The sequence below is a fragment of the Notolepis coatsorum genome, assembly GCF_963971535.1.
Source record: "Notolepis coatsorum genome assembly, chromosome: 2".
NCBI lineage: Eukaryota > Metazoa > Chordata > Actinopteri > Aulopiformes > Paralepididae > Notolepis > Notolepis coatsorum.
The window spans coordinates 105766509-105838597 of NC_140166.1; the positions used below are offsets into that span (position 1 = coordinate 105766509).

Sequence of the window (72089 nt, forward strand, 5' to 3'; positions counted from 1 at the left end):
AATGGCTCTTGTGGTCATGTGAACTCTGACCCAGACGGTGTCAGAGAAGGGTTAAACAGTTGATATTAGACATAATATTAAACAGAGTTAATAACAAAGGACTATTTTAGTAGTGATTATACATACTTGATCCAAGGGTGGTCAAGGAGACTTTAAAAAAAAAAAAAAAAAAAATTAATTTAATTTCTTTACTTCATTTCTTTTTAATTTTAAATTTTTATTTCTTAGTGGTTATGCGGGGGTATTTATGCCTCTAGCTGATAGTTTAGTTCTGTTGATGGGTGTGTTGCATGAAGGCACTCACGAATTTTTGTTTATGTTTGTTTGCAATTTTCTTTGTTTTTGTTTGACACTCTATTTTTTTTAGGAACTGACTGGCTGGGAGGGATCTCTCGCCGGTCAGGGATAGCAGGTGGTGGTGACACAGCGGGACTGGTAGGAATGTCTAATATGATGGGCTGGAAACTAAGGGTGGACGGGAGCTGGTTCATGATTTGGTTTTCCGCTCATTGAGAGTCCAGGAGTAGTATCTGGGGAGTTGTGTCACGTTTTTGGGTTTGGTAAGTGTTGGGCGAACGTGTTTCTCTGTTTATAGGTAAGCTCTGTAGGTTTTGGTCGCCATTGGCCAAATAGTTTACAAGTAGGGTGCAGACGTGTGAAATTGATAATTGGCTTATGGGAGACTCTGCACCGGCTTGTTGAAGGCTGGCAGAGTGTGTGGGATGTGTGTTTAAAGGGACTGTGGTTTGTTACCATGCACATAGGTTCTGTTGGTGGTTGGCCTCGTCTAGAGCTGGCTGTCCGGACCGAGGAGGCTGTCTGGAAACAAGGTATTGATAGTGTAATAAATGGTTATTCCACTGTCAAGGGTGGAGGTAGTTGTGTTGATCTTGAGATATTGAATCTAGTAAAACAGTACAGCACAAAAAGAAATGAGACAAAGATGATTTGATTGAATGTTAACGTAAGAAGCTGTGAAATACATAGATAACGAATTTGGAAAAAGAGTGTTGTCAAATACAGAACAGTAAAAATGTATCTGTGCGAAAATGAGACCTTCCAATCCATTGTGTGTTTGTAAATAACAATCCAAAATGCAAAAAAGGACAGAGGGAAAATCGTTTCCTTCTGTGGAAAATCGGAGCAGTACCAAAAACTGCATACAACAAAGAAGAGGCTGTGGTTAGCACAAAATACAACAAGAAGAAAACAGTCAAAACGAGGTAGCCGTAAAGACCTCAGGAGGTTTAAACAGGGATAACTGACAGGGATGAAAGCGAAGAATAATTGAGGCCTCAGTGGTCTTTTCAAGGAGAAGAGATGATTTATGTTTGCTTGTTTGAATCTCCCTCGATGTTTAGAGTGTTAATCTTTTGGGTAGGATGTATTAATCTTTTCTTGCAGAGCCAATTACACAAAACAGACACATTGAAGCTAAGTAAACATGGATAAAATAGTCTAAACAAAAAAACTGTTATTGAAAGAGTGTTTCCTTGTAAAAACAGGAACAGCTTTCTTAGTCTAAAGTCATAGTAATAACTGATATTGTGTGTGACTGGGGAAGAAGCCAACGGAAAGAGTGAATGATGATTTTGTAACTGTACAGACGGAAATGGGTTTGGTAGTTCGATTTGTGTAAATTTTGGATTTTTTGAATTTTTTGAAAATATTAGCAAAAATGATAATTATGGTTTAACATATTTAATTTAGAACATATTGGTGCTATATAGTGGGTTATGAAACCCACTAAGGGTGGATTGTCGTATATTTATCTAAATAAAACCTGTAAATTAAACAATAGAAATTATGCACATATATGAAATAGCAAAGAACTAGGTTATTTTCTCTTAGAAAAATAGAGACTCACAGCCATGCCAAATCACCTGTTAGGTTAACCATACATTTGAGTCAACAAGAAGGCTGTTAACTGGCCTCAGTCGAAATGGATCAAAATGACCCATATAAGCATTACGGGAAGGATTAAAATCATCTAGCGGTTGATGGAAAAAGCCACAGGAGAACTCAGTCAAAAAGCTAACAGTGCACCCCTTCAGCCTTCACTTAGCAGTTATAGGAAAAGCCCAGAGTGCCATAAAGATAAAAGAACAGATCAAATGGCAAACAGATGACACATCTTCCTCCACAATGAACAGGGATGGTGCGCCCAATAACTAACTTTTAAGTCAGGCCTGAAGGCCAGCCCCCGAGTTCTGTTTACTTTAGCTAAGCAGTCCAAACAGCCCATAATTTCAATCGGTATGAGGGTCGCATTCAGGGACACATGGGTAGATCATTCTAAGAGAAGACTAGTTCCTGTCCCCTCTGTAAGGTCACCTTGTAACGCTGTTTCGCAAGACCCAAATCACTGAGAGGGGAGACCTTCTAGCCAATAGGAAAGCAGGCTCTCTGGGGTGACGGCACTGGATGGCGCAAGGGCGGGGGGGGGTTCTCTCTTCTCTATAAAACCTACAGGTTGAATGATGGAGGTGAGACAGAGACACGGAGACACCGAGACGCAGAGAGAACGGAGAAGCAGAGACGGAGAATCCACCCCACCAGTTCGAGAATAAGAGACGCCACTAAGAAGCCCTCCGGGAAAAGCTGATTAGAGATAGAAAATAATTGATGCTGTGAACCAGATAATTTAAGCTGTTGGATATTCCAATAAAACAACGGTCAGAACCGTTTTCACCCGCAGCGCTGTCTCCGCCTCCACGTGATTTCCAAAGGACCACATTTGAATGAACTGTTACTTAAACGGGAAATACAACGAGCAGAGTAAGCTATTCCACTATACATTAGAGAACGATCATATAGCTATAACATAGAATCATTGAGAAGATACATTACTGAAAACAACCGAAATCTTACATCATGTAATGCAGTGGCTCAGTTAGATAAGCAGCTACATTGGACTCAAATTTCATTGGGGACCCCAAAAAAAATTCATGTGTTTTGCTTCCCTTGTTAGGACAACGGGATGGGTCAAGTGCAGAGAAGAAATTTCATTGGGGACCTCAAAAGAAAATGCATGTGTTCCTATGTGTCGCCAATCACCTGTGTGTTTCGCTGGAGCATGGATTGGCGAGTGCCAATTATGAACTAAATAAGTTAGAGAGATTTGTCAATAATAGGACCCTAGTGTGAGTATGATCACAAAAGAAAACGAAAGGTTAGTCTGCACCAGAACAACAAGTCTTTGCTAGGTGGCACGGTGGTGTAGTGGTTAACACTGTCGCCTCACAGCGCACCATGCAGCCCTTGTCTGCTCCTGGCTGCCCTTGGGGGGAAGGACGACGGGATGGGAAGCGCAGAGAACATTTCATCAGCGACAGTGCATGTGTGCATGTGTGCGTGTGCGTGTGCGCAGGGCCGCCTCAGAGGGTGTGCGAGCAGTGCGATCGCACAGGGCCTCGCGGGAAGGGGGGCCTCGCAATTTTTTTTTTCTTTTTTTTTTATTATTATTATTATTATTTTTTTTTTTTTTTTTTTTGCGAGGCCCCCCTTCCCGCGAGGCCCTTTTTCATCACAGACCTAAAATCTAGTTTTGCTTATATGCTTATATATTTCACATTAGACACGTTCCTGGCTCTGAGGCTCTGCAGGCAGCAGAATTGGTTTCAATGAGGGGAGGGGTTACAGCCAGGTAGCATCTGTTGAGTTCATTGTGTGCGTCTGTGTGCGTGCCGGGGGGGGGGGGGCGTGAACCGACTCATTGCCAGACGTGAGCGATTCGACTCACGCTCACGGCAATGAATCGGCTCTTATGAACGAGTCGCTCATGACCGACCCATCACTAGCGTCTGACTATTTCGCGTGTGCAGCATTGGATGCCAGCCAAGATGAAGAGGACATCGTTCGGCAGATGGACTGAAGATGAAAGTTGTTGCATGTTAGACAGTTCAGTCAGGCTAGCCATCCCGGTTAAAGGGGAACTCCACTTTTTTTGGAAATTAGCTTATTAGCTTAATTAGCTTAAAGTTAGGGGGCGCACTGAAATTATGGCTAGGGTTATTAGCCCCCTAACTTTTGATTGCAAGGTCTGACATTGACCCCCTTTTCAGGAGTTGACCTAGAGCCCACCAAGGTCATGCATATCAAGTTTGGTCAATGTCAGACCTTGCAATACACTGTAAGGCACTGTAAGGCTACTGTCCTGCCTCACTTCCAGTGATGAAGCTAAGCTATGCTAACGGAGCGTCTATTCCCAAAGCTAAAATGCACGCACAGAGACAAAAAAGGTATGCATCTTCTTGTCTAACTCCAGGGAAGATGTTAAATAAGCTAATTTCCAAAAAAAGTGGAGTTCCCCTTTAAAGACAGGGACAGCTAGTTAGCTTTAGCTACGTTATAATATTAAGTGTGGTTCAGTCGGGATATAGCCATGATGATGTCGGCTAGTAGCTAGCTTAGCTAAATGCTAACTAGCATTAGCTAACCTAGAGACAGCGGCAGATGAACTTCGTCAACTCCACGCGGTTGTCTCCATCCTCTTGGACGTTTGGTGAGTTTTTAATGCCCTCTATTCTATTCCCGCCGTGGATCTCTCTCTCTCTCTCTCTCTCTCTGGAGCCAAACTGGCCGACTAGCTGTTGTAGTAGTAGTAGCTAACGGTGTGTGGCCTGGTGTCAGCACCTGTATTGCTTTTCTCACGTTACAGTTTTTCAGTGGTAGCCGCATAGCTTGCTTCTGCGTTAGCTAATGGTTAGCGATAGCCGGGTTGAGCTAACTGTTAGCCAGTTAGCTGTTTAGCTACGACGTTAGCTGCCGGCTGCGCTCGGCTGGGAACGTTAGCTTGATGCTATCAGTTAGCCTAGAGTTAGCTGTTAGCTTGTGCTACGACCATTGACATTAGCCGTGAGAATAGCAGGGGGTTCTGGCACTCTGACTACGACATCATCTTTGACAGAAGATGTAGTCGGGCCTGCACCATGACAAGGCTCCGGCCATAGCTTATTTTTGTCCCGCCAGCGAGAGGCCTTTCGTCAATGTGGAGACCTGTGTTGCTGCCTTTCGCCCTGCGTTCCTTGGTGCAGGTAAGATGAATGAAAATGTAATGACATTACCCCACTCTTCCTTCCTTCCCCTCCCGAATGTTTTGTTAATAACGATGTTTTTTTCCAGGCAAAACATATGTTACTTCACAACATTTGGAGATACGACATGTGCTGTGTGTGAATTTTGGGTAGCTTGGGTAGCGTTGGGCCGTTGGCCAAAGCTGTGTGTGGCCTGGTGTCATTACCTGGCTAGCCTATTTAGCTGATGTCGGCCATTGGCTCCTTGCTGCTTTGTTTTCTCTGGTATAGACCCTCTTCTCTTTGGATTTAAGTGTTGATCTTTGTCCTTTTGGATCTCTCATACATGCTCTCTCTCTAACACACACACGACAAACACACATGCTCTCTCTCTCTCTCTCTCTCTCTTTCTAACACACACAGTCTGCCTATGGCGGCCTTTCTCGATGGCTAGGCTGTGCTCGCTGAGTCTGTACCTAGTCAAGGATCTTCAGTCCCAGTGCTCAAGTATTCTGCCACTGTGTACTCTCTGTTTAGGGCCAAATAGCATTTCAATTTCTTTCCAATGTGTCTCTCTCTCTCTCTCTCTCTCTCTCTCTGTACACTGTATATTGACTGTAGAACGGGAGCTCTCTCTCGCTCTCTCTCTTGCTATATGTTGACTGTATCATGCCCAGCCTCGGGCAGCGCTATTATTTAAGAATATGTTGACTGTATGAAAAAAACCTTTTGGGGGGGGGGGGGGGGGGGGGGGGGGCCTCGCGTTTAAATCTCGCACAGGGCCTCGCATTTCTCCCAGGCGGCCCTGTGTGTGCGTGTGCGTGTGGGTAGCCCATCGCATGTGTTTGTGTTAAAAATCTGCATGACAAATAAAGACTTCTTCTTGGGCCCCCACTACGATGGGCTATGAATGATCGACACCAACAGGCCCGGACGGGCCATCGGGAGAGTCAGGACAATTCCCAATGGCCTGCTTGCCTGATTTGGCCTGCAGGCCCTGTAGTCATGGTCTGTGATCAATTTGTTTATCAATTGGCCCACAATACAAATTAAACGCACCTGACTTTACTGCGCAGCAGCTGAACACTCTGGACTTCTTGTTACCTACAACATTCTCTGCTGCTGCACCAGCATTGTTTTTAGTGAATAAAACCCTGCTAGGACCGATTATATTCAGTCTTCAATTGTAAGGTTAGGTTTGTATATACTTTAATATGTAACCCTTTCAGGCTGTGTGTCGTCCCTTTGCTGTGAGCAGTTTCATGTAGGAACTGTTTTCTCCAGAAGTATACTGTAGCTGCCATACAATTTGTTTTTGTCAACTGTCCCTTTAAGATAATATATTATATTCATTATCAAAAGTTTGCCTATATTTCCATGGGTGAATAAAAACTCAAATGTTCTATAAGTTTACTCTAGGGTCTAGGGGAACAAGCAAGGAGGTCACAAAGAGATAATTGGATATAAATAAAGAATTAGGAGGTCTAAATTGGGATAAAACAGTTAATAGCCTTTTGTAAAGCTGTAACTAGGGAGTGACATAAATAGAAAATTATCCTGAATGGGTGCGGAAACCTTTGGAAAAAGATAAAAGACGAGGCCAGAAACGATGTACCGTATCATTGAGTGACTTCATTGAGATAATCATTTGAACATTTAATAGGAACAGATAGGAATTAAGTATTGTTTAATACAACGACTGGGATGATGATGCATAAAGAATATACAGTACATTCTGAGATTTTGACAGAAACTGACACAGCCTGAATCATTTCATTTCAGGAGAGTAGTATTGTGAAGACCATGGAAGGACACTGTGAAGATAAAACAATGGAGTATCCAAAGAAATGTGGAACCGCAACCAGCCGCTTCTTTTCACCTGACAGCGAGGACTCTCATTGGGTAAGTGTAACGCGTGGGAGGATCACACTACCTCACCCAGATCCCTTCCTCGCTGAGCAGGCGGCCCGACCGACCTGTAGGAGTTGCTGTTTACAACGACCAGGATCCACCCCACCGGCTTCCCACCCGCTAACACTGCCAATTGTGTCAGTATGGACGACCGACCAAGCCGGAGGTACCGCGGCAGCTGGATTCGATCCCACTGTTTCTGTGGTGGTAGGCAGGCGCTTAGTCCGCTGCGCTACCCGGCCATCAGCTAATGGTATTTCTGAAGATTTCCCAAAGGAAGAAATACTGTAAAATATGGAAACATATACGTATAGCTCGCGAATGGATGGTGATGTATTGGACAGGATATTCCTGCAAATAACATTTAGGACTGTGGTGGTAGAATTATGAATCCATTCAATGGCAGTATACAGTAGTGTTAGGGGAGGGGTTACGCTAAGGACAGTGGTGGTTTATATAGTGTTAGTGGAGGGGTTACAGTAAGGACAGTGGTGGTTTATAGTGTTAATGGAGGGGTTACACTAAGGACAGTGGTGTTCCAATGTGTAAAACCACCTGCCAGAGCCTGCACTTATTTAGTTATTCAGCTTAAAGCTGTTGGTACCTCTGGGAGTCTATGGAAACCCTTTGTCGCACGTGCATGGGCCTGAAAAGTGATGCAGGTAAACTCACCCTTGCTAATTTCTCCGAAGTTGCCTACTGCAGCTTTAAGTACAATTTTGAGTGGAGGACTTGCACTTTTACCATGACATACTGTCACTCGGGAGATCTAACCCTAATTTAATTTGCCTGGCAGTGATATGATATAACAAACTCAGCAAGACCGACGGCTTCTCAGTTACAGTGAGTGACAATATTGTCACAAGGAAAGATGAAATTACATACCTAGGTTCCATCCTAGAGGCAAATATTTCCTGTGACAAAATGGCATCCAATGTAATCAAAAAAGTCAACCAACGAACTAGATTATTGTACCGGATCTCCTCTCTGGTAAACAAGAATACCCTGAAGACTCTGGCAGGAGCACTCATTCAAGGGTACTACAACTATGCTTGCACCTCATGCCAAAGCACCTCAAAGGCGCTAAAAACAAGATTACAAACATCACAAAACAAACTGGTCAGACTACCTTACTCCTATAACCCACCTCACCCCTGCCCACTTTGACTACCTAGGATGCAGTGGTGGCTGCTGACAATTTTTTGGTGAAGCACAAATTATTATATTATATGTTAAATTATATTTTTAAAACATCCCCCAATGTGTGTGGCAGTGGGGGCTGTGAGTTAAAATTATTGGGGAGGACGGGAGAGATAAAAAAAATTAATAAAGAAGTACTGACACACAGTGTGGTTATGAAGACAGCAGACAGACACTACAGTTAAAGACAACAGGCACTAGTAATACATAACTTGGAGTAACTCTTGACACACACGCAGGGCTTGACATAAACTTTTTGGCTCACTAGCCACTGTGGCTAGTGGTTTTCCAAAGTCACTAGCCACTCAGCATTTTCACCAGCCAAAAATCCCCACACGCCGATCATAACCCAACAATGGTAATAATGTGATTATTAAAATGGTCATGTGAAAATGGGCTCCAGTCAGACTAACTTTTTTCACCACCGTGATGAATGAGAGACCTCCTCCAATGTACAGTTTCTATGTCAAATGTATATACACTCTTTTCTGGACACTTTTTGTATCACAGACAGTACTGTATTTGCAAATCTGGTATGTCATAAATGTATAGATGTAGCAGTACTGTCTATCTGTATGTCGTGTGTGTCATATATGTTATGATTAATTGAAAATGGGGGACCCTGATGTAAACAAGACGAAAGTATTTCTCTGGTCTGCATCCCCTAATTGTATGTATTGAGCTGTACTGTACCCATTCTGCAATCTGTTAATAAAGTTTTCATTCAATCAATCAGAGAGAGAGAGAGAGAGAGGGGGAGAGAGACAGAGAGAGAGGGAGACAGACAGAGACAGAGACAGAGAGAGAGAGAGAGACAGAGAGAGAGAGGGGGGGGGGCGCGTAGGTTCTAGGTTGAATCAATTGATGAACAATGTCGCCGTTGGAACGTTTCATTATAAGCGTCTTGCAAGTTGCAACGCTGGTTAAGATATGAAAATACTTGTCAGTACTGTAAGGATGGTTGTAGGCAGCTGTGTTCAACGAGCCCGCCAGCTTATGTGTATTGGCGACGACGCGACTCAGTGTGAAAATAACTTTGAAGAGAGGTTTCAGGTTTCACATGGCTTTTTTGTTTATTCCGTCATTCAGCCAATCAGAGGCAGATCAGGGCTGGTCTTTGCATAATGAACGTGATATAGCCAATCAAAGGCAGAGATATATATTTTTTTTAGAATGCACATGGCCAGGGAGAAAAAGACAATACTATCCACCTGCAGAACCCCAGATCCCCGCAGGCTGAGGTCCCGCAGGCTGAGGTCCCGCAGGTTGAGGTCCCGCAGGCTGAGGTCCCGGACGCTTCCATTGGCTGATTTGGGTCACGTGACCGTCCCACCCAATGGCTGAATTGGAGTGTTGCACTGCGGGCATTGGCTGATTTGGGTCACGTTGCACTGCGGGATTGATTGATTGATTGATTGAAAACTTTATTAACAGATTGCAGAATGGGTACACGTGACCGCCACAGGCCCTGATTGATTGATTGAAAACTTTATTAACAGATTGTAGAATGGGTACAGTGACCGATTGATTGATTGATTGTTTGATTGATTGATTGATTGATTGATTGATTGATTGATTGATTGATTGATTGATTGATTGAAAACTTTATTGACAGATTGCAGAATGGGTACAGTGACGTCACAGGCCCGGATTGATTGATTGATTGATTGATTGATTGAAAACTTTATTAACAGATTGCAGAATGGGTACAGTGACGTCACAGGCCCGGATTGATTGATTGATTGATTGATTGATTGATTGAAAACTTTATTAACAGATTGCAGAATGGGTACAGTGACGTCACAGGCCCGGATTGATTGATTGATTGATTGATTGAAAACTTTATTAACAGATTGCAGAATGGGTACAGTGACGTCACAGGCCCGGATTGATTGATTGATTGATTGATTGAAAACTTTATTAACAGATTGCAGAATGGGTACAGTGACGTCACAGGCCCGGATTGATTGATTGATTGATTGAAAATTTTATTAACAGATTGCAGAATGGGTACAGTGACGTCACAGGCCCGGAATGATTGATTGAAAACTTTATTAACAGATTGCAGAATGCAGTACAGCTCAATACACACTATTGTTAAGGGGATGCAGACCATGCAGTACTGTTACATTTGTGACATACAGTAAATATATACAAGGGGGAGGGAACTGTACATTTATGATGAATTGAAAATGGAAGTCTTTCTCTGGTCTGCATCCCCTTTGAGATATTTGTTATGCTTAGCCCAGTTGTTGTTATAACTAAGTCTAGTGTATTCCCAAGCCGGTGAGTTGCATTTGTTATATGCTGTATTAGGTCAAAGCTATCCAGTAGATTTTTTAGTTCCATAGTTTTGGAGTCTGTTTTCTTATTAAAATGGATGTTCAGGTCTCCATTTAGGATCACCTTATCATATCCGGTAACACATAGTGAGATCAGTTCAGAGAGCTCCTGTATAAATATTGGTGAGTGTCTAGGCGGGCGGTATATTGTGACAATAATAGTTGATTCTGTTTTTAGTTCAATGGCAAGATATTCCATTGACATGAACTCGCCTAGTTCTGTGATTCTAAACAAGAGTTTTGAGGAGAAGATTGCTGCAACTCCTCCGCCCCTTTTATTTTTTCTGGGTATTTGAAAAAAGTTATAGTCTGGTGGACAAGCTTCTATCATTATTGATGTAGCTGTGTCATTATTTAGCCATGTCTCTACTAGGCAGATGCAATCTAAGTTATTTTCTTTAATCAGATCATTTACTAAGAATGTTTTATTATTCAGTGATCTGACATTTAGGAAAGCTAATTTTATTTGTTGGACTTCTTTAGAGGAGGTCTGCTTTGGCTTGACCGTGATGGCCCTGAGGTTAATAGCAGGTAAACGCATTGGTGGCGTATATTTTTCACCATGCCATTGGCTGGTTATGATTACTTGTATGTTTTGAGAGATGGCATGGTAATTGTGCTATACTGCACCGTACTGACTGCACTGTGCTTTCGGGGACATTTGATCAGACGAGATGGCCTTGTGTGATATGGGGGACGGGGACGTCTTGTGCTGCTGTACTTCGTGGTGAGATTGTGTCCTTCATGACTATCTCTCGTGCTGGTATGAGCTTAATATTCTTGGAGGCCATCAAGGCATGACGCATGTTTGCTGATAGGAGCTTTGAACCTAAGCGATTTGGGAAGAAGCCATTTCTTTGAAAACGTTCTGGGTTATTCCAGAAAACATTGAAGTTGTCAATGAATTTCAGGCCGTGTACGAGACATGCAGCCCCTAACCATGAATTAAAATTTAGGAGTCGACTGAATGCTTCCTGTCCTCTGCGAAAGCATGCAATTGGTCCACTGATGGACACATCAGTGTTTGTGTACACAGACTGATGTTTGTCTAGTGTCTTCATTAAACGTGTGAAATCGTCTTTCAAAGTCTCTGTGCCAGTCTTCTTTCACAGGATGTCAAACGATCCAGAGTGAATGACAATTTTTGTTATTCCCGGTCTGATTAGTGTTGGAAGTTTTTCGGCCAGCTCTTTCACAGATGTATTGTCTAGACAGATATTTTCTGTGTTTGCCATCTCCACATACCTTGTTGTGGAATCTCCAATCAGTATGCAGTCTATTTTCTGTGTGAGGTTAGCATTTTTCTTTCCAACAGTTTTGGGGCCGTTTGTTTTTGGGCTAGGCCTAGTCTGCCGGTTCTTTCCACAGTCCTGTGGCCTTGGTGAAGCCTCGTTAGCCTTCTCAATAGCCGGCATGTTAACGCTGGTCCCGTACCTTCGGCGTTGGCTACCGCGACGTTCTCGGCGCATGATAGTCTCTTCGCTGTTAGCCGTTCGCTCGGTCTGGGTCGTGTTTGCTAGCCGTGTCTCTAGTGGCTCTGTTTTCCTCGTCGTCTCGTCGTTAGCGTGTGCTTCGCTAGCATTAGCGTGAGCTCCGGCATGCCAGCTGTTTGCTTCGCTAGTGTTAGCGTGAGCTCCGGTATTCTTGCTATTAGCGTCGTTAGCGTGAGCTCCGTTACGCTCGCTGTTTGCTTCGTTAGCGTTGTTAGCTACACTTCTATGTCTCTTTGCCTTGGGTGTTGATATGCGTGTTTCCGTGTTGGTACAGGGTAGAAACCCGAGCCTCCAGCTCTACAATCCTCTTTCTCATCTCCAAGCAATTAGTACATTCTGTGGGAGAGCCGAGTCCCGGCATCTTCCTTTATTTCCTGTCTTTTCAGGTTAGGCTAAGCTGAAGCTAAGCTAGGTACTTAGCTGGTGGTGGTGGTGATGATGATGATGGTGGTGGTGGTGGTGATGGTGGTGGTGGTGGTGATGGTGGGTCACTCACTTCACAACCGGGGTCTTTATGAAATATCATACAGGAGAGCTGTCTGTCGCTCTCTCCTAAACGGGGCAGCTTCCGTCGCTCTCCCCTACACGGGGCAGTTCCGTTGCCCTGGAGCTGTGCTATTACTCACACGACCAAAACCACTGTCGTCTTCCGTCTCGTTAAAACTCAAAATGAAGTATGAAGTATTCTCGCCTTTCATAAATATCCTCGACTTCAGCAGTGCCCGACATAGTCCTTTGTGTGTAGCTGATAAGACGGAGATCTAATGTTATAATACTACAGTATGTTAGAGATGTAATGTTATACAATATATTAGAGATGTAATGTTATAAACGGGGCTACCGTGGACAGGGTGAGCAGCTTCAAGTACCTGGGGGTCCACATCTCAGAGGACCTGACATGGACAACACACATAGACGATAGCGGCACGGTGGTGTAGTGGTTAACACTGTCGCCTCACAGCAAGAAGGTCCAGGGTTCGATATCCCCGCTTGGGGACCAGGTTTCCATGATGCCAGTTACCCAGGTGGGGTATCTCCCGGGCCTTTCTGTGTGGAGTTTGCATGTTTGCATGTGCTCGCAAGGGTTTCCCCCCCGATAAGATAAACCCAATGGAAAAACATGCACAACAACAGATCGCTAACGCTGTGGCGTCCTTGACGAAGACGGACAGGAGCACTTGGATTGGTCCCCTGGCGCGGCTCACGTTGACGCCCGTCTGCTCTCGGCTGCCCTTGGGGGGGAAGGACGATGGGATGGGTTAATCGCAGATACGAATTGCATGCATGCATCGCATGTGTGCCGATTGATGACCTCTGAGCAGGTCCTAAATTATTATTATTATTATTAGACTCAGTCGTAAAGAAGGTGAAGCAGCGCCTCTACCACCTGAGACAGTTAAGGAAGTATGTATGTATATACACTCTTTTTCTGGACACTTTTTGTAGCACAAACAGTACTGTATTTGCAAATCTGGTATGTCATAAATGTATAGATGTAGCAGTACTGTCTATCTGTATGTCGTGTATGTCATATATGTTATGATGAATTGAAAATGGGGGACCCTGATGTAAACAAGACGAAAGTCTTTCTCTGGTCTGTGTATTGTTGAGCTGTACTGTACTGTACCCATTCTGCAATCTGTTAATAAACTTTTCAATCAATCAATCAATGGGTACAGTACAGTACAGCTCAATACACAATTGTTAAGGGGATGCAGCCCAGAGAAATACTTTCGTCTTGTTTACAGGGTCCCCCATTTTCAATTCATTCATCAGTCTTTCTCAGGTCTGCATCCTCTTAACAATTGTATGTATTGAGCTGTACTGTACCCATTCTGCAATCTGTTAATAAACTTTTCAATCAATCAATCAATCAATCAATCAATCAATCAATCAATCAATCAATCAATCAATCTTGTACGAGGTGTTGCACCGCCACTCGGGACAATAAAACGGACCGGTCGCGAAGTCACTCCAGAAGTCTCCAATACAGCGCTTGCAGAAACGATGCTTGCACTTCAACGTGATCGGGTCCCGATATGCATAACTACACAAAGGACAAGCCGCAGGGGTGTCCAAAGATGCCCCCATTTTGCTTACGTCTGTTCAGTGTTTATTATTATTATTTTTTGGTTCCTTTCCGCCGCTCCAAATCACGTGACCCAAATCAGCCAATGGAAGCGAGCGTCCTCAGCCTGCGGGTCCCCTCAGCCATTGGGTGCAACACTCCAATTCAGCCATTGGGTGGGACGGTCACGTGACCCAAATCAGCCAATGGAAGCGTCCGGGACCTCAGCCTGCGGGACCTCAGCCTGCGGGACCTCAGCCTGCGGGGATCTGGGGTTCTGCAGGTGGAAGCATCTCGAAAAAGACGCTAAACACACACACAGACAGACCACTAGCCACTGTGGCGGGTAGAATGACAGAGGTACACGCCACAGGGGAATTCTACCCGCATCTGGCGGGTGGGCAGGTGCCGCTTGTTCGAGATGGATTTCGGTTTGCCTCGACTAGTAGACGAGAGTAGCCGAGTGAAGCCGGGGGAGGAGTTAAAAAGGCGGACACGGACACTGCCGATTTCACGAGAGCCTCTCGCCTAGTCTCGCATGGCAGATACGCTTTCACGTCACCACCACACACACATTACACACCTGTCCAGCTCATTATAATGCGATGGCCGTGTGCAGAATTAGATCAGATTCAAATGTACAGCACACCATATACTGCTATAGTGGAATATACTATTCATATACCATAATGTATACCATCTTGCTGCGCGCTCCTGGCCGCACGCACACACAACACACTGCTGAATAATTCTGTTTTGCATCAATATATATATATACTGTGTATATTGAGGCAAAACAGAATTATATATACAGTATTGAGGCAAAACAGACGACGCATGTGTGTGTGTGTCTGACAGCTTGAAGTTTATCATGATGATATGATGATAACGCATAACATAATAAGTTTTCAATCAATCAATCAAACGTCTCATAACTCCCTGGCTGTCACGTGGCTGGTGACTGACAACTTTTCTGAGCCAATAGGCGCTTTGCGCAACCGTAGCAAGTCGCTTCCCAGCCGGGAGCAGCCGGCTGAGAGGTACTGTGGAGCCTCGCTCTGAAGGCTGCGCGTGGCTCGCTCCCGCGGGAGTTCCACGCCTCGCCTCGTCAGATTTTCAGAGCAAGTCGGACAACATTCTAACCGTCATGCAACGCGCTTGGCGAGGCAGTAGTGAAACCGGCGCAGATCTGCGTCCGCCTATCCCATCTCGAACAAGCCTAATCAAGCCCTGCACACATGCCTCACTTACAAACATCATGAGAGAGGAGGAGGAGGGGAGAGGAAGAGGAGGGGAGAGGAGGAGGAGAGGGAGGAGGGGAGAGGAGAGAGGAGGAGAGGAAGAGGAGGAGGAGAGGAGATGTTGTACAGAACGCATCACCAGATCAATCTCAGATGCACATCACTCAGCACTATATAGAACTGAACGACACACACACACGCGTGCACACACACACACACACACACACACAGAGGCCAGGCCACAGCGCCGTGACAGCGGACCAAAATAAATCGCTCGTTACCCGCAGAAAGCATACCAACGCAGTGAACGCACGCAGTCAAATACAGCCAATTAATTCATAATCAACACAGACCCGTCGCGCCCCACACAGCTACTAAATATAAAAAAAATAATTTCACTCACCATTGACGACGTTACAGGAAATAGTGTCCCTCGTAAATAGACTCCCTCCCATCTGATCACTTGTAAATTAAATCCATCCTTCGATATTTTCTGATGAAAAAGGTCTCCATTCGTCTTCCCCAGCCAGCCCACTCAGAGCGAGACTAAGTCGGCCCGTCTGACCTGGTAGTCCGATAACCTTGGTCGTGGGGGTCTATCTTGGTAGGTTTCAATGCAACTCCCGGTTCTCCCTGGCCACAGGTAAACACATGTTTCGCGAATCCTCCCCCAAACTCCTTATACTATCTCCGATTATTGGAGATCACTGGTGATGATATCATCACAGTCATGCTGCGGTCCTAATGTTGGCGCAAAGTTTAATTTAGCCTACTGTGTTGTTACAGCTGTACTGTATTGTACCCATTCTGCAATCTGTTAATACAATTTTCAATCAATCAAACAGCCGGAGAACTTGATGACATCATCAGAGTCACGGAGCTCTTCTCTGATTTGAGTGTCAGAACTTTGAGGGCTGTCAATCATTCAATCCCCGTTCGCGAGTGGCGTGCGCAATAATGCATGGGCGGGGCTTAGATGACTCAAATAGCCTATTTTGATTGGATAATTGTTACGGATGTGTTGGCAGAGGGCCCAAGCGCAAACAGATACGAGGGAGAGGTAGATATGGATTGTCAAAAGTGAGCACTGCTCCTTTAATCTTGAACACTTCGAGCCAGGGGTGAAGTGTAACAAAATAATCCAATTTAAACAGAGGGCAGCAACAAAGATATTTACAAAAATACGTCCAAAGGCAGCAGCAAAAATACAAAAACAAAGAATAGCACAGCTGAAGAACTGGCAGAGGGCTAAATACGAAAAACAAATAATAATCTCATAAAGAGAGCAAGTCCAAAAGGCACCAACAAAACACTGCAAGGCAGGCTAGGAAAAACATGAACAACTGACTACAAATTAACACCCTAACAAACAAAATGAACACTCCACGAAAAACAACGAAGGGAGGAACAAACAAAATAAACACTAGGAACACTTACTACAAAAATACTGGAAGGAGTAACAGGATCACAGGAACAGAGGAACTAGACAGCAAACACTAGTAGGGAATCCAAACAATGAACCGACAAAGAGAGAATGGCAAACGAGGCAGATATACACACACTGATTGACACAAGAGGGTAATTGGGAACGAGACACACCTGATGGGGAAAGCTGAACTAACACACAGGGGTAAGGAAAACAAAAGGCCAAACACACACTGGGGAATAAACTAGACTAGAATCAAAATTACAATTACAGAGAGAACACCATACAAGGGACAAATAAAACAATTACAAAGGGAACGAGACTAAAGACAGAACACAGTTAAAACACACAGGAGACAATACAAACGCCAAGAGTACAAGAATGTCCAAAGGTGGGGGCTGGTGAAGAGTAGAGGAGAAAAGTCCTCGCAAGGGTGGGGGCTGTTGAGGAGAGGAGACAGGGAAAAAAGGTCCAGGGACAGGCGAACCCTCACAATAATAATCAACTAAGATCAACCCGTGCACTATAAGTTGCATGTAAATTAATAATAATTATGAGTGAATTTGTGCTTCACGTGTTGTCATTGAATAACCTCCACTGCTAGGATGGCTTAAGGCTTGTTCGAGATGGATTTCGGTTTGCCTCGACTAGTAGACGAGAGTAGCCGAGTGAAGCCGGGGGAGGAGTTAAAAAGGCGGACACGGACACTGCCGATTTCACGAGAGCCTCTCGCCTAGTCTTGCATGGCAGATACGCTTTCACGTCACCACACACACATTACACACCTGTCCAGCTCATTATAATGCGATGGCCGTTTGCAAAATTAGATCAGATTCAAATGTACAGCACACACCATATACTGCTATAGTGGAATATACTATTCATATACCATAATGTATACCATCTTGTTGCGCGCTCCTGGCCGCACGCACACACAACACACTGCTGAATAATTCTGTTTTGCATCAATATATATATGTATACTGTGTATATTGAGGCAAAACATAATTATATATACAGTATTGAGGCAAAACAGACGACGCATGTGTGTATGTATGTGTGTGTGTGTGTCTGACAGCTTGAAGTTTATCATGATGATATGATGATAACGCATAACATAATAAAGTTTCCAATCAATCAATCAAACGTCTCATAACTCCCTGGCTGTCACGTGGCTGGTGACTGACAACTTTTCTGAGCCAATAGGCGCTTTGCGCGACCGTAGCAAGTCGCTTCCCAGCCGGGAGCAGCCGGCTGAGAGGTACTGTGGAGCCTCGCTCTGAAGGCTGTGCGCGGCTCGCTCCCGCGGGAGTTCCGCGCCTCGCCTCGTCAGATTTTCAGAGCAAGTCGGACAACATTCTAACCGTCATGCAACGCGCTTGGCGAGGCAGTAGTAAAACCTGCGCAGATCTGCGTCCGCCTATCCCATCTCGAACAAGCCTTTAGACTAAGTAGACGACAGAGTACAGCAACTTGCAATGGGCCTGGTCTACAAGCTACACTACACGCCTAAGGTACCCATGTACCTGTCAAAATGTGCAATCTGCACAGTGCAATACTCCAATTCAACCATTGGCAATTCAGCCATTTGGGTGGCGCTGCTGAGCGGTCCCCAGACCGCCGGACCTGAAGCGCCGCTGGCTCTGCAGTTGGATACTATTGGTTGGCCCGGGGGGGCAGAACTAGCGTAGGGAACTTACCGCCGCGGAGTTGGGGGGAGGGGGAACTAGCGTACGTCAGTGGCCAATCAGATCGCAGAACCCGAACGCGGAACTGCAAGTTTGTTGGTAAAAGACTACACGCTTCCCGGCCCCTCCCACCTCATCACGGCCCCTCCCACCTCAGCTGCAAGCAGCGAGCGAACTAGCGAGCTCATCTACAAACACCTTTTCTCTGACCAACAACAACTAGAGATGTTGTTGTGATGAAGTCCTTTGGGTAAGTAATGTTCCAGTTTGTAAATAGGTGTATTTTGTTACAGAGTAGTATCAGTACGGTTCACTGTCAGTTTCTTCAAATGTTAGTGTTGTTTTACCCAGCTAACTTTGTTAAAGTCATCTGTGTTTAAAGAAGCCGGCTAACGCTTTATATAGCCAGCTAGCTAACGTTAGCCTGGAACTTGGTAACGTTAGGGCTGCCCGGCATCTCGTGTGTTTAACTGTTTCTCGTCTTTAGTTAATGTTGCTCCTCTTCTGGCCTGAGCCGTACCTATTAAACAAACTGACATTAGCTTTAACTACTGACTGGTGACGCTGCTTTAATAGTGTATTCAACCAGCGTCTTTGGGTTCTTGAAAAGCGCTATATAAATACAATGTATTATTATTATTATTAGCTGCGACTAGTTCAGTTAGCTGGTAACTGGTAAGCTAAACTGGTTTAGTAGGCCCAGGTTGAGAGAGAGAAGAGATAAAATATGGATGAGAGAGACACAATGGAGACTTCCTTGTAGTTTTCTCACATGAATCTAGTCTTAATGTGTTGACATTTACATTTTGTGTGTGTCAAAACAGGATATATCATGATTGTTCATTTGCTTACAGTTCCACAGCCCCTGGCAGTTCAAAGTGAGGCCATCCAAGGGGTGTGTGTGTGTGTGTGGCCGACTTGAGAGGGACAGAGAGCAGCCTGCAGTCCTGGGACGTGAGCACTGACGAGACAGAAACCAGCACCGTGTCCGTCATGTCTGGAGGAGAAGGGAAAGCACATCCGGCCGCGGACGGAAGCAAGGCAGACGTGAGCAACACCTCCATGTCCCCGCCTGTCCCCACCCTGCCTCGCCCCATCGCGGCCATGGAGGACGAGGACGAGAGTGAAGATGAGTCGGACATCCTGGAGGAGAGTCCCTGCGGCCGCTGGCAGAAACGCAGGGAGGAGGTGAGGGACGGAGAGAGAGAGAGACGGGTTACATATTACATTTACTGTAGATGGGTTACATATTACATTTACTGTAGATGGGTTACATATTACATTTACTGTAGATGGGTTAGCTTACATATTACATTTACTGTAGATGGGTTAGGCTACATATTACATTACTTTTGGTCTGATTGCTTTCACACCTCAAACGGGGCACTCCAGAGTTCACTCTGAAGCGGATCGAAGGCACCATGAACGGGTACAACAACTGCACCACAGGGGTAAACGCTCCAGGGTTTCGATTCAATCGGACTAAACAAGGCAGGTGTGAAAGCAGCCTTTCTCTCGGGTGGAGGTTTATTCATCATTCCCCAGGAGAGAATCCATTATTGCCACATTATTCCTCTGCACATAAGGCACTTCACAGAGGCAGTAATAAGCCCCCTGCATCATACATTACTTTCCCGCACACCTTGTTATGTATTTTATTTTCCCTTCAATTCTGTAGTGGATGAATCGGTGGAATATCCTGGGGATATCTCTTTTCTATCCCTTTTTAGTTTTATTTTCTTCTGTTCAATTCTAATGCTTTCTCGTCTTGTGTAGATTAACCAGAGGAATGTCCCAGGGATAGATGCTGCCTACCTGGCCATGGACACAGAGGAGGGGGTGGAGGTGGTGTGGAACGAAGTCATGTTCTCTGAGAGGAGGAACTTCAAGCTGCAGGAGGTATGGGACAACAAGCTATTGTATAGAATAGAATAGAAATATCCGTCTGTGTGACCGTTGTTGTGTTTGTGTGGGTGTGTGTGTGCAGGAGAAGGTGAAGGGGGTCTTTGACAATCTGATCCAGTTGGAGCACCTCAACATTGTCAAGTTCCACAAGTACTGGGCCGAAACCAAGGAGAACCGGGCCAGGGTGAGGGTCACGCATTCAGTCTTTCCACCTGCCTCAGAACTCTACAGCACACACACACAGCTCTAACAGTAGCCCTTAGGATATCTGAGTGCCAGCCTCGTTTTTACCCTGTTGCGTGCCACCACCCACTTCAATGACAGAGCTCTCATATTTGCGAATGCATAAACTATATCTTAAATTATGGCTGTGTCTAATACGACCGTCGCTTATCAATGACTTGTTTGCAGTCAACATTGTTGACATTTACTTAAAAAAAGATATTCTGCAGGAATCGCGCTTTACTGTAATACACAAACATGTTGTCATTTTTCGGCCTATTTTTCGTTTTCAAATAAACACTAGATTATCGATAGTATATGTGTACTTATGCACGCTATAGAAGCAGGCTGAAAATCGATTCTCTTATTTCCTGATCAGCCACACACACTCACAGCCACACACACACATATGGGACACGTTGATATATAGGTGAAAACAGCTCTGATTATCCCAATACTGGTAAAATAGATTCCTTACCTCAGATCAGATGTTCTCCAAAAAGATTATTCTAATTCCTGATCGCCATTCCAAATATCAATCGTGTTTATTGATCCAACGCTGGGTACTGGAAACATATATTCCACGCTGTTCTGATGGTCCACAATGAGTCCGATCGGCTCGGGTTACTTGCCTGAGAAGTAAAATGTGGATTCTGGACTCTTTTTTTTGCCATGCGTTTCATTCAGTCTAATCCAATGGGGTGCAGTACCATCCGGAGAGACGATAGGGGGCGGTATTTTCCCAATTCGAGCTCAGAGAATGCCAGTGGTAACGTGAGGCTAGATTGATGAAATATGAATGGAAATTGATGAATGGAAGCGGACAGTGCCGGTTAGCCTACTCATTGTCCAACTAACACCTCTCCCGAAGGCTAACCGGCACTGTCCGCTTCCATTCATTGTGCTAAGCTAGGCTAACATGCAGCCAGATAGCTTTCTACTGAACGCACAGAGAGAAAACTGGTATCCATCTTCTTGTCTCTCTCTGGAGAAGACGGTAAGCTAATTTCCCCAAATGTTGGTGTGTTCCTCGTTATGAAATCAGAGGCGTGACGTGTAACACAACTAACAACTTGCGCCTGCGTTTAGCATCATGCTCGTCTTCTGCTCGCAGCGTAAGGACATTTCCAACAGTAGCATTAGCGTGTTGGTTGCTGTAGGTTACCTGCAGTGCTAACTGTTACCTGCTAATTGTTTATCCCACAGTGCGCAGCCGTGTCTGCAGCCGTGTGTTCGTACGTGTCGGTTTCGAGTATATAAGCGCCTTAATAAGTAATCTACCACTGTCTGTAATTTGCTATCTACCCGTCTCATCACCTAGGCAACGGCTGTCTCTCTCTTGTCTGTGAAAGGAGTGTTCCCCTACGGAATGTGGCCTTGAAGCTTGAATCTAACTCTCCTCTCTCTGTCTGTTCACTTTCACCCAAAGAAAAGCTTACAGCGTTTCTCAAAAGTTCAAATTCAGTCAGGGGCGGCTGATTGGCGCAGTGGGAAAGGCGCCCGCCACTAACGCAGGAGATGCTGGGTTCGAGCCCAGCTCTCGCCGTTGCTACCAGCTGGCCGGTCGTTCATACTAACAGTGTTAGAGTGTTAGAGGGTGGGAAAGCCGGTGGGTGGGGATTGGACGTTGTGGACAGCGACTCCTACAGATCGACAGGCTGCCTCCTCGTGTACCGGAGGGGACACGTGATGCAAGGCTTCTGTCCTCACTACAGCCAACCAGTGGGAGGCATAGTCTAGCAACGTTCAAGACGGGGGAGGGAAGAATTGGATAATACGAAATTGGGATGGGAGAAAAATAGAAAATGGGGAGAAAAAGTGGATTAAAAAAAAATGATTCAGTCTAAAGGACTAAACACCACTTTGCCAGAATTAAAAAGTGTTTACCTACGTACTATCTGTTATAACCATATGAAAACGAGTCATATCTTTCAGGTGTAAAACGGCTGCTTGTTACCAACTTGCATATTCATAGATTATTGTAATCTCTATGAGGGTAAAGGTGTAGAGATGCTACTAATCCACTTTCTGTATTGAACAATTTGGTGGGGAAAAACCATTCGTCCAAAAAATTGTTGAACCTTGTAAGGTTGAGATGCATCTGGATCTTTTAAATGACTCCCTCATTGTTGACTGTTTGACCTCTTCCTCAGGTGATCTTCATCACTGAGTACATGTCATCAGGAAGTTTGAAACAGTTTCTGAAGAAGACTAAGAAGAACCACAAAACCATGAACGAGAAGGTAGCAACGAGTTTATTATTTCCATGAGTTAGTAAATAACTTTGAGGCATTAGTATGCACACATCCTCACTAGAAGACACTTCACTGAATATTAAATATGTTTGTAAACGACGACAGTGAAATCATAATTTCATGTTCTAGTTTCAGATGGTGTTCTTGAGGACCGTTTATTAAATTCTGAAAAGAATGTACCATATAATACTTTCACTTCTCCTGAGTTTAACATGTCTCTCGGAACACTACACTGCGCCTGTAGGCTGGTCATATTTAGCTCTGTTTTGAAATGCAGGCTATTGAGTGTTTCTGACATGGTGCTCTTGTGTTGCTGTGCAGGCCTGGAAGAGATGGTGCACCCAGATACTGTCTGCTCTCAGGTCTGTCTGTCTCTCTGTCTCCATCTCACCAACCATTAATCAATACCATCCATTATGCCAATAACTGAACCCTTCAGACAAAGTTTCAGAATTGTTTGGACAGCCGATGTATTTGCTGTTGTAAAGTCAATCCAAATCACTTGTAATACGTCACGCTAAAGTAGTACTGTCTTTTAAAGGTATAATGAGTAGAATTATCCTAAAAAGCAATGTATAGACTCATACAAACATCATCCCTCTCAATCATCACTGAAGACCCACTACAGGTGTGTTTTTGTGTCTACCCGCAGAGACCCCGCTCTCTGCCTGTATTTTGCTCTGCTCGGGACGTGTTGATGATTTTATGAATTCACAGACGTGATAACTCCAAGAGCTTTAATTCAAGTATTTGTACTTTCAATGGCGCCTAGATGTTCAACTCTATTGTTTTTGGTGACCCTGTGAGCTTTCCATCAGCGCCACCATCAGGCCAAACTTAAAAAAAAAATTAAACTTTGTACTTAGCTCCTATATCTCTAAATTTGTTGTTATGCCAATTCCCTTCTTGGTCATTGCTGCCCTACTGTCGGTCTGTGGATGGTGTAGACTACCACATGCCTCCTCTGTGGGTCTGGGGAGGGTGTAGACTACCACATGCCTCCTCTGTGGGTCTGGGGAGGGTGTAGACTACCACATGCCTCCTCTGTGGGTCTGGGGAGGGTGTAGACTACCACATGCCTCCTCTGTGGGTCTGGGGAGGGTGTAGACTACCACATGCCGCCTCTGTGGGTCTGGGGAGTGTGTAGACTACCACATGCCTCCTCTGTGGGTCTGGGGAGGGTGTAGACTACCACAGGCCTCCTCTGTGTGTCTGGGGAGGGTGTAGACTACCACATGCCTCCTCCGATACATCTGGAGTCGCCAGCTGCTTCTTTTCACTTGACAATTAGGAGGTTCACTGAGAGAGTGGTTTGCGCTCTGAACAGGTGCCCCAACCGGTGCCCCAACCGACCAGTAGGAGTCATAGGACTCGTAGCCCACCACCTTCCCACCCGGAAAGAAAACGTATGGTAAATGCAAAGTCATCCGATTTCCACCAAACTTGACAAACATGTTTGCCTTACAATAGCAAAGAGGCCTCTGAAGTTCTGAGTCACCTGGGCCCTATTCCCCGTACCTGGTTCAACTAAGTCGATCAAAAGTCCCAAACCCGATGTTTGAATCCAGGCTTTCCCTGTTCCTCGAACGCTGATTCAGTCTCGTTAATTCGAACCAGACTTGATACTCAGGATAATTGCGCGCGGCCGCCTCACCTGAAAAGACCGCAGGTGTCGATCGCAGAAATCCTGATTTTCTAACGGCATTGATTGATTGATTGATTGAAAACTTTATAACGGATTGCAGAATGGGTACAATGCAGTACGGCTCAATAGCCTCGCCGACAAGTTAAATGCATAGGCTAATTTTAAGTCCCTCATTACCCCAATCAATCAGATTATATTTCTTTAAATGTGCCTGCTGGCAGTAGGCTTAATGGAATGAGATCTTGCTAGCGAAAATAATTAGTTAAACTCTTTCAGAATAACTAGACAAAAACAAGCCCAAAGAGTATCTAATTGATATGAATTAATAGATACTTATGAGGATATCTGTACTGTATGTGCCTAGGTATCATGTACTATATAAATACATGGTTCCCAAAGTTTTCAAGGCGCGACCCCCGAAATAACGTGCCCGAGGCTTGGAGGCTATACAGTTTCACTATTAATCAAGTTTTAATCTGTTTCGGACATCATCCATACATGCATTGAATTGATTAACCTTTGGTTTATACCAGTGACACCAGTCATGTTAATCATCAGATAACAGTGCTTGAATGCATTTTCTCATCAAAACGTCAAAGGCTTGCAATTGCTCATACATTTTCTCAAGTCACGTCCACGTCATCAAATCCGTCAAACAGCGCATCTCATCAGACATTTTAATCCCAGTTACAATATCACAATAACGTGTGAGTGACAGTACCGGTAATACAATTCAACAATCCACATATTCAGATTCGTCATAATTCATATCCACAATCCACACATGAAGACGCTTCAATTTATGCTTGAATGAAACACAATCCGGGCGCAAATACATCCACAGCCGAGAATATGAAACGAATCGGAGCCAAATGCCCGATAGGTTCCATTCATTAAAAACATCCCCACGGGATTCACATTTGCAATGATCCGTTATTAAAATAACCACATAGTGTGTATAATATCGCACCTCGCGAGCGCCGTATATATGACGTGCATAATTTAGGAAAAAGTAAATCCATAGGCTGAATATTAGGGATGTCCGATATTATCGACCTACCGATATTATCGGCCGTTATTGGCATTAAAATGTGATATCGGAAATTATCTGTACCGGTTTCAAAAATAAATAAATATATATTTAATATTTTTTTTACATTTATTTAACCTTTTATTTATCCAGGCAAGCAACTAAGAACAAATTCAGATTTTATTTATTGTCAAAAGTATGCATAATGTTGTGTTAATTCCACGACAAGAGATATGTAAGGGATAATGTATGGCTACGAGGTCACAATGACCGAGTAGGTAGGGGTGGGAATCACCAGTTTCATCATGATACGATACAATATCGATTCTTTGGACAACGATACGATATTTGCCGATATCACAAAGTCTCTCACGATACAATACGATACGATTAGATTCAGGTGCCTGCAATCGATATGAGATGATATCATATGCCCATTTAACACAATCAGTAACATTTAGATCAACAAAAAAAAGGTAATGAAAATATCATTTGACATTTGTATTTTTGAGCTCTTCCAGACATTTAAAGGAAAATCAATCTATTGTTTTTAATACAAATAGACCTCCTGTTCACTGTAAAGTGCCACGTTTTTATATATTGAGCTTTAAACTTTAAGCTACATTTTTTGGAACTCAAAACTCACAACCTCCCTCTCCCAAACCGTTCCTACAACAATTTGTTGATGTTGCATGATCATGTATAGGCCTACATTTATTATGTATTATATTGTTTATGTTTAAATAACATTTAAACATCAAACTCCTCTGACCTCATCTGGTCTTTCCAAAGACGTGCGCACACACACACACAGAAAGGGAGAATGCTATGCTGTAACATCTACACACACAGAGCTACTGCTGTTGTTCTTGGGCGGATATGAGACTCGCCACAGGATTTTCAAAATAAGAGTATCGATATGAATCGATCTTATTACATCGCATCGATCCGATTCGATTGTTGATAATTACATCGATGTATCGATCTGGATCGATGTATCGTCCCACCCCTACGAGTAGGCTATACATTATCCCGCTTATTACATGGCTAACTTACTAACAATATACCTAATTCATTTGACAAATCGCAGTTGTTCTGTGGCTCTGTCAGCCCAAATAAAGTGATTATTATTATCGCGGGCAGCCTCTGTTCTGGCTCCGCTGACACTCCGCTGTCAGTGCAGCGCTATACATTATCCCGCTTATTACATGGCTAACTTACTAACAATATACCTAATTCATTTGACAAATCGCAGTTGTTCTGTGGCTCTGTCAGCCCAAATAAAGTGATTATTATTATCGCGGGCAGCCTCTGTTCTGGCTCCGCTGACACTCCGCTGTCAGTGCAGCGCGGCAGGTGTGGCTGATTTGCTGCACTGATGTGGGCTTGATTGCCAACAGCTGCGCACTGCGGTCATTATTGAAAAAACAGCGGTCATTATTGAAAAATAATGACCGCTGTCGGGGGGCTGTTGACCAATCACAAGCAAGCATTTCTGCGAATGTGAAAACGCCATGTAATAAGTAATGTTAATTACCTGCAATTATTCCGTTTTTGGGGGGGGGGGGGGGGGGCCCTGCATATATCGGTATCGGTTGATATCGGAAATTAAGAGTTGGCCTATATCGGTAAAAAAGCCAATATCGAACATCCCTACTGAATATGATTTATTATCAGCATTTTAGGTATATTATTTTACATTTCAAAAGCCTCTCTAGAAAAACGAAGCACAAAAACATAATTCAGAATGGTATAATGGGATCTAGACTGAGGATTATTTCAGGAAGGAGAGCTGGCCTATCTTTTTGCAAGGAAGTGGCCATGCAGGTTATCCAGCTAACTGAACTTAACCCTGCCCTCGACCAGGTTCAAACTTTCTGATCTGTTGCCATAGTGATTTAGAAAATTGCACGTCGGGGAACCGAAAGGTCTAGCTTAAGTAAAGTTATCCTGAAAATTATCCGGCTAACTCCGTTAACGGAACGTAAACCAAATGCGTCCACATTTTTATAGGATTCTATCACATTTTCATAACAATAGCACCCTGCGCCGTTTTCATTGAGGTTTCTTACAAATTAATGATGCTCTATGTTGTCCTTTTTATATGCCGATTATCATTAGAATCTTAAATTGTACCATATGTCCCCCTTTAGACAACATACCGGTATGTAATGCTACCAGCGCACTTTTGGTAAGATAATTAGTTGACCATTCGCGGTCGCTATACCGAGGTCGCAGTATTAGTTTACCGCTGTTCAGATCACGTCGAAGAATATAGACACATCCCAGTGACCTGCGACCTGTGCTAACACTCTTGGGAAATGCAGTGTTGTAGTTTTCAACATTTTCACCTTTTAATTTTAAACCAATGCTGCCATCTACTGACAACATAAAGTGTCTAATCGTCACCTTGAGAGCCACTTCCGTATACTAGCGTCGCCCCAAACCCATTCTAGAGATTCCCTAGCGATTGGTCACCGTGACGATAGCCAGGTACGAGGAAAAGGGCCCTGGCCTCATGATGGTGCTATTCTCATAAAACTAAAAACATGAACTACCCCTCAACAGCTCGTATTAGTTGCATGGTCAAAAGGTTGTTTGAGAATCCTGGCTGTTTGGGTATATACCCGCTGTCTGCCTTCACCAGGTAATGGCCTGCCCCCTTTCAACTCCGTGTAGACCTTTTGTAAAGCAGGAAGCTGGAGCATGTGCAGTAGATTTAGGGCTATATATATATATATATATATCTGTCCTGACTGTACAGAGCTGGCAGCGAGCTAATTCTTTACTGTAGCAAATCAACTTCTCTACAGACCCAGAATGGAATTCCCCTTTTTTAAATGAGACATCATGCATTTTCGTCTGAAGGATTCAATGAATGAATGAAGTCAATGAATCACAGAATAGTTAAGTAGTGCCAGTGTGGATAAAATGTCACACTATTGTGGGGTTTCCTTCTTCAGTTACCTCCACGCCTGCGATCCCCCCATCATCCATGGCAACCTGACCTGTGACACCATCTTCATCCAGCACAATGGACTCATCAAGATAGGATCAGGTATGGAGCAAACCAGACACCCAAAGCACGTTTTTGTAAAGGTGCAGATGGATGGGTGAACACATTAACATGGACATCTAAATGATTAGGCTGCCATGTAACTTACAAACTTTTCCAGAGAGGACATTGCATCACTGTGGATGTCACCAACTAGCCATTGTGGTCCCTGTTGTCTATTTACAGGGTTCCTACTGTAAAACCTGGAAAAGTCAGGGAATTTAGACAGTGGATCCATGATGGATATACCTTTTTTATATTGGGTATATCTCCCAGTCCTACATGGATCCATGACACTTGGGGATGGGTACCGAATTCGGTACTTTTGAGGTACCAAACCAAAACACGTCGGTACTACAGAGTATCGATTCAAGTGAGATACAAAATAACTTTTTTATTTATTTTTTTTACCTTTTTTCTTTTCATGTCAACGTTCACACGCACAATATATGCTTACCTAGGATTTGACTTGATTCAACAACAAAGCAGTCGGAGCAATGGCAAGCCGAAAACTGTCAATTGTAGTTATTTGAATTTTGGATTTTTTTTCACGACTGAGGTACCGGTAGGTAAATAACATTTCTTGAGACTAAAGTACCGAAAAAACGTACCGTTGGGTACCGGTATCTATTCACAGGTACCGGTATCGGTTCAAATGTGAAAGGTACCCATCCCTAATGACACTATCCTTTTATATTGCTGTCTTAAATACTTTTGAAGCTTCGTTCGATGGGCATGGGATTCGAATATGAAAATATTTTTTTTTTTTTTTTTTGCAAAATCAACTCTGCCTAACTACAACAAGCAATGCTGTTTGTTATTTAAGATGAGGTCGGACTCGGCACTGACAGATTTGTGTTCATTGTGCTGCTTTTATAAAGCCTCAAATGACGGCTTACAATATTTCATGAAAGCAAAGTGTTTTGTTTGTCTAAGATTTAAAAAGGTTTAAACTTTACAGCACTGACAAAGTTGAACAAAGTGCTGTACAAGTCCCACAACATAAAAAAAAAACTTAAAAAAGGAGACATTTTAATTTTTTTTATCTCGAAGCTTCGAATTAAAATCTAATCTCGGCCACAAAGCTTCGAATTCCAAAAAAATATTCGAAAGTCAGCCCTAATATTGGGTATATCACCCAGTCCTGCATGGATCCATGACAGTATCCTTTTATATTGGGTATATCTCCCAGTCCTGCATGGATCCATGACAGTATCCTTTTATATTAGGTATATCTCCCAGTTCCACATGGATCCATGACGTATCCTTTTATATTGGGTATATCTCCCAGTCCTGCATGGATCCATGACAGTATCCTTTTATATTAGGTATATCTCCCAGTTCTACTAAACATCCCAAAATGATTTAAATATCCCCTCTTTCTCTCTTCTCCCTCCTCTCTGTGCCTCCCTTCCTTTCTTCTCTCCAGTTGCTCCAGACACCATTAACAACCACGTGAAGACGTGTCGCGAGGAGCGGAGGAACTTGCACTTCTACGCCCCAGAATACGGAGGTAGGCGCTCACAAACGACCCCCATCTTAATAAAAGAAAGAACATTCTAATTGTTATCTAGTTATTTTCCCAATAGGGGCCTTCCGCAGAATGTTTGTAGTTCTCTTTCTTCCAGTATGGCTGCCTGTAACCACTGATGACCACTTTCCTGTGAACGAATGCTAATGATTCTGATCACAACTGAATCCTGTAAAACGAATGCTAATGATTCAACTATAACTGAAAGTCTCTTTCTCATCATCTCTGTCTGTAGCTGTTGCTGACGTCACCACAGCAGTAGATATCTACTCCTTTGGCATGTGTGTCTTAGAGGTGAGTGACACGAGCATAAGCCTCGTTCATCCCACAAATAGCATAAACATTTGAAAATGGTGAATAATACCAGGTGTGTGATATAGGTACAGGCATCAAATGGTCACCTTCATTGATGCCAGTCAACAAAGTCCCAACAGTTGCATGAAAAGATGAGGATGTATACTCTTGACTCTAATGCAAAACTTTTATTAAGCAACATTTCGATAGCCAAGCAATCCTTCGATGCTGTAACCCTGGCAAGGATAGCTTGGCTATCAAAATGTTTCACCTTCTCTTGTTCTATTCATGTCACGTAATTTCCCCTAAAACAACAGTTCTGTGATTATTTTGACGTCCTCTCAGCAACAGATGTGATGATGTATTAGCTGGCATGTATAGTAGTACCTTCCAAAAAAAACAAGCTCTGCGTGTGTTAGATGGCAGTGCTGGAGATCCAGGGAAATGGAGAGTCTTCCTACGTCTCCCAGGAGGCCATCAACAATGTTATCCAGTCCCTAGAAGACCCCCTGCAGAGGGTAAGACTGCCTAGTAGAGCTGTCTGTGTATACTGGAGAGAGAGAGAAGTGGTCTCTGTTAGGGATGCACCGATATGAAAATGTACCACCAATAGCGATTGTTCAACTAACACAATCGGCCGATACCGATATTTGTGGCACACAAAAAAATATACCAATTCCTCTAATAGTAACCCCGGCTTGTATTTGTTTCAACTGTAGCGGATACCAGGCTTGTATTAGGAGGAGGCATGTATAAGAGAGAGGCCTATATTTCTAATTTTCAAACGGATCATAATGAATAAATCAACATTTTGTGTCAGTTTGAACCCAGTAAAATGGACTGGGTTCATTTATTGAAACCAAGCAAGTACTGTATGAAATACGGTAGTAAACAGTGCAATTACAGGTGGTCAAAAAAAGTAAAATAAAGTAAAATAGTGCAATCACAATACTGGTATAATAATAATAATAATAATAACTTCGTTTTATACAATTCTGAGGTAGGCTTACTCTCTTGGTAAACATTAACACCATACCATTATATGGTATTTACTGCACAGCCAGGCCAGCATATAACAACAATAACTCTAATATACATGAAACCCGGCTTGTATTAGGAGGCCGGCTTATAATTGCTTAGCTCAACAGCGCACCCGGTCATTAATAGAGACCCGGTTTTTTATTGAATACCGGTTACTATTAGAGGAATTACGGTATATATATATATATTTTTTTTTATGAAACTACTGTATATTTGTATTTCTCTAAATGTTTTGATGAATTGAAAATGGAGGACCCTTATGTAAAAAAGCTGAAAGTCTTTTTCTGGTCTTCATCCTCCAGTCCACTGAGCTGTACTGTATTGTACCCATTCTGCAATCTGTTAATAAAGTTCAATCAGACAAATGTATAGAAAAGCTTTTATTATAACCATATAACAAAAAATTATAATATTGTTTATGAAAATGTTTTAGCCCTATGCTTGACTATTATTTTAGGCATGGCAACAAATAAAATAATAATAATAAAATGAATAAATAAAATATTAAATAAATAGGCTACACGTCTCTCTTTTTGTGTTACAAATTGTGCTCACCGATATGAACATAGGCCTCTTTACTTTACTTAAAAAAAAATAAACACTATCTCTCAACCAAAGCAATGCAACAGAACAATTTTGATTGGCAGTCGATTCTGCCAATTACGTCACACCGCTTGCACCCGCCTCTGCTGTTCTTACCACCAATCGGCAAGCGCCTTTTCGTTTTTTACTTCCGGGATGTCCGCCATTGATTTCCACGAGATCAACAACAAAGCAAATTACGTTAGCTCCCCGCTGGCCACGAGTGGACTACCAGCGCTCCACAGGAGTACTAAACGAGGCATAATGATTTTACTGCAACGAATGTTATAATAAAAGCTTTTCTATACATTTGTCTGATTGAAAACTTTATTAACAGATTGCAGAATGGGTACAACTCAGTACGGGCTCTCTGAGCAAAGGAAGCAACTGAGATATGAATGAGTAATGCTTGCTATGTTCGGGTAAATACGCTGATATTATTGAATGTGTAACTATATAACGACGTTAATGCCACAAAACGAATGCCTTTGTTAATCATAAGTAGTAACTTTGATGCAGTAGCGTGCGTGTGTGGGGGCGGCGTTGTGCAGGTCGAACCTTTTTTAAAGTTTGAATGTGTGGGCCAGATTGACGCGACACAAATTGATGGATATTTATCGGCTACTGCCATCGGCACATTTGAGCTTATAGGCCGATGGCAGTCAACAAGGCACTTATCGGCCGATACCCGACCGATATATCGGTGCACCCCTAGTCTCTGTGTTTACTGCATATAATGGCTTGTATACGGCTAGATATTATTGTTGATCTGGTTTCTACAGCATTCAGAGAGGTGTACGGTATGTTCAAGCATTGTTTGTAGTTTTGGAACCCTAATCCTATTTCTTACTTGTCAATGATGTTGATTGATTGAGTCTTTTCTCGTTACAATCCATGATGTTCCTCATACCAGCTATGGGCAAAGGTTATGAATAGAAATTAAATTGTACAATAATTATATATCACAATCTCCCTGTGAGAAAAATGTAACTGTTGACGACGATCTAAGATTGTCATAATGCCCACCCCTAATTGAATATATTTAAGATTATTATGGTGATATGGAGTTTCTTTCATGATGCCCAGCCCTGATGGTGTTTAAACTGTTTGTCAGGAGTTCATCCAGAAGTGTCTAGAGTGTGACCCCAACAAGAGGCCTACAGCCAGAGAGCTGCTGTTCAACCAGGCTCTGTTCGAGGTGCCCCTGCTAAAGCTACTGGCTGCACACTGTATAGTCAGCCACCAACGTGAGTCTTACACACACACACAAAAAGATAAACGCAGCACTTGACAATGTCAAAGATTTGATTGAGTTTAAAAGTTAACACTTTGAGTGCCAATGACGAGAAATCGCGTTATTTAATCGTTATTGCTTTTATTAGCTATATCAAAACATTCGGGAGGGGGAGGAAGGAAGAGTGGGGTAATGTCCAACGGACATCTTACCTGCACCTCGTACGCAGGACGAAAGGCCGCAAACACAGGTTGGTCTACTACGCTGACGAGGCCTCTCGCTGGCAGGGCCAGAAGCGGCGATGGCGGAGCCTTGCTCCAGCGCGACAACCCCCTCCTGCGGCAGATCATTATTATTATTATAGGTTATTGTATTGTATGAATGTTTATGTTTATTTTTGTAACCTTACATTGAAACGGCATTGGGAATATTGATTGGATTTAGATAAAGTCATTGAACCGTCTTATTTGTCATAGAACATTCTGGAACATTTGTGATGTCACAGTATGATGTCATGGTCAAACATTCTAGAACATTTGTGATGATGTCATAACCAAACATTCTAGAACATTTGTGATGTCACCGTATGATGACCAAACATTAGAACAGTTGTGTATCTATATATCTACCGGTATATACTCAACAATTCTCTCAGAACAGTCAGTTCTCATCTTGAACACTGCTGAGCAGTACTGAACAGATAGACTAAACAACATAGATTCAAGCCTGCATTTCTAGACCAGGGTGCCCTGTCTACCGTTTTGCTGTGGAAAGAGCCGGCAAGTTGATTTACGGCTTTCCAGTGTGGAGGAATTTTCATGTGTCGAGTCGGCTGTGATTTTGGAGACTGGGAAAATACAGTTTTCTTACCTTGTAGTAGTAACATGAATATTTAGGAAAATAGCTTTAGGACCACTTCTGTAAAGAAAGACTTCACTGCGGAAGAGAAATAAACCATTTGGATATCTTTGTTTTACACTGGAGCGGCTGTGGACATTATTTTCCTTTATCAACGAACGTACTACTCACGAGTAAGCAACTTTAACCAGTAGAGTGGATCATCGGCCCTCATATTAGTAAGGGAACTCTGTTCCAAGAGGAAAAAGGAATCTACACAAACTACTGGAGCGCTGAAAGAAGGATAACAACAAAATGTCGGAACCTAAGAAGGTTGAGATGACACAAATGGTCTATGAGGAAGATGGCCGTCATGCCATCAATAAGAGGAGAGCTAAGTTAGGTCAGCATGAATAAGATGAATCAATTAATGGATGAGGACGACAACGGTAACTTGGAAGGTGTACAGACAAGATTGGTAGAATTCAACAATCTATTTGGAGGGTTCGGTGAGCTTAATACTTCAGTCCAGGTGGTACTAAGCAAAAACATAAGCAAGACATCAGAAGAGGAGAAGAAGAAAAAATCAGGATGGATGGTTCACGCCGAAGGCTGACACATTTTTACAACTTCACAGTAAAGGCTGACACATGGATGAAAGAGGTGCATCAGCGTAGGAAGCACCAAGATGAGGTCGGGCCTGAAGACAGTGCATCCGTTGTCGTAAAAAATAAAGGGTCTCTAGAGCACCATCCACTACATTTTCCAGAGCATTATCTGCAAGCGTGCGTCTGAAAGCTGAATTAGAGATTGCGCCCCTAATGCGAAGCGCCGGTGGAGGTCCGAATGATCATCATCTTCTAGACTCCGGTGGCGAAGACATTATCACTTTATTTCCTCGAAATAGTGAGAGAGAAAACAAAGATACAATGTCAACGCAGCTCCTCTTCAATAAACTATTTTGGCAATAAACTCTAAAGTGGTGTCAGTGTGTTACAGACACTTTTTCGGTGGTGAAAATAGGGAAGGAACTGATGGTGTGGCCACGACCCCGCTTATGTAGAGGAGCGGATGTGGGTGTGGCCAGGCGGATGGGTGTGTGCATGTGTAGAAAATTATTCATTATTAGATTGGATAAAGGGATAGTTCCAATAGAGCAGAGCGTAAGCTATACGATATATAACTCCGGAATCCACATTTTACTTCTCAGGCATGTAACCCGAGCCGATCGGATTCATTGTGGACCCTCAGAACAGCGTGGAATATGTGTTTCGAGTACCTAACGTTGGATCAATAAACGCAATCGATATTTGGAATGGCGATCAGGAATTGGAATCATCTTTTTGCAGAACATCTGATGTGAGGTAAGGAATCTACGTTACTAGTCTTGGGGTAATCGAGAGTTTTTTTCACCGCGGATCACAACGTGTCCCCTATGTGTGTGTGTGCGTGCGCTGACCAGGAAATAGATAATCGATTTTTCAGCCCGCTTCTCTAGCGTGCATAAGTACACATACTATCGATAATTTAGCATTTATTTGACAACTATTCATAAATAGGCAGAGTGTTTTGTGTATTCCACTAAAGGGCGATTATCACAGAATCTTTTTCTTTTTTTCTGGAAATTTCCAAAAACTTCAGTTTTTCAAAACGGTATAAAACGGAAATGTACAGATGAAAAAAAACAATCCGTTTCGTACATGTTGACTGCAAGCAAGTCATTGATAAGCGACGGGCGTATTAGACGCATAGCTATAATATAGAATATAGAAATAGCTCCGTGAAAATCATGAAATATCGGAAAATCTGTCTAAAAAGGCTGGCATTCAAGCGATAAATCGTGCGCCCCCTGCTGGCACTCAAAGTGTTAATATATGGAAATTGATCCACTGAAACTGATTTATTAGTCACTTATCTATCGATTTCACATAATTCGGGCTGCAGATAAGCATCTGTTGGTCACAGATACTGGAACAGAGCGTACCAATCACATTCATTATTCTGGCCACAGCTCTAGTGGACTGCAGTCGGCATGCCAAATGCACCATCCCTCAACTTGAGGCGTCTGTGGTGTGGTGTTGTTATCCTCATCACTAGGAACACCTGTGTAGTGATCATGCTGTTTAATCAGCATCTTGATGCCACACCTATTCAGTATAGGGATGGGATCGAATACCTGATATGTCTTTACTCTTATTACTTGTATTATTGCACAAATGTCGCATTCTCATCCTATTGGATTCTTATTATTGTATTATGCACAATCGTTGCGGGCAAGACCCCCCGCATTTCACTGTATACTTGTATGCTGTGACAAATAAAACTCTTGACTTGACTTGACTAGTACGTTCTGTGTCTGCACAAGAGATGTCTGTAGTACGTTCCGTGTCTGCACAAGAGATATGTGTAGTATGTTCTGTGTGCACAAGAGATATGTAGTACGTTGTGTCTGCAGCTCTGCACAAGATATATCTGTAGTACATTCTGTGTCTGCACAAGAGATATGTGTAGTACGTTCTGTGTGCACAAGAGATATGTAGTACGTTGTGTCTGCACAAGATATATCTGTAGTACGTTCTGTGTCTGCACAAGAGATATGTGTAGTATGTTCTGTGTCTGCACAAGAGATATGTGTATGTTCTGTGTCTGCACAAGAGATATCTGTAGTATGTTCTGTGTCTGCACAAGAGATATGTGTAGTATGTTCTGTGTCTGCACAAGAGATGTGTAGTACGTTCTGTGTCTGCACAAGAGATATCTGTATGTTCTGTGTCTGCACAAGAGAGTACATGTGTAGTACGTTCTGCGTCTGCACAAGAGATATGTGTTGTACGTTTTGCATCGGCTTGATGTTTAGAGTTTTCTGATGCTTTGTTTGTCCAGACATGATTCCAGAGAATGCCTTGGAGGAGATCACCAAGAATATGGACCCCAACCTGGTGATTGCTGAGATGAAGGATGGACGTCAGCTCAAGTAAGACGAATCCTTTTACAACCTCCCAGCAGCTGACGTGCTAGGATCACACGCATAATAATGATCTGTGGGCAAGGCCATAATGGTTTCACCCAATTCAAAGAATAATATCAACGCTGTAGTTCAACTGCAGCACAAACACAATCTGTGGAAAGGTGGCAGTGTTTGCTGCCAGACGTTAGTGAATTACACGCCGAGTGCACTTGCAACTTGTGTTCTGGCCTGGGGGTGTTCGGGTGTGCAGTGTTCTTCAGGGGAGCATGCTTTGTCAGTAAGACGGTAAAATCGCATCAGGTCAAACAAACAAAGAATAGAGAATTGCACAATTTCACCACAACTTTAATGTGAAGTGTTTGAATCAGGCCCTGATAATCTTTAGTAGTACCGGTACTCATCTAGGGCTGAACGAATAATCGATTTTAAATCGAAATCGTGATTTTGGAATGATGCAATTAGCACCAGGAGATTGAGATACAAGATCGGTTTGGGAGAGGGAGGTAAGGGGTTTTAGATTGTGTGTTGTGAAGTTTAGACTTCAGAGAGGGAGAGTAAAGTACAGAAAAAAAGGTACCGTTGGGTACCGCCGTACCGGTATCGATTCCCAGGTAAAAAGAAACATTTTCAGGCTCTGTGTCCCGAAAAGACCCACCGCGTAGGCCAGATGCAAGCCGCATTTTACAATAAACCTCTGTGGGGCTGCTTAATTTTTTTTTTATAATCGCAATATCTGTCAGAAAAATCGCATTCGATTATTTCCCAAAATCGTGCAGCCCTATACTCATCCACTGCTATGTCTAGTCTACCTGTATTGTCAAGTATGTGCACTTGACTTATTTATTCTAATTCTTTTATTTAAAATGGATTGCATCTATCCATTTTAAAGGCCAGATGTGCTAAAAGCTTAGCTCCCCGTATTCACTCATTGTAACTCCATGTCTTCTTCAGGCTTTCTCAGTTTCCTGCGTTGGAGCTGGATAAATTCCTGGAGGATGTTCGGTAAGAAACTTCCCATGACACTCTGGTGCAGGTGACCACCATTACAGAGCTTTAATGTTGTAATGTTCACCTCATTCCTAATGGTCTTGGGACAGTTCAGAACATTTGTACATCATGGTTAAGTATCCACCAAAGACCCCAAACTCTTATTAATCATCAAAAGACTACAAATGCTTTTTTCCTTATTCATAGTAAATGGCTGCTTTTTTATATAGCGCTTTTATCCAAAGCGCTTTACAATTAGTTCCTCACATTTTACCCATTCATTCACACACCGACGGCGGAGGCAACCGTGCAAGGTGCCAACCTGCTCATCGGGAGCAATTAGGGGTTAAGTGTCTTGCTCAAGGACACATCGACACGCTGCCCGGGAGGAGCGGGAATCGAACCGGGAACCTCCGGATTGCCAGACGACTGCTTTAACGCCTGAGCCACTGTTGCCCATAGTGTTGCAGCTCCCCATTTGTTTACATGTAGATCACTGATTGGTAATTTAAGTCTACTTCATGGGTAACGTGAGGTTTCATTGATGATCTCCATGTAAGTAAAAAATAACCAGGATTTAAACCTTATCAGTGTCTGGGAGGCGTCTATTCGAAAGGCAACCGGTTCATGCTTCCGCGTTCGCGTTTTGCACTCTGATTGGCCACTGCTGTTTCTGGCGGGAATCTTTTACACCGGTGCCATCATTAACACTGAGATGGCTGGTGAGTCTCAAACAAACTCGATTTGTCCTGGATGTATCAAAATGTTCAGAACACCTCAATTTATAAGATCTGGTCTAATATTTATGCTAAAGAAAAAATGGCCACATTCATCCAAAACCTCTACATCCGTCATTGGTGTGAGTGGAGCCTGTGGCTGTGGCGCTCTAGTTTCTGCACGTGACGCCCTGGTGTAGCTCACATGATGCATTATAGGAAGAGAGAAGGACTTGGTTGGTCTCTCTTTGATAAGTCTCTCGCTGGGTTGCTACACTTTTCAATACTATATTTTGATATTTTGAAAATGTATTTTTGTTCAACATTTTCTTTGTCTTTTATTTGTCATGAGTGTTCCAGCAGGGCTCCAAGCTGCTGCACCCTGTTGTATTTCCTCTTCCTCTTCTTCTTCTTCTTTTTGGTCTCAGAAACGGCCCCACTACTTGGACAAAAAAAAGTATATCAATTGGCCAGATGGTGGTGCTATAACAATGAACTCTACATTTTGGCTTGTAAATTCTGAACCGTAAGTCTCAGAAACAAAATGTGTTTTATACAAATAGACTTTCCACCATTGATAATGTTGTACAAATCTGTTTTGTTTTCACTACTCCTATGGATTTTGAGCAGTCGTTACCGGATTTGTTACAGAGCGTCTCTCGATGGTTTGATATTCCATACAGTTTTGCTATAGCAGGCCCTCAAAGTTTGCTGTGGGCAGACAGGGCTTATATAACAAAAAATGTCATCTCCTGAACGCTTTGTGCTATAGACCACTACACTTCCGCGTTACATTGAAATCGGGGAGGAGATTGCGGGGGGTGCATATGAATGAATGTGGACGAGAGCCGTGATGCAAGTGGCTGCCGATACGGCTGTGGGGGTGCTAGAGACATGATCGAATAGACGTTTATGCGCCTCGCTCTCCTGAACACGGCGTGACCCATAACTAATCGATCAGAACTAAATCGGCAGAGAAAAAGCCCATTTTAAAGCACCTATTCCGCATGGACATGCGCAGAGTGCCCATGGAGTCTGGACGACGCGAGATGACGCTCGAATGAATGTGGACTGTTCTATCAGAGGGGGGAGCTTCGGTGGCCAATGTCCTTTCAGCCGAACAGGATAATGAAAAATGATCCCACTAAATGGCCAGACGCGTCTTATGGCGACATCTACAATTACCTCATTGAGTCTCCAGGTAGACTAATATTTATATTTAAGTGCAGCGGTCTGTAGCCACTTTCATGACCATCGAAGCTCCCCCCTCTGATGGAACAGTCCACATTCATTCGAGCGTCATCTCGCGTCGTCCAGACTCCATGGGCACTCTGCGCATGTCCATGCGGAATAGGTGCTTTAAAACGGGCTTTTTCTCTGCCGATTTAGTTCTGATCGATTAGTTATGGGTCACGCCGTGTTCAGGAGAGCGAGGCGCATAAACGTCTATTCGATCATGTCTCTAGCACCCCCACAGCCGTATCGGCAGCCACTTGCATCACGGCTCTCGTCCACATTCATTCATTTGACCCCCCCGCAATCTCCTCCCTGATTTCAGAATCCCGGAAGTGTTACGGTGGTCTATTGCAACCAAATTCAGTGGACATGTGCAGATGATGTCTTGAGTGACCATGACACATTTGGTGCCAGTTGGCCAGTAGGCGGCGCTGTAGCAGCATCATCAGTTTAAAGCCATAATGCTCCCGTGACCCTGTTTTTGTTCTGTTGAAATGTGAGAAGGCACATGACAAGCCATGTCTGGTTCACAGTGTAAGTGACCCCATCATATTTAATGTACTTATTTATTTTACATTTGAGCACAAACTCTACACATGACTTGACTGACGTAGCAATGGAGAACCACTGTCTCTACCTCCATCTCCCTCTACCCTTCCTCTCTCTGTCCGTCCCTCCCTCTCTACCTTCATCTCCCCACCTCTCTACCCTTCCCCTCTGTCCGTCCCTCTCTACCGCCATCTCCCCCTCTACCCTTCCTTTCTCTGTCCGTCCCTCTCTACCTCATCTCCCCCTCTCTACCCTTCCTTTCTCTGTCCCTCCCTCTACCTCCATCTCCCCCCTCTACCCTTCCTCTCTGTCCGTCCGTCCCTCCCTCCCCACCTCACTGTTTTCTCATCACTTCCTCCCCTCCTCCTTCCCTTAACCCCGTTTACACTCTTCCTCCCTTTCCTTTATTTCTATATCCCTGCCCCCCCCCCCTCTCTTTCTGTCCCTGTTCCTCCCTGTGAGCCCTTATGTCATTAATCTTATTTATTTTGAATTTCTTTTTTTAGTTTCTCCTGGAGACTTTGTGCCTTGATATATACTCATAGGATGGTGTCTCTCTCCCAGGAATGGAATCTATCCTCTGACGGCGTTTGGTCCACCCGTTCCTCAGCAGCCTCAGCAGGAGACTGAGAAGTGTCCCATAGTCACCCCCTCCATCAAGTCCCCCACGCCGGAACCCGCCGAGCATGAGACACGCAAGGTGTGTGTGCTGTGCGCGCGTTTGGTGTATGTTTGTCTTACTTGTGACTGGTGATGCCGTTTTGTGTTACCACAACTTGTAAGCCTTGAGGAAAAGATGGGAGACACTGTTGTTTTTCTACTTTGGGGAGTTAAAGGGCAGTTCCACAGATTGCCTTTTAGGCAATTTCCTAAAAAGTCGAAAAAGAAAAAAAACATGCGATGACATCATGGAATTGCGTCAGCTTAGAAAGTTGAAAGGGAATTTTATTTGATGGGACATTCCTGTTTCTGGACCTGTATTAAAGATCCACAAGAGTATAGAAACAAGAGGCCCATCCCTGGACAACTATGACATTCACAGTATGGCAGGAGAGGTTTTACTATGTGACATTCACAGTATGGCAGGAGAGGTTTTACTATGTGACGTTCACAGTATGGCAGGTTTTACTATGTGACATTCACAGTATGGCAGGTTTTACTATGTGACATTCACAGTATGGCAGGTTTTACTATGTGACATTCACAGTATGGCAGGTTTTACTATGTGACGTTCACAGTATGGCAGGTTTTACTATGTGACATTCACAGTATGGCAGGTTTTACTATGCGACATTCACAGTATGGCAGGTTTTACGATGTGACATTCACAGTATGGCAGGTTTTACTATGTGACATTTACAGTATGGCAGGAGAGGTTTTACTATGTGACATTCACAGTATGGCAGGTTTTACTATGTGACATTCACAGTATGGCAGGAGAGGTTTTACTATGTGACATTCACAGTATGGCAGGAGAGGTTTTACTATGTGACATAAGAGGTTCAGATGTTCTTCATTCTTGTCTTACAGGTTGTCCACATGCAATGTAACATCGAGCCAGTGGAGGAGGGAGCAAAATATCACGTATGTTTTTAGTCCACCCACCCCATCTCACACACACACACACACACACACACACACACACACACATATATTCATTACAGCACCATGAAATGATGTAGATGAAAAAATTGCAATACTTGTCGTCTTATAGGGACTGTTACCTTATCATTTAATTGACGCAACACAAGGATTCAATGTCCCCGATGACATCACTGGTGACCATATTCAAACTAATTTACTCTCAATAACGTGTCAAATTAAATCAATGTGTGCAAAATGGTTTAGAGTTTTTGGATGTGTATTATGTGCAAAATAATCTGCAAAATGTTTGGTAAAGTGCCCCGTAAATTTGGAGCACAATGTACCCCCTTTGCCAGTGAGCAAGCATGACACGGCTGGTACCTTTTTTTTAGAATCCTCAAGATCTCTAATTTCATATGATACCAGTATCTTTGTGCTCGCCCGTTAAAGCCCTCCTAAAGTATGCTAATCAGCCGGCAGGATATGGGTGATGCACACCGGTACGGATGTAACGGTGATGAGCCGTATGGGTTGGGCTTTAGTTTACACGGTCAAGACGTAATGAAACGGGGCTCAATGTTGTCTCTTCCTCCTTCCTGACAGCTGACGCTGCTGCTGAAGCTGGAGGACAAGCTGAACAGACATCTCAGCTGTGATCTAATACCAAGTAAGACCCACTCCAAAAACACTCTCACTCCCTCTCTCGCTCTTCCTCTCGCTCTTCCCCACTGATTTCACTCCCAACATTTCATATCGGTGCATCCCTAATCTTGTGGAATGTACTTTGGCTAATGTTTAAAGGTATTTCAATTAGGATTTACCCTCCTACGCTCAAGGCTGTGGGAGTGGGAGTTAAGGAATAGTCAGTTTGCCAGATCTGGTGTGGGTGTGTGCGTGTTTGTGAGTTCTATGACTTAACCCTTGTGTGTCTGATAAGGACAAAATAGTCCTTTTGAGATTCTTCTTTTTTGATAACTTTGCAGTGGTTATGTTTGTAGCCAATATACTTCATGTGGCAACGGTGTGTATTTTTTAATTATCTTGGATTTTTTTAAACTTTTAAACTGTACTTTCAATCTGGGGGGCGATTATTACAGGCTACTAGGCTAGTATATGTCAATGATTAGCAACAACACTGATTTTGATGGATTTTTTGTAATGTCAGATTGGAAAAAAATGCTCTTACCATTTAAGGGACTAAATGGTCCCCTTCAAAAATACCATCAAAATATTATATGTTGAAATAATTTTCCACTTTTTTTTTCCGTAAATCTTTTCAACTTCAGCCCTGATCATAATGTCAAGATTAAAAATGAAATACTCCCACTTTTCTGAAAAGAGTTGTTGTTAAATCTGACATTACAACAAAACAAAAAAATCCATCAAAATCTCTGTTGTTGCTAATCATTGACATATGCTAGCCTGTAATAATCGCCCCCAGAAAAAAATACTTCAAGTTTCTTTAATAGTTGTCATACAGAAGTACAGAATACTTTTATACAAAATGCTTCTTACTGTTACGCTCCAGAGACTGCAAGACAAGATAAGTATGAAATAAAATAACATAGTATAGCATGTAAATTAGAAGTAAAAAAAAAAATGAGGTCACAGTGTTCAGTATAGACATACCGGTATGTACAATGTTCGATGCAGAATAGACATAACTGAGTTACCATATAATATACTATGCAGTGTACTAATATACAATACTATATAGTGCAAGGCAGAAATGGGATGAGGTGCAATTTAGGTACAATTTACAGTAGGTGTACGAGTTGTAGTGCAAATCCTTTATCAATAAATATAAAGTGTGTTTGTGTGATCTAATGTGTGGAGAGTGGGCGCTGCAGTGTGTTGTTTAAGTGATTGTGTGCGTGTGGGTGTGTGTGCTGTGTGCATTTGATGGATGTTGCATAGTGTTTATTGTTCGTTTAGCAGCCTGATGGCCTGGGGATAGAAGCTTCTTCTGAGTCTTTCTGTGCTCGCCTTAAGACTCCGGTATCGCTTGCCTGACCGCAGCAGTTCAAAGAGGTAGTTGTTCGGGTGGCTGGAGTCCTTGATGATTCTCTTAGCCTTCCCCCTGCACCGCTTGTTGTAAATGTTCTGGAGGGTGGGAAGCCCCCCTCCAATTGTGCGTTCGGCTGAACGTGTCACTCTTTGTAGTCTGCTACGGTCTTGTGCAGTGCTATTCCCAAACCAGGAGGTGATGTTGCCAGTCAGGATGCTCTCTATTGTACATGAGTAGAAGTTCCTAAGGATCTTCTGACTGACTTGGAACTTCCTTAGGCGCCTGAGGAAGTAGAGGCGTTGTCGTGCCTTCTTCACAACACTGTCAATGTGTGTGGTCCATGTCAAGTCCTCGGATATGTGGGCTCCGAGGTACTTGAAACTGTTCACTCTCTCAACTGGTGCCCCGTCGATGCTGAGGGGGCTGTAGTCCTTGACCCCCGACCTCCTGAAGTCCACAATCATCTCTTTTGTTTTGCTGACGTTCAGGGAGAGGCAGTTCTCCTGACACCACTGTGACAGATTCTCTACCTCTTCCAGGTAGGCCCTCTCGTCGTTGGCAGAGATCAGGCCCACCACTACTGTGTCATCAGCAAATTTGATGATTGTGTTGTTGTTCCGCTGTGCCACGCAGTCATGTGTGTACAGGGAGTAGAGGAGGGGGCTCAGAACACAGCCCTGGGGGGCCCCTATGTTGAGCGTGATGGATGAGGAGGTGCAGTTGCCTGCTCTTACCACCTGGGGTCTGCCCGTCAGGAAGTCCAAGACCCACTGGCAGAGGTCATAGTTCAAGCCCAGGTCCCTGAGCTTGGTTATGAGTTTGGAGGCGACTATGGTATTTAATGCTGAGCTGTAGTCGATGAACAGCATTCTCACATAGTTCCCCTGCCTCTTGTCCAGGTGTTTGCATTTGATATATAATTTCTTTTTAACAATCATTTGTGATGCCATCACAAACACTGGCATTTAAAAGGGTTAACATTCTCAAATTAATTGAATATGTGGTGGTTATGATCAGGGCTGAAGTTGAATACAAGATTTATGGGGGGGGGGGTATATGGTAAGAGTGTAACACTTTAGTTTTCAGACACAGGGGTAAAAAGGCAGCTGTTTTATTGTCTAACTTGCCTCTCTCTATCTGACAAATCTACATTACAGTGGAAACCATAGATTGTGTGTGTGTGTCATATTCAGCTTTCACATAGAGCACTTGAACCAGGATGGGCCTCCATCCAACATTATTTTTGGCCTCAAGGGTTCCAGAGGATTTTAGATTTTGAAGCATTTAATTATTTGAGAGGGAATTCTTAAACTACTACAAGCCGACATTAGACCTAAGACACTGTTATGTACTTGTTACATTTATTAAATGATCAATGTCCAGTGCATTGACATAGCCCACTGTTACATTTACAATGCCACAATACTTGTCATCAACCCAGTTAAAAGGGTTAGGGGTGGGTGGTATGGCCTAAATTTATATTGAGTTATATTTATTTTTCTTATAATAAGAATAAATGAGCAGTACAAGACTGGGATGGTAACAATTTATTCCCAGGGATTAACCTCTTAAACCCGAGCAGTCCGGTACCGGACCGACAATGACATCATGCCATAGATCCATCTCTACAGAATGTATGAATTAATGTTGCGGTTTTTTTCAGCACTTTCTTTTGGCGCAACCTAACTTGAGTAGTCTTTTGAGAGAAGAGACCCAGGGCTTTCGATGGGCTTAAAAAATTTTAATAAATAAAAAATAAATACACTTCCCACCTCACACCAGCCCCTGTCAATCATCTGACATCTTTTTCAGGGTTTTATTTCCTCTTTATTTTCGGGATCATATCTCACGGCGGAAACAAACCTGAACGTTATTGCCATAAATTAGAATGCAGTTTCTCTACCTTTCTTTGCATTGCAATCTGATGAAAAATGGCGGAGAAATTTACATTATAAAAAAAAGTAACTGTACAACAGTAGATTTCATTCAAATTTTTTTCTGCACGCCTGGTGGTACTAAATCCACATTGAACACTGCCATTGGAAAGGAGATTTGGCCCAATCCATAGATGTGCGACTTGGCCATAATAAGGTCATTTATAGGCGTGATATTCTATATTCATATTTCAAATGTGTCCGGATGGCAGAATTCAGTACTGTATCTACAAAACCTTCTGTTTAATCATCTTCCCTTTATTAATTTGCTTAGATCTTTTGTACACTTAAGAAGGTGCTGAATGAGCTCGGTGGAAATGTCTCATGTCTGGTAAATCTTTGCATGGTGTTATTCACCGTCATAAAATAATAATACAAAAAAAAATTGCTATTCTCCTTTTGGTTCACCGTTCATTACAATTTAATTTACTAAAGCCTTGTAAAGGACACACTATTTATGACACTGGGAATACATTCCATGAGGTCCCTAGATACCAAGAACATGCAAATGGCCCTTGTAGAAGTGGAGCAATCTTCCATTTACCTACGTATGTATTTTTAGGTGGATTTTCAGAAAATATGGTTAGGGCTTAAGAGTTTAACTATGAGGTTTCTATTGGGCTCTTCCATTAGTAATCTGTATATTGTGAAAATGTTTGGTATTGAAAATATTTGTCATTGGACTTTCAGTTTGTAGGATATAATCTTTACTCGCACATGTGCTCCTCAAAAACTTTTCAGGTTCGCACATATTTATTTTAGACGCTTGCTCTGTCTAAAACCCCATTTGTTCAACTGTTTCTATAGGCACCATTTCCTTACATAGCTATTTCATTATGGAATTGTAATGTCCTTCCACCAATTATTTTTGTCATGCGGATAGTGTGGGCGAGCAACTCGCTCGACATTTCTTGCAGATAAAAGTTTTCTGCTCAATGTGTATTTTTACATTCAAATAGCCTAAAAGAAACCTTCTGACCCACCTGGTTTCATTTATTGAAGCCAGAAGAATACACCGCTGTAAATATTGCTGGAAGACGCATCAGTGTAAAGAGGCTCAATATTTGACCCCACACTTTTGTCCCCATGACCCAGACATGTTTTGTCCCTAATTATGCAATTTCATATGCGTGTGTGAGTGGGATTCCAGAGAGTGGGATTCCATAGAGAGTGGCATGTAGCCCGGAAGTCTATGAAGAGCTCCTTTGTCTTCCACACTTTCATCTGGAGAAAGTGCTCCTCGTACCACTAGTGCAGCTGCTCTGCCTCCTTCTCATCTGCAAACTGCACGGCCGTACGGCGTACGCTCATGCTGTCGGGGCCCCGCAGGTTGTTGGTGTGTAGCGAAAACGGCACTGAGGAAATCACTGTCCCGTGGAGGAGAGGAGATGTTGACAAACTGCTCCCTTTTTGAGTAGGAAGTCCAGTATCCAGAGGTTCATGTAAGGATCCACCTGGAGCTCTTGAGCAGCCTGGAGCAGTTTGACGCAGAGGATGTGGGGCTGTGTGCAGTTACCGTAAAGGCAGAGGATGTGGGGCTGTGTGCAGTTAAAGGCAGAGGATGTTGGGCTGTGTGCAGTTAAAGGCAGAGGATGTTGGGCTGTGTGCAGTTAAAGGCAGAGGATGTGAGGCTGTGTGCAGTTACCGTAAAGGCAGAGGATGTGGGGCTGTGTGCAGTTAAAGGCAGAGGATGTGGGGCTGTGTGCAGTTAAAGGCAGAGGATGTTGGGCTGTGTGCAGTTAAAGGCAGAGGATGTGGGGCTGTGTGCAGTTACCGTAAAGGCAGAGGATGTGAGGCTGTGTGCAGTTAAAGGCAGAGGATGTGGGGCTGTGTGCAGTTAAAGGCAGAGGATGTTGGGCTGTGTGCAGTTAAAGGCAGAGGATGTGGGGCTGTGTGCAGTTAAAGGCAGAGGATGTGGGTCTGTGTGCAGTTACCGTAAATGCAGAGGATGTGAGGCTGTGTGCAGTTAAAGGCAGAGGATGTGGGGCTGTGTGCAGTTAAAGGCAGAGGATGTGGGGCTGTGTGCAGTTAAAGGCAGAGGATGTTGGGCTGTGTGCAGTTAAAGGCAGAGGATGTTGGGCTGTGTGCAGTTACCGTAAAGGCAGAGGATGTGAGGCTGTGTGCAGTTAAAGGCAGAGGATGTGGGGCTGTGTGCAGTTAAAGGCAGAGGATGTGGGGCTGTGTGCAGTTAAAGGCAGAGGATGTGGGGCTGTGTGCAGTTAAAGGCAGAGGATGTGGGGCTGTGTGCAGTTACCGTAAAGGCAGAGGATGTGAGGCTGTGTGCAGTTAAAGGCAGAGGATGTGAGGCTGTGTGCAGTTAAAGGCAGAGGATGTGGGGCTGTGTGCAGTTAAAGGCAGAGGCTGTGGGGCTGTGTGCAGTTAAAGGCAGAGGCTGTGGGGCTGTGTGCAGTTAAAGGCAGAGGATGTGAGGCTGTGTGCAGTTAAAGGCAGAGGATGTGGGGCTGTGAGTGTGGAGACCCTGAGCAGACTGTTGACCACATCCTGACCATCTGCCCCCTATACAAACCACCCTCGGAAGCCAGCCTCTTTGATGTGGGACCAGAGTTAAGGGCATGGCTACAAGATACAGAGTTGGACCTCTGACGTTACACGAAAGAAGAAGAAGGTCGGTTGGTCTTGGGTATAGGTCTCATCTCGGAATGCTTCCACAGTGCAGGAATGGTGTTCCCCCAGAGAGAGAGAGCCTCACCACCTCTGTGAGGGCGATTGGCTGACCCCGCCCTCCATGACCTCACGCTGGAGTTCATTCCTCAGCCCCTCTTTTGTTTCATTGACATCCTGAGTGTAAAACCGACAATAAAAAGAGTTCAGGTCGGTATTGCTCCCTGCTCTCCTTCCTTCACTTCTGTAGTTCTCATAACTGAGGACAGGGAGGCCTTACCAGGCCTGCCTCAGATTTCCCGTTTGAAACATGGCCCTCCACCCCTGCCTTTGGCCGTGGCAATCTCCCTCTTTAGTTTGATTTGATGTTTTTTATTTTTGTGTCTTACATACAGGTGTATGCCCAGCCCATATGGGCTTACAAGACGCATAACAATAAGTATATAATAATATACTTGACCAATTATTTGACAAATGACATATAGACCAAGATGGCCACAAGAAAAAGAAAATACAATAAAACGTAATATAACAAGCTGTACGCAATGTATGTAAACAAAGAAACGAGAGGAATTCAAATACAATTATATAGGATATAGTTGTTTTGTCTCAAGTGCCATGCTTTCTCCAAAAATCCTGCAAAACTGAAGATGTCCTCCACAAAAAAACAACTCAACATACAACTCAGATTGCCAAAACAAATCTGGATTTACAATTTGATTTTTTTTTCAAATAAAGCCCTCCTCAAAGCGGTTAGTACTATTCCTTGTAGCTTCCTTTGGCCTGGGCTATGTCCCTCTGTAGTACTATTCCTTGTAGCTTCCTTTGGCCTGGGCTATGTCCCTCTGTAGTACTATTCCTTGTAGCTTCCTTTGGCCTGGGCTATGTCCCTCTGTAGTACTATTCCTTGTAGCTTCCTTTGGCCTGGGCTATGCCCCTCTGTAGTACTATTCCTTGTAGCTTCCTTTGGCCTGGGCTATGCCCCTCTGTAGTACTATTCCTTGTAGCTTCCTTTGGCCTGGGCTATGCCCCTCTGTAGTACTATTCCTTGTAGCTTCCTTTGGCCTGGGCTATGCCCCTCTGTAGTACTATTCCTTGTAGCTTCCTTTGGCCTGGGCTATGTCCCTCTGTAGTACTATTCCTTGTAGCTTCCTTTGGCCTGGGCTGTCCCTCTTTAGTACTATTCCTTGTAGCTTCCTTTGGCCTGGGCTGTCCCTCTTTAGTACTATTCCTTGTAGCTTCCTTTGGCCTGGGATATCTCCCTCTTTAGTACTATTTGTGCCACACTCTCCTCCGCTCTGTGCCCAGTAGTGAAGGCTCTGTTCTTAGCCTGAATTGCTCCTCTCAGGGGAGCTGTGAGTCATGGCTTGTTGTCTGGGTAGCACTTTGCAGGTATTAGCTTATTCTCACAGTATTAGATGTATGAAGTTACCGCTGTGACGGCTTGTTTTAGATCTGAGGGAGTGGTCTTGGGTGAAAACCTGCCAGCCCGTGCTGCCAAACAGCCCTGCAGGCTCTGGGTTGCCTCACTGGACCACACTTGACCTGTTCTGTTTCAGCTTATCTTGCTACAGCTTTTGTCTATGTGGGCAGCAGCTGGACCGCAAAATGGTCTGAGGTGGTTCCTGCAGCGATCTGTAGGCCTCTTTAATGTTGCCATAACACCAGCTGCTTCTCCCCTCTTGTGTTACATGAAACATAATGCAGGTGTTACTTACAGCCCCCCAGGATGGTATTGCGTGCACCAGGGGAGGTGGTTTCTAGCTTCATACACTGATGGACTGTCTGTCTGAGAAGCCATAATTGTATTGGCTGATGGTGGAATATAAACGGCAGTCACCTGCCCGAATTTCCGGGGTAGGTAAAATGAGCGCAAGAAAATTGGAACAGCTCCAGCTCATCGGTGCAAATGTTGTCTTTAACGGGCACAGAAGAGCATCAGTGTTCACTAATATAGAAAAAATAACTCTTGTTTTCTTGACCTTTCATGTGTCCGTGTGCGTGCATTGGTCCAAGAAATCTATTTAACTGAAGAGTGGACATCATTCCATAAGATACACGCATCCTTGTATTCTTTCAGGAATGGGATGTCCGTGAGGACAATAGTTGAGTGGTAGTTTAGTTTTGCGCCTCTTCCTCTCTGATCGCCAGTGGTACAATATCCAGGTCTATTTTTCCCTCACGTGTTGTTTGATGATGAAGAGCTGCTCCCTGCTTCCCTTCGTTTCCTCATGTGGACAGTCCATGAGCTTCCTGCTCTGTTCCCTTTTTAACTTCCTTGTTTGGATCCGTAACACTTAGTTGAACAAACAATCAAAAACGCACTACACTCTTAGTCTTGACTGTCACGGTTCGCCCACAAATCCGCTGTCCTCCTGTCCCCTTGTCCGCCTGAAAGACGAGTCTCTTCCTGCTACGTTATGGCCTCTTGCATGAGACCCAAACATAGTCCATTCCTCTCTTTTAATCACTGCAGTTGACTTGACTGTGCAAACAACACCGTTTTCAGAGAGAATTTCACTCAAATTCATTCCTATATGGGTACATTTGAAGAAACGCTGCATGATGGTTAATGTTTTTCTGGCTTGTTTCACAGCTGAGCTGAGATTGGTGACGTCTATCATATGTCTATGTGGTGACGTCTATGTAATCCTCACACATGGCAAATATTCCACACTAAACCAGCATGATAATAATGATTTGTTGGTTAGAGCTAGGGTTGCTGGTCCCCGGTTGTATAATGTAACACTATGCTAGCGATATTATTTGCAGGGCTGTGGTATGTAGCTAGCATAGCATTGCATTTAATGTGCACGCGGGGACCATCGAGGGCCTGGGTAGCCTTTTATGACCTAATTATTAGGCTATAGTCGAGGATGAGCAGATATATTTCTTTTATTTGTTCTCTAAAGGCATTCAAACTATTTTGCCCTCCAAAGGCATTCAAACTATTTTGCCAACCGTTACCATTGTTGAAGGAATATCTTGTGCTTCAGCCCCTCCACAATCTGAGCTCGGTGCTCTTAGAATAGGACAATATAGTAGAAACGGCTCTATGGGCCACTTTGCGACTGAACCCAAAGAAGATACCGGAGCACACAATTCACTTTATTATTGATAAGGTGCAAACGACTAACGTTTCCACGCAAAAATACGGCAGCTTGTATTCTTTCAAGACATAGGCATCAAAATGTAAATAGATAAATAGTATTTATCTTTCTGTGCACGCTGAAGCGTGTGTGAAGGTGTGAAGTTACCACATATTGGACTGTTAGACTAGAGGTTTGACCTATTGGTGACATCACACATTTCACTCGCTCACTCGCTCACTCACTCGCTCACACACGTATGTCAGGCATGTGAATGGTTGGTGTGTGGAGAATGCCAGGCATGTAGAGGACTCTGAGCGACAGCTGCTGTGTCAGGAACCAAACCCTTCTCATACACACACCTTGTATTACACTCCTGTGCCAACACACACATGCACACACATATATATTATACACGGATAGTGAACACAAGCTTTGAGCACATACCTATGCATACAGAAGTTTTAAATTGTTGTTGTGAAAATTATGACTAAACCCCTTTGATTATTATCCTTCTAAATATCAACTGAATCAAACCATTTCAGATATAAAATAGTTGGAAATTATATCGGCCAGCTAGTCCACAAACAAGTCGTGAAACTAGTTGCTACAATTTAGTTAATCAGCAACTGTGACCATTTTATTTATCACCTGCTAGCATGGGTTAATCTCCCATAGCAATATATTCAGTTTACACATTTTATATTCAGATTAAATTGTATTGCCTGCATTTGTCTTTCTTCTGTTACCCTGCCCATACCTGTACATATGGGGGAACAATAAAGGAATATAAATGGTGCTTTTTTTATAGTGCTCTTATCCAAAGTGCTTTACAATTTTTGGTCCTCACATTTTACCCATTCACTCACATTCACACACCGATGGCGGAGGCAACCATGCAAGGTGCCAACCTGCTCATTGGTAGCAGTTAGGGGTCGGGGATCGAACCTCTGGATTACCAGACTATTGCTCTACCTCCCGAGCCACTGACTCCCTGTCTAATATCTTATCTTATGCTTGTACCTTTTGTACTGTGTTTGATTGGGACAAGGCTAGCACACTATGCTAGTACCTTTGCACTGCACTGTACCTGATTGGGACCAGGCTAGCACACTATGCTAGTACCTTTTGTACTGTGTTTGATTGGTACCATGATAGCACACTATGCTAGTACCTTTTCACTGTGCTTGATTGGTACCATGCTAGCACACTATGCTAGTACCTTTTTGTTCTGTGCTTGCAATCAGACATGTTCAGACAAAGATGCTGTGTTCACTAAGCCAGATAACTAGATCACAAAGGCATATTATTAGAGCATTTACTAACAACGGTTAGCTAAGCTAACCGCAGCCATATTTATTGTTTATACAAACGTGCCTTACACATTCACACTTCATCATACACATATCAGCAAAAGGTCCTGATGCGGCAGATGGAGCTAATCAGTGACGAACCCCATAATGTCAAATGGAGATTCAAATACACCTTTCTCATGACATTAATGCATTATCTGGTACATCAGACTCTTGTGTTTTTACAAGTAGATAACGCACACATCAAGCTGTCTAAATATTTCCAATGATTTCCATGTGTATTGTACAAGAGCTTTGAATGCGCGTGTGTGTGTTCCTCTCACTGACGGCGTTGTCGTGTGTTTCAGATGAGAACGTCCAGGAGCTGGCAGGAGAATTGGTCCAACTGGGCTTCGTCAGCGAGGTGAGAGAACTTGTGCGAGTGTGTAAGAGACACTCAAGCTGCTGGCTGACGGTTCAATGTGAAGCCAGCCTGCGTGTGGGTGGGTGGGTGGGTGACGGGTGAAGATGAGGGTGCTATTTTTATCCTGAAGGGTTTGAAACTGTAGGTGCTACTGAATAGATGGATGTAACGATCCACATATTTTCATTTTAAACACTCCCACACACCTAAGAGCTATTAGTATGTTGACCTATGCATACAACACTCTCACCTACCCACACCCACCTGCTCATCAACTATTAAACACAACACTCATCTACCCGCGCATATCAAATTGCCATTCTAGCTCTCTGTTGGTGTCTAAAATTCACTCACATTGTTTAATCTCTCTCTCCCTCTCTCTTGTGTGATGTATCGTAGGTGGACTATTTCAGGTTGACGTCTGTTTTGGAGGAGGCCATCACCAAGTTCTTCAGCCGTAACGGCTCCCTCAACCCCATCACAGTGTCTTCATAAGAGACTGAATCCTTTTACTCTAGCTACTCCAGCTTTCTCCACCTTAACCCCTTTCTCCTTCAGAAACGGGACCCAAACCCTTAAGATTGTAAACTGTTACAGAACCACCTCTCTGCACCACCAGTTCCTCTGTAATCTCCGCTGAGGGGATCGGCTGAGTCCCACCATTGTAATGTGTTCTCCCACCGGTAATCTTTTTGGTAAATATGGGGCATGTTCCCCCACAGTCCAATCATATTCTAATCTCAAACGCAACCCCCCCCCCCCCTACCACCAAAGCTGTGATCTCTCTATCTATCTCTCTATACACGCACACACACTATCTCTATATCTCTGCTGTGATGGAGGGATGTGTTATTATATTTGTGGAGGACTGTGAAACTATATGAAGATGCAGGACAAGAACACCTATATTCAGGAATGTGATTTTTATTTTTAAGAGTTCTGTGTTTTGATTTTGAACACACCTATTCCTTTCCAATGAAGATTCCTTTCCCCTGTTTTCACCCCCCCCCCCTCCCTCTGATGCGTCTGCTTCTTTGTGTTGTCTTGATGACACCCTTTGAATATTGTTCACAACCAACCAGAATTGGGAGGCGTGGCCCGTGTGCACAGAGAGATTAGTCTCACCGCCTCATGTAGGCAAGAAGTCATTATTTCAGACCAGATGTTTGTAGCACCAGAGATTGTGAGACCGGCTATGGCAATATTATCTCCACTATCCTCATAAGGCCCCCTAGCTAAGGTGTTCTGAGCTAGCCCATCGCACAGACTTGTTGTTTGAGCTATGTAGGCTCACGGCAGTTGTGAGAAGCGAATATCCTCAAATCCTACCTCTTACAATGAATCTATCGATGACACTACCAATAATCCTGGATTTGGGCTTTAACACTATCGATGACACTACCAATAATCCTGGATTTGGGCTTTAACACGCCGTACATGTAAAATAGCGGTCATTGTTAGGGCCCTGGAAGTGTGTTCACTACTTCACTTCCTTTTTGAGAAAGGAAGATGATTATTACATGGTTACTGTTTAATGAGTCAGTGGTATATTGGTACCAGGTATATTGAATTCATACTGTACACGGACCATACTGTCTTGTACTTGTACACATTATGCCTTATGTCTCCATCTCCCACCCATTTATAACTTCTTTTTTTATTATTATAAAAGTAAATTTTTGTAATTTGCTGCTTGTGTTTTGTTTTTGTGTGCAAGTGCTCCACTGCCTTCACATCTTTTCAGACATTGGTCACAAGTTTCCTCTGTGCACTGAACCCTGCTGCCATATTAGAACGATGCTGTGGAAGGATTAGCGTTCCTCTCTTACTACTTCTGTGGAAGAGACTCAAAACAGAATGTCCTATTTATGTTTTTCAGAAGTGTTTTTTTTTTATATATATATAACTAAGAGATGTACCTCGCTGTCCTGTTTTTGAAACCATATCAGAGTGTGAGCCAATGCTTTTATTGTTATTATCGTCATTATTTAACCTTTAGTTTTCCAGGAACATTTTACTGAAGCACTGTCGCTTTTTCAGCATCGCCTTTTCTTCATTCTCCGCACTGGTGCAGATGTTTTACTGCTTTGACAATATGACCTGTCTCCGAAGACTTAAGTGCAGTGGTTCTCAAACTTGGGCCCTCGGCAGGGAGCCATGAGGGATGAGGGCAAACACTAAGTAGCCTGATGCCTGATGTCATTCTCCAATTGAGAGACATTGTAATCAGAATATACTATACAATGAATTATTTTGGCAGCCAAGTCTGCCCTCATCCCTCATGGCGATAGTGCTCAACATGGGGTCCTTGAGGGGGTTCCCTGGGAATATTGGGAATAGCTTAATCTGTAATTTCACTGTTAATTCACAAGAGGTTAGGCCAATGAGAGTCATATCTAACAACCAATCAAAAATTTTATCAGATATGGGGGTCTCTGACTAAATGTTATCAAATGTAGGTTTGTAGCCTAATTCGCAATTCTGGGTATTAGAAGTTTCAAGAAAAGGTTTGAGAGCCACTGTTCTAAGGGATTTTGGGAAACACTGGGTTTGTGTTGTGCCATGGAACAGGATTCTGGTACCATAGAATCAAACAAGGAGTTCAGGTCCATTGATTCCTTCATTCAAGCCATGAGACATGTTGTGCCTTCATTCAACACATGAGACATGAGCCTTCATTTAAGACATGTGCCTTCACGCAAGAGACATGTTGTGCCTTCATTCAAGACATGAGATATCTCGGTGGCTGTAACATTCAAAAAGAGGGATGCTTGTTACTAGTGATACACATACCACTTATTTCCACTCACATTCCCCCCCCAGAATCTGTAGCTGACGAAGGAGATGCATTTAGTAATTAACATCCCACTTCATCCTGCTTTTGCCTTTGCTACTCATGGAAAATACTTTTTTTCTTTTATTACTTTTTTTACTGATGCGCACTTTATTCATTGTTTTGAAAAGGGAAATTCCTGCACCACTCAATTAAAGATTTCATGTGATACTCGTATTGCCTAGCACAGCCCAATAGATACTAGTGAACACAAATGACTCCCCAAAAGCTGTCAACTTGCGACGTCATCAGATCTAAAGTCTGGAGCTGCTCCTCTTAGACCGATTGGGAAACGATTGTAAATGCAACTAGGAGAGCACCCAGGCGTGGGAATCCAGTGGGGATAAGATGGTCAGATAGTGTCCTCTTATCCTGAGGATATTACTAGTAATGTGATGTTTTCTGAACGGTCAACATCTGGTTCAGGACTGAAAGTTCTCATGAGTTAATTCTGTTTGTCCATAAAGCTCGTCGTCTCCCCTTATGGAGCAACTCCTGACTTCATACCTGATGATATTTTAAGTTTGACTCTTAACGTTTCTCTTGTTTGTGAGAAATGTCTCATGAATATTTATTTGACCATGCTAGACCATAGAAAAAACATGAACTCTGCTATAGGGTGGTGGCCTTTAATAATGTCCATAGAGGTCAATTGTGGAGTTAACCCTTTCAGGTGTAATGTTTTTTCTGAATGTTTTCTCAATGGGGGACTGTATGGCAGCTCAGCTAAAACTTTATGGACCGTTTCAACTTGGCAACATAAGCATTCTAAGTGTACTACTTTTGATTTCCTCGGAGTTGTTGATATTAGCAAACACTGCAACAGGAGATCAACGGCAGTTAAAGCTGTTCCCTAGCTATATAATTCCAAAGTTATAGACCTTTTTTTTTTAACTCCACAACATAAAAATGTCTAAATGTGCCCCCGTTTATTTCCTGTTGCAAGGTTTCTATAGTAATGGAATTCTTCTGAAAAGGTCTGTAGAGCTTTCAGTGGTCCGTAGCCATTTTAATCCATTTGATCACTGAACTCTACTGTTGTTTTTCGCTAATGGGCCCGTCGCTCTTCCAAGAAAGAACTGTTTGTATACTATTAATGTAACATTTCTACTGTCATGTGATATTGTGAGTTGGTTGACCATCTTGCAGACCTGGGGCAGAAATAGTTTTGAATCTGGTTTCAAAGTGTTGGGACTAAATGAGGCGGTCTCGACACTTAACCTTTTTTTGACTGGATACACATCACTTGCTAAGATAATATAAGCCTTGAGAATGTATTAAACTAATTGTATCCTCACTACGCTGTTCATCCAATCATACAGACTTTCCTCTATGTTTAATTTTTATTTTATGTATCAGTATGTTCAGTACAGTATACTGTATCAGCTGAGATTGTACTGTACAGTCCAAAGAGATGTTATAGACTAGACCAGTGCTTCCCAATCCTCTCCTCGAAGCACCCCAGCCGTTCCATGTATTTCTTAAATTCCACCAGCACACCTGATTCAACTTAACAAGCCCTTTATTAGTTGAATCGGGTGTGCTGGTGGTGGAATTTAACAAATACATGGAACGGCTGGGGTGCCTCGAGGAGAGGTTTGCGAACCACTGGACTAGACCAATGTCTTTCTCCTGTATTCAAAGTATTGCAACCATAAAAGAAGCCTTATACTGTATTCTCTCTTTTACACTGTACTCTCGTATACTGTATTCTCTCTCTCTCTTACACTACTCTCTCTTATGCTGTATTCTCTCATACTGTATTATCTCTTGTACTGTATTATCGCATACTGTATTCTCTCATAAACTATTGTCTCTTATACTGTATTCTATTATACTGTGTTCTTTCTCGCTCTGTGTTACTGGAATGTTCAGTGTTTTTATCCTCGGTCTATCTTTTATACCCAGAGTGCTGCTGTTGAAGCAATGTTTGTTGATTAATTGTTGGGAGGGGCAACTTTAGCCTCTTTCTTCAGGTTGTGAGGGTTGGGTTAGTTGGCCTTGGGTGGTACTGATGTACTCTTGCTTGAGTGATTCATGTGATATGTATGGCACTTTGCAAGTGTGTGTGTGTGTCCTTACAGACTCTGCAATGTACTGTATGACTTTGGGGATTCTTTTAAATAAACATGTAAAATGACATAGTCTATGCATATGCCTTCATTATTTATTTATGTTTTTCTTTTTTTTACAAAGCTAGATATCTTGAGAAACAGGATAGGGTTTACTATAAATGCAGTTCCATGTGCCCTTGGCATTAATGGATTGCTTGTCCAAATGTACATTCAGTAAGGTGAAATGCATTGGCTTCAGGCTTCTAAATTACCTTTGCCCTGCCGTTGAGTTTCTAAACTATACCTTACAATTATGAATCCATGCCCCTGAAATGGATCATCCTACTACAGCCCTTACAGATTGACGGATGGTATACCTGGACCAGTATTCACAGATATATTTGGTATGTACTGTGAGGTGACAGTGTTAAACCACTACACCACCGTGCCGCCTGGAATCTGGGGGACCAACAATAACTTTCAGATTTGTTTTCATTTAGCTGGAGGAAATTGTAAGCCATCCGGCATTGAATGTCCTCAAGGCATTCTGTGAGGCAGTTTATCGTTTTTGGTAGGAGATGGAAGAACTACACAAACATTCCGTGCAAGGCCTCTATTACACCTCAACCATCACAGTCAACATGTCTGCCCCACCGAGGTTGCGTTCTGGCCCTTTCCTGTACTCCTGTCCTCCCTTGTGGCCAAGCATGACTCTCAACACCACGTTTACACACAACACAGCTGTGGTGGGCCTGATCTCTGCCAATGAAGAGAGGTGGAGAACCTGGAGAACAGCCTCTCCCTTATCCTCAGCAAGACAGTTTGAGGAACTACAACCCCCCCAGAGTCAACAGGGCTCCCATGGAGAGAGCGAGCAACAGATACCTTGATGTGCATCTGAGGATCTGACTTGGTCCACACACATTGATAGTGTGGTGAAGAATCATAAAATACAACAGTCTCTTCTCTCCGCTGCGGTCAGTTCAAGGCCAGCACAGAGAGGCTCAAGAGAAGCTACTATTCCCCGGCCATCTGGACCTCAATTTAAACCACTATTAAATTAAAATGGTCGGCGGTCGAGCCTTCATGGTTGCTCAGGCAGAAAGCACACTCTCCACCAGCTCTTCCATTGCCCCGATTTATGTTGATTTCTCAAGATCTTCTTTCTATGTGATAATTTTCTTGTTATACTGAGATATTATCTTGTCTCCTTATTATGACATATTTCCCGTTATATTGAGATATCTCCTTATATGACATATTTATCTCATATTAACATATTTTCTTGTTATAACAAGAAAAGGGTCTGCTTATTCTTTTTTTCTGAATTAATACAATCCACTGACATGGCTCGTTAAAACCCTCCAATGAAACAACTAATGTCTAATAATGATAATAATTTAGGTTTGTCAAATTAGCATACTTAGCATGTTCCCACAAGTAGGGTAAACCCGCCTGTTTTGGGATAACAAGCCCCCTATGGACATCTTGATTTTGAATTGGCTAGCATATAGCTAATATTAGATTTCTGAAAAGGTACGCTATCAAATAACAAAATAAAGTAATAGCTATGCTATAACATGTATTATATCAGTTAAGAATGTATTATGATGAGAATAATATATATATATCTAACAGATGGTATCGTGAAGTGCAGTCAAGAAGGGCTGGGGTGAGTAGCGGTGCTATGGGTTAAACTCACTCATCCTCAAAAGACAGACACGTAACAAAGCAGTGAGTTCACCTCTTGGTACAGCGGTCTGTGTTGTTACATGCGGCGTGGGATACCCGTGTTCGAATCTCCCTCGGGGCATCGAAGTTTGAGGTGACGTTGTCACAACAACCGTTACATAATATATAACAAAAAGAAAAAAACGTTGGATAAAGTTGAACTGTTTTTACATGATGCATTTAGTTAATAAGACAGTATTAGTTATCTTGTTAAAGGTGCTATAGATAGCGTTTTTATGTAGAGTAATCATTAAAAAAAAAGAATACATCCACAGAGCTTTTAGAAAGTTGCAACATAAAAGTATTGCTGTTATAAAGTAATGAATTTATCATAAAAAAAATGTGCAGGTCCAAAATGTATGTTGTTTACATGTTGCAGGTACCTGATTGGATACATGACATGCTGGTGCTCTAGTGCTACATATACTAGCTGAATGTTATAGAGCACATTTACGCTTATTGATACATTTAATTACCCTCTAAATGTGTTTACTTACGCATACTTCTTGTGTACATATTATATTAATATTCAAATTATATATATTTGAATAGATAATAGACATTGTTCATAGTCTTACCCCGATTTACCCTACATAGTTTCTGGCATGGATTGTGATTTCTTGGAGAGGATAGGCAGGACAGTCACATGATCTCTAAGGATTACAATGTAAGGGGATCATCCCTATGTTCCCCGGGTCCTATGTTCCCCGGGTTCTATGTTCCCCGCTTTGATTGATTAATAGATTGAACATTTTATAAATTTTTATTATTTTATTAATGATTAATGTCCGCCTTGTTTCGAATGGTTAAGCTTAGGCCCTCGTTCGAACTGGTTAAGGTTAGAGTTTGGAATCAGGGCTGGTGGTCTAAAATTTTCAATCTATCAATCAATCAAAGCGGGGAACATAGAACCCGGGGAACATAGACATGCTCCCAATGTAAGGAGCATGGATTCGTAATTGGAGGGCACGATTTACAAATAATTGGAGGTACAGTTCCACCTACCCAACCTACCCCCACCTACCCAACCTCCTCCAATGTACAGTTTCTTTGTCAAATGTATATACTCTCTTTTTTAGACTCTTTTTGTATCACAAACACTATCTGTATGTCATGTATGTCATGTTAAGATGAATTGAAAATGGGGGACCCTGATGTAAACAAGACGAAAGTCTTTCTCTGGTCTGTGTATTGAGCTGTACTGTATTGTACCCATTCTGCAATCTGTTAATACAATTTTCAATCAATCAAATCAATCAATCAATCAAGTAAAAAACGCATTGACCCCACAGTGGATCCATACCTACCTAGTGACAGGTGGCGTGATTACGAAACCTAGCCGCATTTCTCGGAGACGCTCTCTGATTGGCCGACGCCTGTTTCTACACTGGTTAAGCTTAGGCACTCTTTCGACGTTAGAGGTTAGAGCATCATGCAGATGAGGCGAGATGCGAGAGGCAGAGAGCTTGCAACCAGGGGACACAGATCAACGCAGGACGTCGAGATCACCAGGGACCCGCCGGCTGGCTTGGCTAGCCCCGCCCTCCCCCACAATGGAGGACTTCCAGACACATCTGTGGACAGCGACCAGCCCCCCCCCACCCACGTTGCGGGCTTTCACACCGAGCAATACAGACACCAGGATCATCCCCACCCCCCCTCCTAACAGCAAAGAACACAGGACCCCATCCCCCCCTCCCCACCTACCGCCACAAGATCAACCACACACCACAGTGGAAAAACAATTTGAACTTGACGACATTAATGAAATAACAAACTCAAATGGACTTCACATATTTCACTTAAACATAAACAGCTTGAAACCGAAATTGGCTGAAATCAGACATTTGTTTTTAAACGGTAAGGCTAATATATTATGTTTCACAGAAACAAAACTTGACTCATCTGTTCAGGATCCAGAGATAGAAATCGAGGACTATTCAATCATCAGGAGGGATAGGAACCAGTATGGAGGTGGTGTCTGTGTGTATATACACAAAGATACCAAATTCAGCAACCGTACTGACCTTAACCATGACGAGATTGAAACTGTATGGATTGAAATCTTATTTGAAAGGGCAAAATCAGTACTAATAGGCACAATCTATAGACCACCAGAACAGAGTGGCTTTTATGACACACTTGATGGGTGCTTAACTGGGGTGGAGGGCGTAGAAAAAATCCTTATTGGGGACTGGAACACGGATATGCTACATAAAGCAGCACCCGTCTTCAAGGCCTTCAGTAGATTTTCTGATCTGCACGGTTTCAGCCAGCTAATCACCCAACCCACAAGGGTGTGTGAATCAACCCAGACTACCATTGACCTCATCCTGACCTCCGACAAGTCCATGATCTCCAATAAAGGGGTGATAGCATGCGGGTTAAGTGATCATTATATGATATTCTGTTCCCGCAAAAAGCTAAAGCAAAAGGCTAGCTGTCACAAAACGGTCACATCTAGAGACCTCAAAACGTACTCTAGCGAGGCCTTTAACCTTGAACTGAAGAGCCTGGACTGGTCAGATGAACTCAATGGTACACTGGTTGAAGAAACCTGGCTTGGCTTCAAAACCAAATTCTCAACAATACTAAACAACATGGCCCCCCTAAGAACCACCAGGGTAAAAAATCGCGCTGAGCCGTGGATGCACAATACTGACCGCTATGAAAGCCAGAGACAAAAAATGCTCTGAATTTCATAAAAGTCAGTCAAAGCTTACCAAAAGCACGAGCAGTGAACTCCAAGCCCACGTGACTGAACTCAAACTAGAAAGAAACAGACTAAGAAATGACGTAAACTCCATGATAAAAACTGCAAAAAAAGATTTCATCAATGACAAAACTGAGGAAAACAAAAATAAACCACGTGAACTTTGGAAATTACTCAATAATCAACTAGGCTGCAGTAAAAAACTTAAAACCAGGTTCTCAAACATAAACATAAAGACGGACAACACGCTCATCACAGACAAACTGGATGTAGCCAATTACTTAAACACTTTCTTCACAAACATAGCCACAACACTGGTAAACAAACTACCCTCCCACTCAGGGCAGTATGGGGTAGAACACATAGTAGCATACTACAAGAACCTAGGCGTCCACAAAGACGATTTCAAACTGGAAATGGTAACGAGGTACTCAATAAACTGAGCGCCCTCCAACCGAACTAGGCCACTGGCCATGACAACATCCCCTCCAAATTCCTCAGAGACTCAGCAGCCGCCATCACCCCAGTCATCACACACATAATAAACCTCTCCATAAAACAGGGACACGTCCCCAAGGACTTCAAAATAGCGAGAGTAACACCCCTGCACAAAAAGGGCAGCAAATTAGACCCAGGCAACTACCGCCCTGTTTCTATCCTTACATCCATCTCGAAAGTCATGGAAAAAATAGTATACGAACAGGTCGAAAAGTACCTTACGGATAAAAATCTAATCTACGAATTCCAATCTGGCTTCAGAACATCCCACTCCACTGACACATGCCTTCTCTATTTGAACGACCACATCAAGCAAGAGGTGGACGCGGGCAAATACTGCGGCATGGTCATGCTAGACCTACAAAAGGCCTTCGACACTGTCAATCACACCATTCTGATTGACAAGCTAAAAGCAATTGGTTTTGATAGTTTATCAGTGAGCTGGATACAATCCTACCTGGAGGGGAGAGAACAGATGGTGGAGGTAAACGGTACCCTATCCCCCCCCCCCTCACAGTGAACTGTGGTGTTCCACAAGGAAGCATACTAGGACCACTACTGTTCCTAATTTATGCAAATGACATGTCGTCAGCTTGTGACTGCAACTTGTTCCTGTTTGCGGACGACTCAGCCCTGCTGGTCTCTGACAAGAACAAGTTACAGGTTGAAAAAACCCTCAGCTCGGAACTTGGCAAAATCTGCATATGGCTCGCCGACAACAAACTATCATTACACATGGGCAAAACAGAGTCCATTCTCTTCGGTTCAAATAACAAACTCAGCAAAACAGACGGCTTCTCAGTTACAGTGGGTGACAATATTGTCACAAGGAAAGATGAAATTACCTACCTGGGTTCCATCCTAGAGGCTAATCTTTCCTGTGACAAAATGGCATCCAATGTAATAAAAAAAGTCAATCAACGAACTCGATTCTTGTACCGGATCTCCTCCCTGGTAAACAAGAATACCCTGAAGACTCTGGCAGGAGCACTCATTCAAGGGTACTACGACTATGCTTGCACCTCATGGTACCAAAGCACCTCAAAGGCACTAAAAACCAAATTACAAACATCTCAAAACAAACTAGTCAGACTACTGCTTGACCTGACTCCTAGAACCCACCTCACCCCTGCACACTTTGCCAACCTAGGATGGCTTAGAGTAGACGACAGAGTACAGCAACTTGCAATGGGCCTGGTCTACAAGATACACTACACGACCAAGGTACCCATGTACATGTCAAAATACTTCCCAAAGGTCAGTGAATACCACGATCACAACACCAGAGGGAGCTCCACAAATCATGTAAAACCCAGATTCGGCTCAAACAAGGGACTAAACACGTTTCGCAATTATGCCACAACAATGTGGAACGCCCTACCCAAAGCTGTAAAGGAATGTAAATCACTACCCACCTTCAAAAACACTCTCAAAGAACACCTACGGGAGACTGCAATTCAAAACTGGCCCCTACAAATGTCCTAACCCAGTTGTACAATAAAGACCAAGCATGGCTTTGTCAGTATTCCAATGTACAGCCCCACCCAACCCCACCCCACCTACCCAACCTCCTCCAATGTACAGTTTCTATGTCAAATGTATGTCAGTATGATTGATTGATTGATTGAAAACTTAATTAACAGATTGCAGAATGGGTACAATACAGTACAGCTCAATACACACAATTGTTAAGGGGATGCAGACCAGAGAAAGACTTTCGTCTTGTTTACATCAGGGTCCCCCATTTTCAATTCATCAGGACATATATGACATACATGACATACAGATAGTCAGTACTGCTACATCTATACATTTATGACATACCAGATTTGCAAATACAGTACTGTTTGTGATACAGAAGGAGTCAAGAAAAGGGAGTATATACATTTGACGTAGAAACTGTACATTGGAGGAGGTTGGGTGGGGGCCCGGGGGGTTGGGTACATTGGGATATTGACAACCATACTGGGTAATTTACATTGGAGGTGGTTGGGGGGGGGGCACACTGTATAAACAAGTAAAACTGTACATTGAGGGGGGGGGGGGGGAGGCACTGTACAAACAAACAAAATTGTACATTGGACTATTGACAAAACCATACTAGGTAAATGACTGTACATTGGAGGGGGTTGGGTTAGGATATTTACAGGGGCCAGTGTTGAATTGCAGTCTCCCGTAGGTGTCCCTTGAGAGAGGTTTTGAAAGTGGGTAGTGATCCACATTCCTTTACAGCTTTAGGTAGGGCGTTCCACATTGATGTGGCATAATTGCGAAACGTGTTTAGTCCCTTATTTGAGCCGAATCTGGGTTTAACATGATTTGTGGAGCTCCCTCTGGTGTTGTGATCGTGGTATTCACTGACCTTTGGGAAGTATTTTGACATGTACATGGGTACCTTGGTCGTGTAGTGTATCTTGTAGACCAGGCCCATTGCAAGTTGCTGTACTCTGTCGTCTACTCTAAGCCATCCTAGGTTGTCAAAGTGGGCAGGGGTGAGGTGGGTTCTAGGAGTAAGGTCAAGCAGTAGTCTGACCAGTTTGTTTTGAGATGTTTGTAATTTTGTTTTTAGCGCCTTTGAGGTGCTTTGGTACCATGAGGTGCAAGCATAGTCGTAGTACCCCTGAATGAGTGCTCCTGCCAGAGTCTTCAGGGTATTCTTGTTTACCAGAGAGGAGATCCGGTACAAGAATCGAGTTCGTTGGTTGACTTTTTTTATAACATTGGATGCCATTTTGTCACAGGAGAGATTAGCCTCTAGGATGGAACCCAGGTAGGTAATTTCATCTTTCCTTGTGACAATATTGTCACCCACTGTAACTGAGAAGCCGTCGGTCTTGCTGAGTTTGTTATTTGAACCGAAGAGAATGGACTCTGTTTTGCCCATGTGTAATGATAGTTTGTTATCAGCGAGCCATATGCAGATTCTGCCTAGTTCCGAGCTGAGGGTTTTTTCAACCTGTAACTTGTTCTTGTCAGAGACCAGCAGGGCTGAGTCGTCCGCAAACAGGAACAAGTTGCAGTCACAAGCTGACGACATGTCATTTGCATAAATTAGGAACAGTAGCGGTCCTAGTATGCTTCCTTGTGGAACACCACAGCTCACTGTGAGGGGGGGGGATAGGGTACCGTTTACATCCACCATCTGTTCCCTCCCCTCAAGGTAGGATTGCATCCAGCTCACTGATAGACTATCAAAACCAATTGCTTTTAGCTTGTCAATCAGAATGGAGTGATTGACCGTGTCAAAGGCCTTTTGTAGGTCCAGCATGACCATGCCGCAGTATTTGCCTGCGTCCACCTCTTGTTTGATGTGGTCATTCAAATAGAGAAGGCATGTGTCAGTGGAGTGGGATGTTCTGAAGCCAGATTGGAATTCGTAGATTAGATTTTTTTCCGCTAGGTACTTTTCGACCTGTTCGTAGACTATTTTTTCCATGACTTTCGAGATGGAGGTGAGAATAGAAACAGGGCGGTAATTGCCTGGGTCTAATTTGCTGCCCTTTTTGTGCAGAGGGGTCACCCTCGCAATTTTGAAGTCCTTGGGGACGTGTCCCTGTTTTATGGAGAGGTTTATTATGTGTGTGATGATTGGGGTGATGGCGGCTGCTGAGTCTCTGAGGAATTTGGAGGGGATGTTTTCATGGCCAGTGGCCTTGTTAGGTTGGAGGGCGCTCAGTTTATTGAGTACCTCATCTGTTGTTACCATTTCCAGCTTGAAGTCGTCCTTGCGGACCCCTAGGTTTTTGTAGTAAGCTACTATGTGTTCTACCCCATAAAGCCCTGAGTGGGAGGGTAGTTTGTTTACCAGTGTTGTGGCTATGTTTGTGAAGAAAATTTTTAAGTAATTGGCTACATCCAGCTTGTCTGTGATGAGCGTGTTGTCCGTTTTTATGTTTATGTTTGAGAATCTGGTTTTAAGTTTTTTACTGCATCCTAGTTGATTATTGAGTAATTTCCAAAGTTCACGTGGTTTGTTTTTGTTTTCCTCAGTTTTGTCATTGATGAAATTCTTTTTTGCAGTTTTGATCATGGAGTTTACGTCGTTTCTTAGTCTGTTTCTTTCTAGTTTGAGTTCAGTCACGTGGGCTTATTCCAATGTACAGTGTCCCCCCCCCCTACCCAACCCCCCCCCCCCACCTCCAATGTACAGCCCCACCCCACCTACCCAACCTCCCCCAATGCACAGTTTCTATGTCAAATGTATATACTCTTCTTCTGGATTTTTTTAGTATCACAAACAGTACTGTATTTGAAAATCTGGTATGTCATAAATGTATAGATGTAGCACTGTCTATCTGTATGTCATGTGTGTCATATGATGAATTGAAAATGGGGGACCCTGATGGAAACAAGACGAAAGTCTTTCTCAGGTCTGCATCCTCTTAACAATTGTATGTATTGAGCTGTGAATGAATGAATGAATGAAAACTTTATTTAACAGATTGCAGAATGGGTACAATACAGTACGGCTCAATACATACAATTGTTAAGGGGATGCAGACCTGAGAAAGACGTTTGTCTTGTTTCCATCAGGGTCCCCCATTTTCAATTCATATAGACATTTATGACATACATAACATACATGACATTTATGGCATAGGGACATATAGGTATTTAGTACTGATACATTTGTGACATAGGCGGTATTCAAATATACAGTACTGTTACCCCTAGATCCTGACAGAGTATATACATATGATGGGGAGGGGACTGTACATTAGGAGGGGGTGGGTGGGTGGGAGGGGAATATACATACGGCGGGGAGGGAATATATACATGCGGTGGGGAGGAGACTGTCTATTAGGAGGTGGTGGGGGTTTTGGGCATTTACGGTGGCCAGTTTCGAATTGCAGCCTCCCGTAGGTGCTCTTTAAGGGCGGTTTTGAATGTGGGCAGGGATTCACATTCCTTTACAGCTTTGGGTAGGGCGTTCCACATTGTTGTGGCATAATTGCGAAACGTGTTTAGTCCCTTGTTTGAGCCGAATCTGGGTTTAACATGATTTGTTGAGCTTCCTCTGGTGTAGTGGTTGTGGTATTCACTGACCTTTGGGAAGTATTTTGACATGTACATGGGCACCCCGGTCGTATAGTGTATCTTGTAGACCAGGCCCATTGCAAGTTGCTGTACTCTGTCGTCTACTCTAAGCCATCCTAGGTTGGCAAAGTGGGCAGGGGTGAGGTGGGTTCTGGGGTTCAGGTCAAGTAGTAGTCTGACCAGTTTGTTTTGTGATGTTTGTAATTTTGTTTTAAGCGCCTTTGAGGTGCTTTGGTACCATGAGGTGCACGCATAGTCATAGTACCCTTGAATGAGTGCTCCTGCCAGAGTCCTCAGGGTATTCTTGTTTACCAGAGAGGAGATCCGGTACAAGAATCTAGTTCGTTGGTTGACTTTTTTTATTACATTGGATGCCATTTTGTCACAGGAAAGATTTGCCTCTAGGATGGAACCCAGGTAGGTAATTTCGTCTTTCCTTGTGACAATATTGTCACCCACTGTAACTGAGAAGCCGTCGGTCTTGCTGAGTTTGTTATTTGAACCGAAGAGAATGGACTCTGTTTTGCCCATGTGTAATGATAGTTTGTTATCAGCGAGCCATATGCAGATTTTGCCTAGTTCCGTGCTGAGGGTTTTTTCAACCTGCAATTTGTTCTTGTCAGAGACCAGCAGGGCTGAGTCGTCCGCAAACAGGAACAAGTTGCAGTCACAGGCTGACGACATGTCATTTGCATACTGTACTGTACCCATTCTGCAATCTGTTAATAAACTTTTCAATCAATCAATCAATAGAACGCCAGGTAGTTTGCAGGCTGTTTGACGAGGAAATGGGCAAAGACACAGCTCGTCACGCGATTGGCCAAACGCGTCAGTGGCCAATCAGAGAGCGTCAGTCAGTGCTAATCAGAGAGCGTCTCCGAGAAATGCGGCTAGGTTTCGTAATCACGCTGACAGGTGAGTTGAGTACAGTGACGTCACGTCCGGTCTACCTTCAGCCGTGTGTGTTTGTTCCTTCATGCATTTCGATGATTGCTCTGAAGTTGAAACTAAAGAAGATAAGTGATTTGTCTAGCCGCGTTTTTCTCAAAAGGTAAAGAAAAGAGGTCACCTGCCGCCGGCGGAATGTGTACTTTTGGTGAGTGCATTTCAGATGATATCTGTATCGGGGAAGTGTCTACACTGTAGGCCTGTCTGAACTACTAAACGGGTAGTAGGTAATAACGTTATATTGGCCTACAGGTGGGTCGCAGGTAGTAAGTAGTAATACGCACATACAGACCTCGGTGGACATGTGATAGGCATACACGAGGAAAACTTGCTGTCTTGCTTTAAAGTTTATGAATGAAGCTTGCAATTGAGTTTGCATTGTATGTTTATTTTTCACCGCTTTCGTTTTGTCAGCCTTAGAGCTGGTATTTCTGTAATTGATTGATTGATTGATTGAAAACTTTATTAACAGATTGCAGAATGGGTACAATACAGTACAGCTCAATACACACAATTGTTAAGGGGATGCAGACCAGAGAAAGACTTTCGTCTTGTTTACATCAGGGTCCCCCATTTTCAATTCATCAGGACATATATGACACACATGACATACAGATAGACAGTACTGCTACATCTATACAGATTTATGACATACCAGATTTGCAAATACAGTACTGTTTGTGATACAAAAAGAGTCCAGAAAAGAGTATATACATTTGACGTAAAAACTGTACATTGGGGGAGGTTGGGTAGGTGGGGGGGGGGGGGGGGGGCTGTACATTGGAGGTGGTACTTCGGTGGGTGGGGTGGGGTGGGGGGGGGGTCGGTTGGGCAGGAGGGGTGGGGGGGGGGGGGGACACTGTGCAACGTCCACGCTGATCACTAGGTTGCAAGATGTGTTGAGCCACATTTCCCCCGAATTACGTCATGTCAACTAAAGTTTATTTGTATATCCCATTCCCATTCCTACAATCACATTCTCAACCGGCTTTACTTTACAAGCCCACAATGGAACACCCCCTGATTGATTGAAAACTTTATTAACAGATTGCAGAATGGGTACAAATACAATACAGTACGGCTCAATACACACAATTGTTAAGGGGATGCAGACCAGAGAAAGACTTTCGTCTTGTTTACAGCAGGGTCCCCCATTTTCAATTCATAATGACATATATGACATACACAACTGTCGCAACAGAACAGATATATATCATGACATTTATGACAAACATGACATACAGATACAGTACTGTTACATTTATGACATACAAGATATGCAAATAATACATCCTGACCCAAACCCTCAATGAAGGTGAGGAAAACGCCCGGCAGATAAAAACCGGCAGTTTAATGAGATTAATGAAATCCCCCCCAACAAGGATGATCAGGCATACAATAGGATTCAGGAAAGACAAACGTTGCCTCGGTCAAATCTCGTCAACCGTAGATCCCTTGTGCGTGCGCACGCACACACACACACACCATTACAAAAAAAGGTGAAAGGTAGAGATGTTACATTTTGGTACAACAATCTTCAACTTTTCCAATACTAATGAAATGGTTGGTAGTGTGGCTGGATTGTGATGTTGTCATCTTACCCTCTGTACTATACTATACTGTCCTACTCCTAACCCCAGACAAGGAGAAGGGACCCGCTCGGTTGATGCAGAAAGGCCTGACTCTCATCCTGGTCGGCCATATCAGCTTCATCCTGGGAGCCATCGTGCACGGCAATGTCCTCCGTCACATCTCCAAGCCCAGCCGGCACCACATCAGCACCGAGTACACCACCGCCAACATCATCTCCGTCACCTCCGGCCTAATGGTCAGACTCGAGAGGTTTTTAGTTTTTCACAAACAATATAGGAATGTATCTTTGGTATCTATGCTTCTTTCTTAACACTAGCACAGCCGACAAGGGGTCACATGACCCCTGGGCATTTTCAATAAATGTATCCTCGTCACTCGGTCGAGCTCCAGCCCTGTCACTCAATGACTTTTCCTAAAAGTACCCGTTTTATCTGCAGCACGGTTTCTGAACATTCAAAATGACTTCAGGAAAATGTTATTAGAACGTTATTTCAGCTATTTCTGCTGAGCGGCCACCTCCCTCCCTCCTTGACCCTCCCTCCATTTCACTCTCTCCCTCCCTTTCTCTCTCTCCCTTTCTCTCCCCCCTCCCTTTCTCTCCCTCCCTCTCTCTCCCCCCTCCCTTTCTCTCCCTCCCTCTCTCCTTCTCCCTCCCTCTCCCTCCCTCTCTCTTTCTCCCTCTCTTTCCCTCTCTCTATACCTCCCTCTCCCTCCTTCTCACTTCCTCTCCCTCCCTCCCTCCCTCCCTCCCTCCCTCCCTCATTGACCGTCCCTCCCTTCTCTCCCTCCCATCTCCATTCGAAAGGCTGTCGGGTCATCTGACCCGTTCCCGGCGGGAATTAGTGTAATTTTCTACTGTCAACTTTCAGGGCCTGTATTTATCAAGCATCTTACCATTCAAGTTGGGAGTGCAGATCCGAGACCATATTGGCCCATAAGTCATAGTGAGTTGTCATGTCACCTGATCACTGATTATAGATCGGTGCTCTTGTGTTGGTATCACAAGTGTAACTGTAGCCTCTGTCACCTCAGTGAGCAGGACAGAGAGTTGCAGTGCTCGGAATACATTTTTAAGTGTTCACAAATTGATTTCTTAAAGGAAAAGAAGTAGAACTGGTGTCGAACTCTGTTCTACAGCTCCCAATTTCTCTAACCAGATTTCTGTAATCATCATTACACTGCTGTGGTTGGCAGAAATGCACATTGTGTCTTTGCCAAACTACTTGTGCATCATTGCTGACAAATGTTGACAAAGGAT

The 72089-nt window shown here is 43.4% G+C and overlaps 2 protein-coding genes across 2 annotated transcripts in view; both read left to right on the forward strand.

Annotated features, from left to right (window-relative positions):
* The first annotated feature begins 18565 nt into the window (after positions 1-18565).
* Positions 18566-58399, forward strand: LOC311247646 (nuclear receptor-binding protein-like). Its single transcript, XM_084337914.1, has 18 exons — positions 18566-18634; positions 19239-19572; positions 20161-20283; positions 20372-20473; positions 22665-22754; positions 23088-23128; positions 28405-28499; positions 29926-30009; positions 30263-30321; positions 30741-30839; positions 33059-33191; positions 36899-36989; positions 37935-37985; positions 41036-41171; positions 42002-42055; positions 42659-42722; positions 53369-53424; positions 53824-58399. The coding sequence occupies exons 2-18, from the start codon at positions 19378-19380 to the stop codon at positions 53917-53919; spliced, it is 1569 nt and encodes a 522-aa protein (XP_084194040.1). The 5' UTR covers positions 18566-18634; positions 19239-19377; the 3' UTR covers positions 53920-58399.
* A 10847-nt stretch (positions 58400-69246) lies between these two features.
* The window catches only part of krtcap3 (keratinocyte associated protein 3), an 11297-nt gene continuing 8454 nt past the window's right edge, over positions 69247-72089 (forward strand). The window contains 2 exon segments of the mRNA XM_084337918.1: positions 69247-69386; positions 70879-71066. Of these exon segments, the coding sequence (XP_084194044.1) occupies positions 69374-69386; positions 70879-71066 (201 nt within the window). The 5' untranslated portion in view covers positions 69247-69373.

What these genes read in the sequence shown, in the direction of transcription:
- LOC311247646 (XM_084337914.1), top strand. Translation starts at nt 19,378, where the DNA reads ATGTCTGGAGGAGAAGGGAAAGCACATCCGGCCGCGGACGGAAGCAAG. An exon ending in GGAACTTCAAGCTGCAGGAG is followed by an intron (nt 20,284 to 20,371) that starts GTATGGGACAAC and finishes GTGTGTGTGCAG; the next exon opens with GAGAAGGTGAAGGGGGTCTT. An exon ending in CTGTATAGTCAGCCACCAAC is followed by an intron (nt 33,192 to 36,898) that starts GTGAGTCTTACA and finishes TTGTTTGTCCAG; the next exon opens with ACATGATTCCAGAGAATGCC.